At 52.8% G+C, this 71,357-nt stretch overlaps 3 protein-coding genes across 3 annotated transcripts; all 3 read right to left on the bottom strand.

The window, feature by feature from the left end:
• Nucleotides 1-20,338: 20,338 nt before the first annotated feature.
• On the bottom strand, nt 20,339-22,257 carry LOC123054302 (pathogenesis-related protein 1). The gene is made up of 2 exons (XM_044478036.1): nt 20,889-22,257; nt 20,339-20,803 (listed from the first exon to the last, which is right to left on the bottom strand). The coding sequence occupies exons 1-2, from the start codon at nt 21,073-21,075 to the stop codon at nt 20,505-20,507; spliced, it is 486 nt and encodes a 161-aa protein (XP_044333971.1). The 5' UTR covers nt 21,076-22,257; the 3' UTR covers nt 20,339-20,504.
• A 364-nt stretch (nt 22,258-22,621) lies between these two features.
• Nucleotides 22,622-24,494, bottom strand: LOC123054301 (uncharacterized). The gene has a single exon (XM_044478035.1). The coding sequence runs from the start codon at nt 24,127-24,129 to the stop codon at nt 22,792-22,794; it is 1,338 nt and encodes a 445-aa protein (XP_044333970.1). The 5' UTR covers nt 24,130-24,494; the 3' UTR covers nt 22,622-22,791.
• Nucleotides 24,495-28,984: 4,490 nt separating this feature from the next.
• Nucleotides 28,985-30,487, bottom strand: LOC123049846 (uncharacterized). The gene has a single exon (XM_044472712.1). The coding sequence runs from the start codon at nt 30,364-30,366 to the stop codon at nt 29,119-29,121; it is 1,248 nt and encodes a 415-aa protein (XP_044328647.1). The 5' UTR covers nt 30,367-30,487; the 3' UTR covers nt 28,985-29,118.
• Nucleotides 30,488-71,357: the final 40,870 nt, after the last annotated feature.

Here is a 71,357-nt window from a genome sequence, read left to right as displayed (position 1 = left end):
CTCTTATGCTTCAAGGCACGGCTCGCACCTGGCTGAACAGCCTCAAGCCCTACAGCGTCAACAGCTGGCTGGACTTCACGGAAGTCTTCGTCCGCAACTTCACCAGCACGTACAAGCGGCCTCCAAAGCCCCGCCAGCTCTCCTTGTGCGTCCAAGGGCCCAGCGAATCGACTCGCCACTACCTCACGCGGTGGGCCGAGCTCCGCAACTCCTGCGAGGGGGTGCACGAGGTTCAAGCCATCAAATACTTCACCGCCGGGTGCCGAGAGGGCACCCTCCTCAAGCACCGACTCCTCTGCGACGAGCCGGCTACCCTCGACGAGCTGCTGGTCATAGCAGACAAGTACGCCACGGCCGACTCCTCGATGAAGACCGAGCTCCGAGTGGACGCCTCCGGGAAGGTGCTCGCTCCGGCTCCCAAGACGCCGGCTAGTGACTCCAACCGGCGCCCCTACCAGAACAACCACAAGCGCAAGGCCCCTATGCCGCCTTCCACCAGTCGGCAGGTGGCCACTGTCGAAGATGAGCGGCCCGAAGAGCAGCTAGCTCCCAAGAAGAAGGGCGGCAGGCCGGCTTGGCAGCCGGCCTTCTCCTATGAGCAGACTCTCGATGCCCCCTGCAAGTTTCACAGCGGCGCGAAGCCGTCCAACCACACGACCCGGAAGTGCCACTGGCTCACACGGATCTCCAAGGGCGAGGGGCTGGTGCCGCCTCCGCCTCCCGGCCCGCCGCCTCCAGCCCCCCAGCAGCCGGCTGCTCGACCAGCAGTCGGAGCCATTCAAGATGAGTTCCCAGATGAGCACGCCGCCTACGTCGTCTTCACGAGCCAGGTTGAAGACAAGCGCAGCCGGCGCCGACAGCACCAAGAGGTCAACGCAGTCGCCTCCAGCAACCCCGAGTTCATGCATTGGTCCGAAAGGCCTATCAGCTGGAGCCGGGCCGATCACCCAGAGGTGATGCCGTCCCCTGGCTCCTACGCATTGGTGTTGGATGTCACCCTCGCAACGGAGAGGCGAGCTGCCCGATTCTCCCGCGTGCTGATTGATGGCGGAAGCAGTATCAACATACTGTACCGCGACACCATGGAGAAGTTGAACCTCAAGGCAAAGCAGCTCATGCCAAGCCGGACCGTGTTCCATGGCATCGTACCCGGCCTGTCCTGTTCCCCAATCGGCAAGATCAAGATGGATGTTCTCTTCGGAGACAAGGATCACTTTCGCCGAGAAGCGATCTGGTTGAGGTAGTGGACCTAGAGAGCCCTTACCACGCCTTGCTTGGCCGACCTGCCTTGGCCAAGTTCATGGCTGTGCCCCACTACGCCTACCTCAAGATGAAGATGCCGAGCTCGAAGGGGATCATCACTGTAGCCGGCGACTACAAGAAGTCCATCGAGTGCGCTGCAGCCAGCAGCCGACTGGCCGAGTCCCTCGTAGTTGCAGAAGAGAAGAAGATGCTGGAGCGAGTTGTGGCCATGGCCGGCAAGCAGCCGGCCCTGTCCCCCAACCCCAAGGAATATGATGCGCAGGGCTCTTTCCAGCCGGCCAAGGAGACGAAGAAGATACCTCTGGACCCGGAGAACCTGGAGAAGCTTGCTGTCATTGGTGCAACCCTAGACAGTAAATAAGAAGGCGAGCTCGTCGACTTTCTCCGTGAGAATCGAGACATCTTTGCATGGTCCCCAAAGGACATGCCGGGTGTTCCGAAGGATTTCGCCGAGCACAAGTTACACGTCTGAGCGGACGCGAAGCCAGTCAAGCAGCCTCTCCGCCGACTGTCGGAGGAGAAGAGAAGAATCGTAGGAGAAGAGATAGCCCGGCTCCTGGCCGCCGGCTTTATTATGGAAGTGTTTTTCCCAGAGTGGCTTGCCAACCCGGTCTTGGTGTTGAAGAAGAACAACAAATGGCGTATGTGTATAGACTACACTAGCCTCAACAAAGCCTGCCCCAAAGATCCGTTTGCCCTACCACGGATTGATCAAGTGATAGACTCCACAGCCGGATGCGAGCTGTTGAGTTTCTTGGATGCCTACTCAGGATACCACCAGATCAAGTTGGACCCAGCTGACCGCTTGAAGACCGCCTTCATCACACCATTCGGAGCTTTTTGTTACCTGACTATGACATTCGGCTTGAGGAATGCCGGTGCCACTTTTCAGCGTTGCATGCAGAAATGCCTCCTCAAGCAACTCGGCAGAAATGCCCACGTCTACGTAGACGATATTGTGGTGAAGACGGAGAAGCGCGGCACCCTGGTGGAAGACCTCAAAGAAACATTTGCCAACTTGCGCTGATTCCAGATCAAGCTCAAGCCCGAGAAATGTGTGTTCGGAGTACCAGCCGGCCAGCTTCTAGGCTTTCTGGTCTCCGAACACGGCATTGAGTGCAACCCTATGAAGGTCAAGGCCATTGAGAGAATGGAGATTCCCACCAAGTTGCGAGATGTTCAGAAGTTCACCGGGTGCCTAGCCTCCCTAAACCGCTTCATCAGCCGGCTAGGAGAGAAGGCTCTCCCCCTGTACCGACTCATGAAGAAATCCACTCACTTCGAGTGGAACGACCAAGCAGACCAAGCCTTCCATGAGTTGAAGAAGATGCTGACCACTCCACCTGTCCTGGCGGCGCTGACTGAGAAGGAGCCCATGCTCCTCTACATAGCCGCGACTAGCCGAGTGGTCAGTACAGTCATCGTGGTCCAGCGCCCAGAAAAAGGCCGAGCCCAGTTAGTCCAGAGGCCGGTATATTATTTAAGCGAAGTACTGTCCACCTCAAAGCAAAACTACCCGCACTACCAGAAGATGTGCTATGGAGTGTACTTCGCCGCCATGAAGCTGAAGCCCAACTTTCAAGAGCATCCCATCACGGTCGTATGCACCGCCCCGCTTGCCGAGATCATAGGCAGCCGGGATGCATCCGGCCGGGTGGCTAAGTGGGCCATTGCACTGGCTCCTTACACAATCTCCTACCAGCCCCGCACCGCCATCAAGTCCCAAGCATTAGCCGTCTTCCTTGTCGACTGGGCCGAGACCCAGTACCTACCGCCGGCTCCCGACTCCACCCATTGGCGGATGCACTTCGACGGGTCCAAGATGCGCACCGGCTTGGGAGCCGGCATCGTCCTCACCTCTCCCAAAGTTGACAAGCTCAGATACACGCTGCAAATCCATTTTGCCGCCTCCAACAACGTGGCTGAGTACGAGGCGCTCATACACGGGCTCCGGCTAGCCAAAGAGCTCGGCATACGCCGGATCCTGTGTTATGGCGACTCGGACTTGGTGGTCCAGCAGTCATCTGGCGACTGGGACGCCAAGGATGCAAACATGGCGAGCTATCGATTCCTCGTCCAGCAGATCAGTGGATACTTTGAAGGGTGCGAGTTCCTTCACGTGCCACGGGCCGACAACGACCAAGCAGATGCCCCTGGCACGGATCGGCTCCACCCGGCAGGCTATACCAACCGGTGTCTCTCTCCAGCGCCTCCTCAAACCGTCTATCAAGCCGTCTCCAGAATCAGACTCTATCTTCGTACCGCCCGCCCCTGATGCAGCCGGATCCGACTGGAGGAACCCAGCAGGCGGCTCGGGGACTTCGACAAGCGGCCCGGGGACTGCTGTAGTCGCACCCGGCTCGGGGACTTCAGAACCCGGCCTGGGGACTGCAGCAGTCGGCCCGAGGACTACAGCGGCACAAGAAGCGGTGGCCGACTCCAACTCTCCACCACCCAACCCACCCACCCGGGTCACAGTGGCCGTACTAACAATAGAAGAAGTCACAGCTCCATCATGGGCCCAGCCCATCCTCAACTTCCTAGTCAACAGAGAGCTGCCGACTGATGAGATCTCGACAAGACTAGTGCAACACCGAGCCGGAGCATACGCAATAATAAACAGAGAACTTGTCAAGTGTAGCGTCACTGGAGTCTTCCAGCGCTGCGTCGAGCCAGAGAAGGGCGTAGCAATCCTCAAGGATATCCACCAAGGCGAATGCGGCCACCACGCAGCCTCAAGATCACTTGTGGCCAAAGCTTTCCGCCATGGTTTCTTCTGGCTGACTGCTTTGGAAGATGCCAAAGAATTAGTCAAATGCTGCAAAGGATGCCAAGTCTTTAGTTCCAAGCAACACCTGCCGGCTTCTGCACTCAAGACCATCCCCCTCACCTGGCCCTTTGCCGTTTGGGGGCTGGACATGGTGGGCCCATTCAAGACAGCCCGCGGCGGCATGACACATCTGCTTGTCGCCGTGCACAAATTTACCAAGTGGATCGAAGCGAAGCTGATCAAGAAGCTGAACGGGCCGACTGCCGCGACATTCATCGCCGACATCACTACTCGGTATGCTGTGCCACACAGCATCATCACCGACAACGGCACAAATTTTGCCAAGGGAGCACTGGCACGTTTCTGCGCGACACAGGGCATCCGACTGGACTTAGCGTCCGTTGCCCACCCGCAGTCAAACGGCCAGGTCGAGCGAGCAAACGGCCTCATCCTCTCTGGTATCAAGCCCGGACTGGTCGGACCACTGGAGCGTTCAGCCGACTGCTGGCTCGATGAGCTGCCGGCTGTCCTCTGGAGTCTGCGTACTACCCCAAACAAGTCAACCGGCTTCACTTCGTTCTTCCTTGTATATGGTGCCGAGGCTGTCATCCCAACTGACATCGAGTTCGACTCGCCTCGGGTCACCATGTACACGGAGGCGGAGGCCAAGGAAGCACGAGAAGACGGCGTCGACCTGCTGGAAGAAGGCCGACTGTTAGCACTCAGCCGGTCCGCCATCTACCAGCAGGGTTTGCGCCGTTACCACAACCGGAAGGTCAAGCCAAGATCCTTCCAAGAGGGCGACCTTGTGCTCCGGCTGATCCAGCGAACAGCCGGCCAGCACAAGCTCTCGGCCCCTTGGGAAGGCCCTTTCGTCGTCAGCAAGGCACTAGGCAACGACTCCTACTACCTGATCGACGCACAGAAGCCAAGAGCACGCAAGAGGGATGATTCCGGCAAGGAGTCGGAACGACCATGGAACACCAACCTCCTGAGAAGATTTTACAGTTGAAAGCAGTATGTATCATGCTACCTTTTTGTATTAAGTACGAGACAACGGGCCCCCCGAGGCGCACTCGGGGACTGCCCTCCTTTATCTATGAATGACGAGTGTCATACTCATGAATGTATTATTACATTTGATTTTCTATCTGGCACCGGGTTCGACTAGTCGGCCCGGGGACTGGCCGCCTTAAGTTATATTAAAAGTTCTACCTGAAGTCAGACAAGTAGTGTGCCAGCACCCGAGCCCTCTCTTGTTGTAAGTCGCAGCTCAAAGAACCGACTGTCCGACTGGCAAGAGCCAAAGGCAGAAAGGATGCCCACACGAAAAACGGCTAAGGACTAACGAACTTATATAATGCAAGCCGGCCTCCAGCCACGCCTACCGGCTGACGAAACAGCCGGCTGGCCGGCTTCCCAGTCACTTCGCTACAATCCAACAAAGCTTGAGTACTTGCCCTCCCAACCGGCCAAGCACTTCTCCAGCCACAGACTGCAGAGCAGCTGTCCGGCTGGGAAGGCGACAACCAAGGGAGGGCGGCAAAGGAAACAGTCGAAGGATGAAAAGCAAAGAACAAGGGAAAGCCAAACACATGCATAATTATATTTACACATAAGGCCTTCAATAGGCCGGCAGTCAATATAGTTTGAATACACCCCAAGTGAGTGGAATTGTGCAAACTTAACAAAATACTGTTCCAAGAGTGGTAAAACAGGAAAGTAGGGGCAGCAAATTAGACTAAGGGCGCAGCAGGGGAGCCGGGCTGGTCGGTGGAAATGGCGGCGCCGGCTGGAGGAGTGGCCGGCTGGCGAGTCTCGACTTGATCATCGCCGGCTGCAGGCGGTGCGCCCGCGCGTGCCTTGTTGCTGGAGGCATGGTCAAGCTGAGGCTGACCGGCCGCTCCACCATCTGGCGCGGAGTCTTCACCCTGCTCCTCCTCCTCCTCCTCGCCCTCGTCGCTGGAGTCGATCTCCTCCGTCGAGTCCTCGCCATCTGCCGGGTTCAGCCCGAACCACTCCTCCGGCTGGGCAACGCCGTTGTCGTCCACCTCAGGAGCGAAGGCGCTGGTGTCGGTGTAGTCGGCGATCGCCGAGGCTCGCTGGATGATAGCCGGCCGCATCGGCTCCAGCTCCGTGTCGGCCTCCTGCCGCCAGGTGGCCAGCTGGTCCAAACTCAGCTTGGGATACCAGGCCTTGACGAACTCCAGCGCCCGCCTGGCGCCGGACCGAGCCGCAGAAGCCTTCCAGGCCACGAAGTGGCCGGCCGCCACCTCCAGCCAGTCGGCAGTCCGACTGGGGGTGCGGGGAATCACCTCACCAGGCCAGAGAGCGGCCAGCACCTGTGCCCCAACACGCTGGAGCCGGCGGAGCATGCGGTGAGCCGGCTGGAGGCGGGCTTGAATCGCCAAGAGTTGTTCCTCCAGCGACCGGCGAGCGTTCAGCGCGATCTCGGCGCCAGCCTGCCTTTGTGCCTCGCGGTGGGCCTCGACGACCTGGTTGGCGGCAGTAGAGTAGCCAGGGAAGTACTCTGCGCAAGAAAGAAAGAGAAAGAAGAGAAAAATACCAAGTCAGAAAATGAACTAAACGGCAAGCGGCAAGCAAGGGATGAAGAAGAGGGCGGCCTACCGTCAACCAAGTCTTCAATCTGGCCATAGCCGTTGATCAACGACTGCCTCGCCTCGGCCCAGCTCGCCGCCTCTGTCTCATATTCGGCTTGGAGGGCGGCCTCGCTGTCCTGCACCGCCTTCAGGGCCGCCTTGTGGCTCTCCTCCTGGTCGGCTAGCCTCTTGGCCAGGCGGTCACGCTCCTGGGCCAAGGCATCAAACTCGGCTTCCTTAGCGCGAAGGGCGGCTTGAGTCCCACCCAGTTGCTCCCTCAGTTTGGCATTGGCCGCTGTAGGCATGGCAGAGAAGAAAGAAGCAATAAGGAAAAAGTCGTCAAGAAAGATCCAACCCGACTGCTCAGCAGTCGGCCCGAATCTCAGGGACTACACCCAGTGGGTGCGCTAACGCGCCCCCACATGAGATAAAAGATGAAGCACTTACCCTGACTCTCAGATAGATCAGCATTCTTCTGGGTCAGCTCCCGTGCCTGGGAGTTGAAGGCAGCCGCGCAGAGGTTGTGGTAGTCCTGCAAGTCAGGCAGAGAAGCGAATAAGAACAAGATAGCAAACAAAGCCAGCTAAGAAGTTCCAAGCCGCCTGCTCAGCAGCCGACTCGGAACTCGGGGACTACACCCAGTGGGTGCGCTGACGCGCCCCCACGGAAGAAACCAAGACCAAAAAAGCAAAAACGGGAAGACTAACCTGAATGGCCGCTCGCGTCGCAAGGAACTCGTCATTGTATTTCCTCAGCGCCGCAGCCTGGGACAGAAGCCGTTTCCGGACTTCCTGCGCCGCCATGTTCACCACGGCCGCCCCCCCCACCCGGCGCCCACCCCGAGCTGGCGCTGGCCGCCTCCATGTCTCGGGCCGACGAGCCGGAGCCCGCGGCCTTCTGCGGGTCCGAAGTGGCCTTCCCCGCGCGCTGGCGCGATGGCGACTGGACCACCAGGTCCGTTCTCGCGGCCGGCTCGCCCCCAGCCGGTGCGCCGGTGGCACATTAGGCCGGCTGCCTTGGGCCGCCCCAGTCGGCGAGGCCGGTGCCGCCTCCCTCTCCGGGACAACGACGTCGTCCCCTTCCCTCTCCAGCCCCGGCAGGTCGCCGCCGGCTTCCTCCGACGGGGGCTCCGGGACCTCGGGCGCCGCAACACGCAGAGGAGTGACAAGCAAGGCCCCCTCCACTGTTGCCGTGGCCGCAGCCTCCGCTTGGGCCTTGACCGCCGCGTCGGCACGCGCCTTCGCCGACTCCTCCCCCTCCTGTGCCGCCTTGGCGGCAGCCACCCTCAGCTCCTCCGCCTCCCGCTCCTTCCGCGCCTCCTGCGCATTTCTCTCCGTCGCCACCTGAAGCTCGGCGCGGGGGTCCACACGGCGGGTGCTCCCGGATCCTCTCGGCCATCCAACAACGGAGGCGGCGGCAACCCGCTCAAGAGAAAGCGGAGCCCTGATTTTTGAGAAAGGGTAAGGATTCAGAAATCAACAAGAAAGGAAGAAAGAGTATGCCAAAGAATATACACTTACGCTGACACCGACTGCGGCTGCTTCACAACCTTGCGGAAGCGGGCCGCCTTCGCGGCCGCCTCATCCCGCCTGGTCGCCGCCCCCCCCGCCCTTGGGCTTCTTCGGCCGACTGTCGAACAAGCCTGACGCGGCCCGGCGCTTCTGCCCGCCGCCCCGAGCAGGCGGCGCGGCGGAGGAACCCGCGCCATGGCCGGACGCCTGCTGGCGGCGTGGGACGATTTCCGCCTCGTCGTCATCCGGCCAGTCGTTGAAGCTGGCTCCAAGTCCGGAGCCGCCTGCTTCGCCGCCTCCCGCCTCGGTGTTTTCGTCCATGGCGGCCGCCCCCAAGTCGTGGTCCTCCAGGTCATGCTTCGCCCGGTCTGGGAGAAATCGGCGAGCCTCCTCAAACCCGGACACAGATCGAAGGAGAGGGCTCTGCCAAGACGTGCCGACTGGTCAGAGTCGGCCAAGAAAAACTCGGCGACAAAACTAAAAGAAGAAAGAGTATGCGAAAGAATATACACTTACGCCGACACCGTCTGCGGCTGCTTCACCGCCTTGTGGAAGCGGGCCGCCTTCGCGGCCGCCTCATCCCGCCTGGTCGCCGCCGCCCCGCCCTTGGGCTTCTTCGGCGGACTGCCGAACAAGCCCGACGCGGCCCGGCGCTTCTGCCCGCCACCCCGAGTAGGTGGCGCGGCGGAGGAACCCGCGCCATGGCCGGACGCAGGCTGGCGGCGCGGGACGATTTCCGCCTCGTCGTCATCCGGCCAGTCGTCGAAGCTGACTCCAAGCCCGGAGCCGCCAGCTTCGCCGCCGGCTTCGCCACCACCCGCCTTGGTGTTTTCGTCCATGGCGGCCGCCCCCAAGTCGTGGTCCTCTAGGTCATGCTCCGCTCGGTCGGGGAGAAATCGGCGATCCGCCTCCAACCCGGACGCAGGTCGAAGGAGAGGGCTCTGCCAAGACATGCCGTCTGATCAGAGTCGGCCAAGAAAAACTCGGCGACAAAACTAAGAGAAGAAAGGGTAAAGAGAGCATACCGTAGGCGGAGGATGTGCACGGGAGTATGGCTCCTTGCCAAACCGCCACTCTGCGGAGAGCTTGCAGTTCGCAAGATAATTCACCATATGGGCCACCTCGTCGTGCGGCATATCCTTGGTGCACATCCGACTCGGATCGAGTTGGCCGCTCATCTGACAGATCAGGTGGGGGCGGCTTTGAAGCGGAAGCACCCGGCGCGCGACGAAGGCGGCCAGCAAGTCGGACCCAGTCAGGCCCTCCGACTGGATCATCACCCGAAGTTGGGCGACGGCCGCGGCTCCAGCCTGCGACAGTGTCACGGCCCGATAGGACCACTGGGGCCGCCTCCCAGCCGGCGGGCCGGCTACGTAAGCCGGCAAGTTGACGTAGTCGCCCTGCGGGGCGACGTTCCTCACGTAGAAATACGACTTCTGCCAGAGCTTCACCGACTGGATCAGCGTGATGACAGGGAAGGGGTTGTCGGCCGCCGGCCTCTGCATCGCGATGAAGGCGCCGCTCTGAGCCGGCACGCCTTGCATGCAGGTGCCGAGCTTAGATTGGAAGAACTCCCCCCGGAGCTCGAGGGTGGGGAGAACGCCTAGAAAGCCTTCACACAGGGTGACGAAGGCGGACAGCAGCACCACCGTGTTCGGAGTGAGGTGGTGCGGCTGGAGTTGATAGAAGTCGAGGAAGGAGCGGAAGAAAGCGCTCGCCGGCAGGCCGAGGCCGCCCAGGAAGTGCGAGCGGAAGACTACCCGCTCGCCTTCCTCCGCCGCCGGCGTGATCTCCTTCTCCGGCGCGAGACGGACCTGCACCTGGTCCTTGTCGGGCAACCGCCGTGTCTTGCGGAGGAAGTCGATGTGGTCCATATGGACGAGGGAGCCGTCCCAGTCCCCGCCGTACTGCATGTTGGTGAGAAGTTAACGAGGAAGGGTGTGGCGGCGGAGAAAGCACGGCCCTGTAGCGGCGAAGCTGCGGGGCGGAGTGAGGATTGGTGGGACGGCGCGGCGGCGAGGCGCTGCCACGAGGGAAAGCGGGAGGAAGAAGATGGCGGAGAAGAGAGGAGCGTGCGAGCGTTTGACGCTTCCCCTCCTCCCCCTACTTATAGTCTCATGCGGCGAAGCCGAGGAGGCGAGGCGTGGGGAGGAACGTGGGATTAACTACGCCCACTCCCCCACGTCCCGCGATTATTACGCTCTAACGGCGTGCGGAAACCGCCGCCAGAAGACGTGCGGACAGCTCTGGGCAACAGAGGATCCGCGCCTGGGCCTAGGCGTAGGAGTGGTGGGCCCTCGGCCTGCAGCGACGTCCTGTCGCGCGCGTGGGTTGGCAGGCTTTTCTCAGCTGGAGGAGGCCACGTGGTTCGCGAGCGGCGAGCGGCCAGCCCGCAGCCCAGCGCATGCACCAACAGACTCCCGCCTTCCGACTTTAGAAGTTTCGCCAAGACGGCGCGCCCAACCGAAGCCGGCTCCCAGCTGCTGGCTCGTCAAGATAAGAGCTGACCGAGCTTCTCGACCTCCTCTCAGCCTCGAAGCCCAACCAGCTACGGGGACTACTATCGGAGTAAATGGCCACAGGTAGCCTAACCGACTCCCCTGGCTCTTCGAAAAATTATCAGGCCATTCGAGCCTTCAAGCATACGGAGCACATGGCAGCCTTCCCCCGGCCGGCTATCCCCAGGGCCGACTACCAAAAGGCGACCCAGCCTCAGAAACCTTCCCCAAGAAAGCTACGAGATGGCCGACTCCAGGAAGCCGGCCCCAAGAGGACCGACTCCCAGAAGCCGGCCATGAAGAGAGACGACTCCCAGAAGCCGGCCAAGACCACACCCACCAAGACTGCATCCACATAACGGTGATAAGACGGGGCGTGGCCGCAGTACAGCCCACTACCCCCGAATCCCGAAGCAGGCATGGCCACAGGGCGCCGTACGGGTCAGCCATCTCCCGTCCGGCGCGGCACTGTAGCCATGTTGACCTCGATGTCACCCACGACAGGCGCCAGTACGGCCCGCGGGCGGCAGGCCCCTTTAGCCAGAGAGACACTCGAAGGCGGCCCGGCCTCCCCTAGTCGGCCAGGGGCATGGCCGGCTCCCAATAGCCGGCTACCTCCCTTCCTCGAAACATGTGCCTCATTAAGGAGACAAGACGAGGTAAGGCTACAGTGAGAGCCCGCAAGGCGGCGGCACTGTAGCCACGCTTACCTCGACAAAGCCCTCGTCATCAGAGGCGAGGCAACAGTAACCAGCCGCCGACAAGGCCCCCAAGCGGTGGGGCCGGTCTGTCGGCCAAGAGGCCGGCAGCCGGCGGCACCCACCAGTCGGCGGGCCCCAATGGCCGGCGGAGAAGCCGGCGAGCATAGACACTGACGGCTGGGACCCGCCCCAGCCGGATTACCATTGTACCCCTGGGGGGTAGGCCTACATAAACCCCCCGGGACACCCATTCAAAGGGTTGATCTCATAGAGTTTCACACACCACATAGAGAGAAAAGGAGAGCTAGCCTTGCCCTTCTTCTTCCTCTAGCCAAACAGCTCAAGGAGCACTTGTAGCTACTTATACTGATCTAGTGATCATGCGGAGACCCCGCAGAGTAGGACTAGGGGTGTTATCTCCACGGAGAGCCCCGAACCTGGGTAAGATCCGCCGGCGTGCATGTCTTCGCCTTATCCCGTTTCCAGGCACCGGCGATGTCTTACTGGCTCCCACAATGATAAGCCACCCGTTGGCATATGTCGCACCTACCACCCGACAGCCGTCGATCTCAGGACCGCGAAGCTCAAGTATCACCGTGGTGAGGTGGTGCTCCGCTCGCGCCCCACGACGGGTAGTCTCGTCGATGAGCGGGGGTACACAGTCATGTACGCTCTGGGGAAGGGATCGTGCTGGCCCCTGGGGCTACGGTCGCGTTCCCTTGCCATGTTGTGCATATCGAGGGGGAGATCACCGACGGGGGTGGCGCCTCGGGAGCCGGCGAAGGAGGTAATATGGCCGGTGGGAGTGGAATTGCGGTTGGTGGGGGATTAAATTCGGAGGGGCTCGTTCCGATCCGCCCTCGCCTCCCACTCCCTTCCTCACGCACTTCATCTGCTCCTCTGCTTGCACGAGACCGCAGTGGCGGAGATGGTGGTGATCGATGAGGAGAAGATGCAGAGGTTCGCGGGCAGGGATGCGCGCCTGCGAGCCCGTCTGAGAGAGATCGGATCATGGTATACAAGCAAGCGCGAGATGTATGCGGAGGCGGAGGCAATTTTCTAGGATCTGACGGCGGCGGAGGAGAGATCGCTCTTCGGACGCGGTGGGCGCAAGCATCCGCTGCAGGTGCTGTTGTGGGCGATGGATCAGGCGGACTCGCCGGTGAGATCCGTGGCGAGGAAGTGGGTGGCCTTCACCTCCTTCGAGACCGTGGATCTCACCCCGGCCATGTGGGAATCGGCGCTCAGATCCCGCGAGGGGGTCCTGGCCCTCCCTGCTCCAGGGCCGACCATGGCTCCGATCGTGATCCACGAAGACTCGATGGACCAGCCACCGCAGGTGGTGGTGGAGGCGCCGCGCAGCTCTGCTCGACTCGCTCCAGCCCCTCCAACTCTGACGCCTCGCCGCTCTGCACGCCTCGCCGGAATCGACATTTGAATCCTTCACTAGCCAGCAACCACTTTTGGAGGCTGGCTAGTGAAGATTCAGGCGATGATTCTGACGAGGAAGTCGCCGCTTCAGGTATTGTTTGTCCTCCCATGCTCAATTACATGACTCCTACTCATGATTCTAGGGGTAGTTCATGCAAAATTGATACTCAGCGCCAAATTAGGCGAATCAATCGTAGGATGAAGAAGAATATGAACGGTTATGTTCATAGCCTATTATTAAGGGATGAAGAAGAAAGTGATAAAGGGCAGAGGGTTAGAAAACTGACAGACTATCAGGATAATTTCACTCGCATTGATTTGCCCAATTGGGGTAGATTTCGTAATGATAAAATGAAGATGGCTTTGATAAAAATTAAAAATAAGGACACCAAAGTCTAGGATCTAAGTAGATTTCCTAAATACTTATCTGATATTGAGATTGGGGAAATAAAAACCAATGATGAAAAAATTGATAACAGAGACATGATTCTCTGTGAGGATACAAATGTTAACAAGGACATGGGGGTTGCTAAAATTCCAGAAAACTATGTGCTGGAAAAAGTGGTTGATGAAGTGCAAAGAGAAGGGGGAGTGTATGAAGCAGGGGGAGAGAATAGGGAGTGCCAGGTGGGCCTCGCGGGCCCTAGGCCCAGGAAAGTGGTTGGTGGGGATGGCACAAAAGAAGGAGATGGGGGTGTGGACCTATATAATGGAGGAATCCTACCCTCCATTCCAGAACCTGATTTCCTCCACCTCCCTAACCCTAGCAAGATCTCGGCGGCGACAAGCCTAGGGGAGAACGCTGAGGAGGGAGAAATTCTCTGGGAAGAAGAAGAAGCCATGATAGGCAGGCAGGAGAGTTGGAGACCAAGACCGAGGAGAGGGGCCGTTCCAAGAGGAAGAGGTAATTTATATGGCAGGTATGAGAATTTTGGGAGAGGATTTATTAGGCAGGATGAGAGAGAGCAGGACGGATATGGATGGAGAAACAGAGAGGGAAATTTCAGAGGGGGATCATGGACGAATAGCAATCGGTCTGGTGGGGAAGGAACCTCGACGGGAAATGGCAGAGATGGAGACAGCAAGCTAGGCAGGTTTACTTCAGACATAAATGGGAACCAGCAAGAGAGATCTCAAGTTGGGATGGGTGAGACTGGGCCTGGAAGTGGGTTTGTGGTTAGTAATCCTAATATGCAGCAGATGGGAATGCAGGGAGGGCCTATCCAGATGGCAGGGGGCTTCCCAATGATAAGCAATAGAAACTACATAGATGGTGTCGTTTGGAATGGGGCTTGGGCAATTTGGCTTCATACCATAAGACCAAATGGCACATCAATACCAGTACCTGCTCTCAAATCTGCCAAAACAGGAGATTTTGCGGACACAAGGGGGAGCAAAGGTGGAAGGGGCCAAAGAGGCAACAAAAAAGAAGGAAGCAGGAAATACCAAAGAGCTTTTCTGTGCCAAATGCAAAGAACAGGGACATATGAAGAGTGACTACAAAAACAAGGTGTTTTGTGTGGTTGGTCAAAGGCCATCTCACAATACTGAGGAATGCACTATGTTAAGGCAAGCTAAACCAGTTGCTAAGTATGTTGGGTATGGAGCTAGGGGTTTGGGGTGTCTTCTGGTTCAGAACACAAAGGACATTGTAGCTTCTGAACACATAAATCATATGGCCTTGGTTACTGTGCATGCTGGACAGCTGAATGAAACCACTGTGGCCTATGGATTCAACAAGATGTTTGATTAGGGGTGGACATGGAGAGCCAAATTTCAGAGTCCCAAAACCTTTCTTATGAGATTTCCCAATAAGGCCAAGTTGGTGGAGCTTAAAAACTTTGGTAAATTCACTCTACTTGGCACAGGGGCTATGGTGGAAGTGGACTTTTGGAGTCCAGATGATAAAGCAAAAGGAAAACTCCATTCAGTTTGGATAAAAATGTGGGGAGTGCCTGATACCCTGAGACATTATTTGGGTGTGTGTGAAATTGGCTCAGCTTTGGGCCCTGTGGTTGAAGTGGATGTAGAACATATTCATTCCAAGGAAGAAATTAGGGTGAAAGTGGGAGTGAGGGACTTGCACAAAATCCCTGCTGGCACTGAGATCACTACAAAAGACCTGCTGCTATATGACATAGGCTTTGAGTTTGATTCTTTTGCAGAACAGGGATGGTACAAGTTTGATGAGGGGAATAAAAGGAAATTTTTTGACTACCTTGATCTAGAAATCCTGAAATACAGAGAGAGAATGACATGCAGAAGAAAAGCAAACAATATGAGACTTGGAAACCAAATCTCATTCTGGGGAGCCTGGGGCTAAAGCAGTATGAACAAATGGTCCTCAATTCTGGTGACATAGGCCAAACCAGTGAAGCAGCTAAAGAGAGAGTGGAGACAGTAACAATAACAGATACTCAGGGTGAAGAAGAAAGTCTGAGGATGAGATTACAAAAAGCAAAGGAATTAGCTGCTAGGCAGAGTGCACAACTTATGCTGGAAGAGAACAAAAGAAAAGAAATGGAAATCATAGGAAAAACACTAGAAAAAGAGGTCACGAGACAACATGAACTGTTGCAAATTAACCTGAAAGTGAATGATGATGTGAGGGGGGTCACAGTCAGGTGAAAAAACCACTGAAAATGAAGAAGAGGAAGAAGCTATTGATGAGGAAGCAGCAACAGAAGACAAGCAGGTGGATTGGGAAGACATGACAGACCTTGAGCTGATGAATCAGGTAGTTGATTTGGGTTATATGAAGCCAGTGGATTATACTGCTAGCCAGGAGATAGATTCCTTTGGGACAAAAGTTAAAAAAGCTGAGAAAGGGGAATTGGAATCCCAAGAGGAAGAAGAGCTAAGGAGATGCACTAGATTGAAAGGCAAGGAAGATGGCAATATCACTGAGCTGGCCAAGGAGAGAGCAGCTCAGAAGAATAACTATGGTGAGCCTACATGTTGAATCATCTCTAGATCCAATAGTTTCCTTCAAAAAATTGCTGAAGGGGTGGGAGTCAACTTGGGTAACAACCCTGATATGATTAATCATAATTTAGAATTGATAAAAAATGTTGAACAGGCTAGAATTGATATGTGGTTAAATGATTATAACAAAAATCAAAAGCAAACTCCTCTGCCTGAGGAGACTAATATCATTGACACTGAGGAACACACCCTGGAAGATCTATTAGATCAGGGTGAGAATGAGGGGGATAAAGAGGAGGAAGACGACAGGGATTTACTAAGGGGGCTTTTCTCATCCAAAAAAGGGAAAAAGAGAGGCAAAACTACCAGAGGTTCTGGAGTTAAAACTGCCTCTGTTATTAAGGCCCTAGAATCTTCTGTTAAAAAAATAAAAAAAGATGAGAGGCATCTTCTAGAATATGAGAGGGTTTGGGGGGATATAAAAAAAAGATTTCTTAGGGAAATGGTTATGGACATGAAGGTGGACTTTTTGGGTCTACAAGAGACCATGAGACAACAATTTTCTAGGAATGATCTGCAGCAAATCTGTGCTGGTAGGGATTTTCACTGGCATTTCACCCCAGCTAGGGGGAAATCTGGTGGTCTCTTGTTGGGAGTTAATTATACCATCTTAGATGCGATCTCACAAGATGAGGGGGATTGTCATATCAAAATGACAGTCCAAGATCTGAAAACTAGGTTGATTTGGGACCTGGTGGTGATATATGGAGATGCCCAACCCGAAAGAAAAGCAATCTTCCTAGCTGAGCTATCCAGAATTTTTCAAAATTGTGTCAACCTCATTTTGATTGGAGGTGACTTTAACATTATTAGAAAAGCCAGTGAAAAAAAACCAGGGTCTCTTGGACACTGAAGTTTTTTGTTTAATGCCATTTTAGAACAAGCTGGGGTGAGAGAGCTTGAGATGAATGGGAGACAATTCACATGGGGGAATAATTTACCTATTCCCACTTTTGAAAAATTAGATAGAATTCTTTGTAGTACAGAGTGGGAAGAAGCTTACCCTTTAACCCAGGTTACAGCTCTGACTAGAGAGAAATCTGATCACACTCCTCTTTTCCTAGACTCTGGGGATTTTCAAAAATCTGACCCAATTTTTAGATTTGAAAATGCCTGGTTCTTGAGGGAAGGTATTGATAAAATTGTTCAGGAGGTTTGGAATGACCCAGGAATTAAAGGGGACAACATAGATAGACTGCTAGGTAAATTTAGGATTCTTAGACCCAAACTTAAAGGATGGAACATGAATATGAATGCCTGGCACATAGAGTTAAAAAAAGACATTCTGATGAAATTGGATACTATTGATAAACATTGTGAATTAAATGGCCTTACAGCTGCTGATAGAAAAGAACAAATGAAGCTGAGAGCTCAACTTGATAGACTTCTTAAACATGAGGAAGCTAAATGGAGACAGAGAGCTAAGATAGATGAAATTCTAGAAGGGGATAGTAACGCCAAATTCTTCCATGCCAAAGCTAATGGGAGACTTAGAAGAAATAGAATTAACAAACTGGAACAGGATGAGGGGGTTGTGGAGGCTGAAAAAATCTAATAGATTACATCACTGCCTTTTATAAAAACTTGTTTGGTCCCCCTGATGACTCTTCAATCTCTTTAAATATTGATAATCCAGATAAGATCCAAGATAGGTATAGAGATATTCTGACTGAAGAATTCTCTTTGGAGGAAGTTAAGAAGGTTGTCTTCAAAATGGCACATAACATATCACCTGGCCCAGATGGATTTATAGCTGAATTCTATCAGCACTATTGGGAATTGGTGAAACATGATCTCAAAGCCTTGTTGGATGACTTTGCCAGAAGGAAAATTGATATTAGTAGATTAAACTATGGGATTATTACTCTAGTCCCTAAAGGAAAAGATGCTAATAAAATACAAAAATTTAGGCCAATTTGCCTGCTAAATGTCTGCTTTAAAATCATTACAAAAGTATTGATGAACAGGCTAAATTTGGGAGCTGCTGATGTTATATCTCCTGTTCAGACTGCGTTTGTTAAAGGCAGATATATTATGGAAGGGGTTCTGATTTTACACGAAGCCTTAAACAACATTAAAAAGAAAAAGCAAAGCGCTCTTTTATTGAAAATTGATTTTGAAAAGGCATATGATAAAATCAAATGGTCTTTCCTTTTTCAGATGCTTAGATTAAAAGGATTCCCTGATAAATGGGTGGACTGGGTGATGGAAACCATTAGGGGGGAAAGTTTGTGTAAAAGTCAATGAAAATCTAGGAAAATATTTCCTCACTCATAAAGGGTTGAGGCAGGGGGATTCATTGTCACCTCTCAACTTTGACCTGGATGCTGATGCTCTAGCAATTATGTTAGACAAAGCTAGAAAAAATGGTCTGGTTAAAGGGGTACTAAATGAAAATGTTCCAAATGGGGTTAACATGTTACAATATGCAGATGATACTATCTTCTTATTACAAGATGATATAGATAGTGCCCATAATTTGAAATATATCTTGTGCCTCTTTGAGCAAATGTCTGGGCTGAAGATTAACTTTCATAAGAGTGAGCTATTTTTATTTGGGGAAGCCATTGATAAAAAGGATGAATATGCAAGAATCTTTACATATCCAATGGGTGTTTTGCCTATGAAATATCTAGGACTACCAGTTGATAAAAATAGAATTGGCAATAAACTTTGGAAACCTCCTGAGAGTAAAATGGAGAGAAAATGTGAAAACTGGCAAGGCAGATTACTTGCCAGTGCAGGGAGGGTTACGCTGATTCAATCTTCTTGACAGGCATACCTTATTTTATGATGTCTTTCTATGGTTTACCCATTGGGGTAAACAAGCATATGGATTTCTTCAGAGCTAGATTTCTATGGCAAGAGAATGATCAAAAGAAAAAATACCATCTAGTTAAATGGTCTGAGGTGTGCAGGCCGAAAGATATGGGGGGTTTGGGGATCCAAAACCTCACCCATATGAACAAAGCTCTGCTTTGCAAATGGTGGTGGAAGTTATACACAACTGAGGGGCTGTGGCAGGATATTATTTTGAAAAAATATATAAGAAATAAAAACCTGGGCAGTGTATCTGTCAAACAGGGAGACTCTCAGTTTTGGAGGGAGATCCTGAAACATAGACCATTTTACCTCGTTATGTAAATTCACAGTGGGAAAAGGGGACAAAACACGATTTTGGGAAGACTGGTGGATTGGATCTGCTCCACTTAGCAAAAACTTGCCTAGGTTGTACGATATATGCTTTGATAAAAAGAAAATAGTTAAGGAGATCCTAGATAATGGTATAGATAACATGCATTTTAGGAGAACTTTGACAAGGGATTCAAGAGTGCTCTGGGAGCATATTAAGGAGGCTTGTAGCTCAGTGACTCTGAATGAGGACAACGATGAGGTGAAATGGACACTGACTAAGAAAGGGGTTTATACTGTAAAATCCTTCTATAGACATCTGATTGAAAATGGTATCAGATACCCACACTTGTACACGTGGAAAATTAAAATGCCACCCAGAGTCAAAGTCTTTATGTGGTTGGCTCTTAAAAATAGTATACTTCCGAAAGATAACCTGCTGCGCAGAGGTTGGAAAGGCGATGATAAATGTCCTTTTTGTGGACATAAAGAAAATATAAACCACCTTTTCCTCTCTTGCTCTGTTGCTAGGTTATTATGAAATATCTTGAAATGTGCTTTCAATTAAAAAAACATCCCAGAAGATCTTGACCTGGTAATGAGAATCTGGGTGAAGACTTTTGGAAAAGATGAAAGGGGTTTGGTTATGATAGGCATCTCAGCGATTTGCTGGACTATTTGGAAGTTGAGAAATAGTATTATTTTTTATAACAACAGGGTGAATGATCCCTGTATACCTGTTAACCTGCTTCTTAAAAACTTGCATGATTGGAATGTTTTGCAGACAAACCCCGTAAGAAGTAAGATGATGGAGGCTGGAGTGAAACAAGTCGGCGAGGTGGCTGGAGAAGTGTTCAAAGCAGCTCATGGATGGCGCCTGAAGACTGGGAGAATCATGGGGTGACCACCTTTCAATCCTCTAGTGCTGCGAAAACAGACGCTTCGACAACGACTTGCCTTCTTGTTTCAAGCTGCTCTCCGATATTTTGCTCCTGGGGCAGTAATAAAAATGTAGGGATGGTAGACTACTATGTTTAGAGGTGGCTGTGTGTGATTCCCCTTGGAATGTTTTTCTGTGTTTTGAGACGTGCTTTAAAGCTGAGGGCTGGGACTTGTTTTGAGCCCGGCCCTTGGATCCCCTGGGGGTGCTACCTTGAGGACAAAATGGGGGGGAAAGGGATGGCTCCCCCCCCCCCCTCAATAGGTTAGCATAACTGCGAAAAGAGGGGGGAGGGGTTATGCTGCAGTTTTATTTCCCGATTTTCCTTTGTAAGACATGGTGATTTCTCTTAATGGAAATCAGGGAGAGTGCTCTCTTTTATTAAAAAAAACGACCTTCCTCTTTGAAAGAGGAGATAAAAACGTGTCGGCGTGACTATGTATATTGTATCTCAATCATCAAATACACCCTTTTATTCATGTGTAAAACCACACACACATAAGCAAGCAACATCATCAATCAAATCCACTCTTTGACAGCTACAAAATACACAACCTTTTAACTTCAAGTCCAGATCCACGTCCTTGCTCACTGCTCTCGCGCCACTAGCTACACACCTGGAGGCTGGAGCAGCCTTATTGGATTGGGAAGCAAACACACAAAGATAGTTGATTTAGTTGTAGGCGTCCGGGTTGGCGATGAGGTACGCCTCGGCGGCCTTAAAGATGGCGGTGACGGACTCCTTGGCCTTGGCGACCTCGTACTGGGCCTCCTCCACGCCCGGCAGCAGCTTGTACGTGGACTCCACCTTGACGACGCTGCCGCCGCCGGCCGCCGGCTCCACCTTGATGCACGACGTGGCCGTCTCGATGACCGTGCCGACGTGCCCGCCCTCGAGGAGGGTCGACCGGCACTCGCACCCGTCCGCGTCCAGAAAGTCGAGCCTCTCCTTCACGACGCTGAAGGGCATGGCTGCATGCAAGGCCAACCTGCGTGTCACGATGCCTGCTGAAGGCCAAGTTGAACTGAATGGACGCACTGTGTGGCACGTCCGTACCTGAGGTGAAGTTGAACTGCCTGACGCTGCCGACGCCGCCCTCGCCCTCGACGGGGTGGGCGCTGGCGACGACCTGCGGGGCGAGCTTGGGCGCCAGCGTGTGCCAGTCCATGACGCCGGCGCGGAACAGCCGTGGCGCCGCCACGGACGCCTCGATCTCGTGCGCCCAGCTGCTGGTGGAGGCCATCGCGCGCTGTTCGTGCCTGCGTGTGTGATGATCAAGTCAACTCGTGCTGGTCTGCCTGGAGAGCGGATGTAGCCCCCTATAAATAAACTCGGCGACTCCAAGGCCGGGGTTGGTGGTGAAGCTAGGCTTGGCCGGACGGACCGGTCCGGTGAGGGAGGCGCCATGCCGGGCCGGGCGTCCAGTTTTTCTGCATTGGACGGCACACTAAGCTTTTAGTATTATGAGGGATCACGAATCCGTCAATATCAGCTTTAGTTAAAGGAAGATTGTTTTGACGGGCTCCGAGATAAGATTGTCTTGTAAGATCAAACTTGCTTTGGTTTCTTTTATGGAAATCGGAAGGGGAGAGCCCTTCTTTTATACAAAAAAAATAATGAAATACAGATGGATGACAAAAAAACTATGCCAGTATCAACCGAAGACGACCAGAAAGAAAGCTTCAGTTGCTGGGTATATTTCTTTCTGCAACATCTCTAAACTATACGGCGATCACTGATCAGCTCTACTATATGTCCTCTTTGGCTTATTTTTAAGTGTACATGTTGTAGCCTCAACTTGCAAGCATCACCGATCCAGGTTTGGCTGTGTTGACGAGATTAGGCCAGTGCTGCGCTTGTGTTAAGATTACTGGCATGCCAACTCAGGTCATATTTTGGCCAATTCACAGCCAAACAATCCGGCAGACAACGGGAAGAGATGAGATAAGCCTGTTGTCGAAACAATGCGGAACCTTGACGGCGTGGCTTTGTTTTACCAACTCTACTATCTGCAACAAGGCTGGAAAATACAGCAAGACATACTAGCAAGGGCGCTGTGGGTGACACTTATATTCAGCATCAACACAATTTTCAGGCAACTTCTTCGTGGCACACCATTTCATCAGTTTCTTCTTCATCTTCCTCTTCATCAGACTGGGTTGTGGCGAATGCGGCTTCTTCTCTCATAGCACATCATTTGCATCCTTGTCGACCTGACAAAAGAGAAACACACCATCAATTATAACATTATAACTGAAGCGTTAAGACTGTTGACAACTTGCATACTTTTAGCCTTATAGATGGATGAAAAAAAAAAGAATCTGTGCCAGTATCAACCAAAGACGACCAGGAAGAAAGCTTTACTTGCTGGGTATATTTCTTTCTGCAACATCTGCAAACTATACAGAGATCAGTTCTACTAGATGTTCTCTTTGGCTTACTTTTAAGTGTACTTACATGCTGTAGCCTCAACTTGCAAGCATCACTGATCCAAGTTTGGTTTTGTTGACCAGATTGGGCCGGTGCTGTGCCTGTGTTAGATCATGGCATGCCAACTCGGGTCATATTTTGGTCAATTCACAGCCAAACAACCTGGCAGATAAAGACCGTTCCTAATTTGCACCTCAAATTTAACCACAGTTCTCAAATCCATCATGAGACATACAATAAATACAATTCACAATGTCGATGAAATTACAGTGAGGCACTGATATTGCATTTCTAGCCTAGATAGATTCAGAAGTGAAAACACATGGGGGTTGTAGTTACTGAGCCAAACAGAACAGTCAGAATGAATGCAGGTGGAATTAACACATGTACCCCAAAAAGAAACACCAGCTGTTATTCCAGTGCATTATTATGCGTTTATTCCAGCACCTCCGATTTATTGGCACTCATAACTTTAAATCCAACATGCTGTGTGCACAAGTTTTTAAGAAACTGTCGACTCAATCTGCCCTCATCTTGCCTCAATTATCCAATCCACCTCGTACAGCACAGGCTTGTTATACGCGCAAGGACTGATCTTCCCCCAGCTGCAGTGGAATCCACTACACCAACTACTACTACAACGATGCATCGGAAACCTGCAGATGCCCCTGACATGCTCCATTTCCTCGCCTTTGAGATCGACCAACGCCTTTTCCTTACTCTTGAGATCAATGGTGAAGAAAGCACCACCCTGCTCGACGAGCATGGCACCTCTCCTCTCCGCGAAGAAGACAAGGTTTATTTTGTCACCGCTTCCTAGATTTATCAGGTCAGAGCGCAACCACCCTCCTGCACCTCCATGATCACAGTCATCTTGTCCTTGCTTGGCCCAAAGCTCCAGCACACCATCATCTTGTATACTCACAAAAGAAAGCTTTCCATCTCCGGTGACACATGGAAACGGCACTCGCCGCCGCTGCTCACCGGCGTGGACGTTGATGGGGATCTTGGTCAATGAGACATGTGCCGTGGCGACACTTACATTGAGTGTGTAGAAGCTTCTCTGGTCTGTGAACAGCCAGTGCACGGTGCCAGAGGTGACCACGCCGGCATACGGTCCACACCTGACGAGGTGTGAAACCTGGTGACACCTGATGGGCGTGCTCCAACTGTCTGTGGCAGAGGAGTACCCACAGGCATACATGACTCTGTTGGCGGCTGAGTATGTCAAGACGACCTGAAACGACGGATGTCGTCGTTGCTGATCCAAATCATCAATGGCTCGGTGGTCCTCATCGGTGAGAAGAGCATAGCCAGTTAGGTGCCTTCTCACAAATCCATGGTTTACCAAGAAGGGGGGCTGTGGGAGCAAATGCCTACCCCGCTTGTCGATCAGAGGGCGGCACACTGCAAGATGGAGCTTCTCACGGCGTTGGGGGTCGGCCGGGGTAGGCAGCAGGATGCGCACGAGGAGAAGACCACGGCGTGATGCCAGTGGCCTTGCAAAGTTGAAGAGCCCGTCGTCGTTGGCGACGAAGGAGTCGAAGGTGAGATGGCCGCCGCCAGCCTGAAGGCTCAAGAATTGGGGAGGACTGTCGGGTATCCTTCTCATGGGCTGAATCGCGGCGGCCACGTTCGCGCCGACGTTCTGGTAGAAGATGCCGACGAGGACCGAGGGGCGCGGCGCTGTCTCCGGCCAGAGGCCGATGCGTCGGAGGAAGACCGGGTCTTTGATGAGGCAGAGCCACTGTTTGCACGTGGCTGCGCAGCGGAGGAGGTCCTGGACGCCCGGCAAGCGCTCGAAGACGAGGAGGAGGAGGTCGTCCAGGAGTTCGCCGGCGGCGCCCACGCGTGCGGCCTTGGCCATCCGAGGTCAGCGGCAGGCTGCGGGGTCTGGCGGCGCGACACCGCGAAACGGCGATGTACGAGGTCGTCGGAGGGAGGTGGTCAACGGCGCGGCGGAAGGTGGGAGCGGCGGATCTGATATGGAGGAGGAGATGGGTGGCGGCGGACCTGGGTTGGTGAAGAGCGCGGCCGGAGTTGGTAGGAGCTGCTAGGGGATGGGGAGAGGGGGGAAGGGCGCGGAGGGAGCTCGGCACGGCGATCGGGGAGAGCAGCTCGGGGTCGTTGGGTCGTGGTCGGCGACCCCCGGATCTGGATGGAGTTGGTGGCGAGGTGGGGCACAGGAGCTTGGCATGAACTATGGAAGCATCACCACCCTATAGGCACATCTTTTCCACACAGATAAATATAAATAGAAATGTTTGCCACCGACGGCCCAAACTTCGATCGGTAGCGTCGCTTGCGCCAGAGCGCCACGCCACACCGACCAACGCCAAAGCGCCACGCTACACTGACCAATGCCAGAGCGCCACGCGTCCTGTGAGCCGTGCATCGGCCCGACGCACGAGCAGCGGGAGCGCGTGGCATACCTCCATCGACAGAGCGAGTTGGAGAACACGGTGAACGGGTGAAGCTTAGTAGCTTACCATGCAAATGGGCAGGTTGGTTTGCTAGTGGGTTCAGTGCATTTGGGACTGGTATAGTGGTATGAGTTGCAACACCACTAAACATGAGTGGATTGGGAGTGACTGAAGTTCAATGAACCAATACAGTTGGATTTGTTGTGTGTAAAAAAACAGTTGAATTTGAAGTGCACTATATTGCGCCCCCATAACCTCCGGTATAGAAGCTCTACCCTCTTTTTGGAGCTCCCTCCCAAAATTATTGAGATAGAGGGAGGTATGGAGAATCCGCTAGAGTAAATTTTTGCCCCTCAAACCGCCATGTTAACGATTATATGTAGGGATGGAACAAATGACTCTACTAGAGTTGCTCTTACAAAGCCTATTGCTAAATGCCACGCATTTTGAAACATAGTTGCTCTACTTGCTCCTACTTATTGTCATGTTGCTATAACATTGATTACAACATGCAGGAAATTAGCAAATTGACACACAAGTGCATGCATGTCCAGTAAAAGATTGAAAACAGTCGTTTTATCCAATACAACATCATTAACGTATTAGATACAAAAGAGCCAACACAAAGTGCTAACCCTAACAAAATTAAGTGATCTTACTGCCCACAGACCCCATAAAGACAGTTTCTTATGGGGATTTGATTGAATCATAGTAAAAAATATTAGCATGTCAATGAACTTTTATCCATTCTAGTTAACTTTTCTTCTCAATGCTGATCAAATTGTTGGCTAACAGAACTTCAACCAAAATTTCCACTAGGCAAAAATCTGCCAAGGCAAGCTTAGGCCAAAACCAAACGCCATCTTATAATACTGAAAATGGTACTGTAGGAGCCTCCACTTCTACTTTTGCTAAAAAAGAATGTCTTACGCGGCATTATCAATAAAATATCCAACTTACCTTGATTTTCCTAATGTAATTAATTACATACGGGACAAGGTGGTGAGATTTTCCATATTTGTGTTTTAAGGCTTGAGTTGATTACTCTGTAAACACAATTTTTGGACAAACTTCATTGCAATTATTTTGGAAAACACATCACACCAACCGGTTGATACGATGCTCGCGTCGGTTGGTTACATGGCCATCGAATTGAAGCGGGATCATGTGTTCCTGGTCTGCCACCTCATCCCTGCGGCAACCACCCATGCGTCCCAATTTGCAACCTTAGAGCATCTACAGCTGGACTTGGCAAATCCGGCCCCTCAAACGCCCGCGGACGCGGCCGGGCGTGTCCGCGGGTTTTGACCGGGCACGCCTCATATGTTAGCTTCCACACCCGCGTCTCTCATATTTGAAACTTCAAAACCATGCAACCCATGCAATACTACGTATAAAGTATAAAACACGATCAACTAGCCGGATCATCATTGCATCGCTAGACAAAAGCGCATAGTTCATCGAAGGTTCATCGGCGGACAGTGCAAATTCATACTATAAATACTTAGAACATAGATAAAACAAAAATAAAATGGGGACGTGCGAAGGAATTCACCATTTCTTCGCTGGCCACTTCCCCTTCTAGCCGTCGGCGTGGTTGTGCCCCTCCTCCATGTAGGCGCCAGCGTGCGGAGGTGCGTCGTCGTCAGTGCTGGAGCCGTCCGTCGGGTCGGAGGAGTCGGAGCTGCACCTTTTGCCCGACAGCCTGCGAAGCAGGCGGTCCTGCTCCTTCGCATGCGAGGCCACCTTCGCCTTCGCCGCCTCCTCCTTGGCATTCTTGCGGCGGAGGCACCGCTCATTCGTCTCCACCGTCGTGAGAGAGCGGCGGAGGACCGACGCGAGGAGCGCGGCCTCAAGATCGACCGGCGCGCTGACAATGCCTCCCCCGCCGCTGCCCCCTTCCTCGCCTGCTGCCGCTCGTGCGTCGGACTCGGCGCGTGCCGGCCCCTGCGCGGGCACGAGGACCCAACGGTGGCCTGGTACCACTTCCGGAGCAGAGGGTGGTGGAGGTGGGCGGCGCACCTGAAGGAGTGGAGCGGAGCAGCCAAAGCTGCACGTCGTGCAGGAACGGCTGGCGACGTCGCCGGCGCTGCGTCGACGAGCAGCGGGCGCTAACGAAGTACATCCGCCGCTGCCGGACCCGCCTTGGTCGAGCTGTGAATGCCTCAACGCGATGCAGAGGGCGACCTCCTCCACGTCGTCGGGCTCCGCTTCACGCAACAGGCTCGTGAAGTCGTCATTGGAGCCGGATCCTCACCAGAGGCAGCGCTGCTTCGGTCGCCAGCCATCGAATGGGTTCGAAGGGGATCGGAAGTGGAGTTCAGATTGATTGCGGTCTATGGTTTTCCAGATGGGGATATTTGTGGGCACGCGTGGGCTAGGATGGGCCAAGCCGACGTGGCGGACGCGCCTGGACCACCCCATATCGGCCCCATATTTGGGCTGGATACGAGGGGCGCCAGAGAGCACAGGCGTTTGAGGATGGTTTAAGGCCCCCGTCTGGGTCGCTTTTTCGTGACCGGTCAATGACCGAGCCGTCCACCCGTGTGTTTTGGGGCGGTTTGGGGTGACCGGCTGTGGATGCTCTTATCCACCCCCTTCGCATCGTCAGGTCCCCACCGACCCCACACACGTATATAGGAGCAATCGCCATCCTGGCTCTGCCATGGCCTAGCAACCAATTCCAGCTTCCTGTGTTTGTGTGCCTTTTCTTGCCGGTGTCTCACGTGTGTGCCTCTCCGCCATGGCCCAACAACCACTCTTGTTGCTCATCCGCCAGAAAAATGCGAGAAGATGTGCCCCTGCTCCAGGCAAGGTGCTGCAAGGCGGAGGTGGCTGCCGTCCATCGCATCACGAACTAGGCAACACCACTGCAATGGCAACATACACAACCCACGATCCGGTGATGCTTTTGCAACCAGGGTCCCGTTGTACTGAAGTTTTCTAACAAGGGTCTTATTCCAATGGTGACGAACATGGCGGGAGATGCTTTTGCAACCAAGGTCTTTTTGCAACGAAGATTTGCAACAAGGGTCTTGCTGCAATGGCGACAAATACGGGCGAAGATACATTTGCAACAAGGGTCCTATTGCAAGGAAAGTTTGTAATAAGAGTCTTGTTGCAATGGTGACGGACACGACCACGAGCCAAAAATCATGGGAGATTGCAACACGGTTCCCGTTGTAGAGAGCCGAGCGCAACCTGGGTCTTGTTGCAAAGGGAAAAATGATTTGGGGAAAGATTGCAACAAGGCTCCTAGGGCCACGCGCAACACTAGCTTTGTTGCAAAGGCTTGGGGGAGATTTTATTCAGACGGCTATTCAAAGCTCCTTCCGACGGCTGTTGAGGCGGTCGATTTGTTTAGATTATCACCGAATTGACACGTAGCACTGCTCTAATTATTTCCCTTAGGAGTAGTCCTTCATAAACAAAAAACTTTTGGATAATACCTCATCAACATAATAAACCTAGAACCACATCCAGTTATCATACTTAGCAGGCAACATAAGAAGGAACAGGGGAAGGAGGCGGAGGCACACAAGCCTGTAGAGTCGAGAGGATTTTTTTTGAGCTGGGGAGAGATGAGAGTCTGATGGAGTGGCAATGGCGCGATCTGTCTATTAGGCAACACCGCAACACTTTCTTTTCCGACAAGCAACACTTCAAGCTCAGAAAAATGTATATGTGCGGCTCGATGCTCAATTTTGGCTCCCATGTACTCCCTCCGTTTGGAAATACTTGTCACAAAAATGGATGTATCTACAACTAAAATACATTTAGATACATTCATTTCTGGGACGAGTAATTCCGAATGGAGGGAGTACGTGTGTTGCATCACAAAAAGACACAAACGAAGTGATGTTCGTTCATGGTATTCTGCTTTAAGTTGACACCATTGTTGCATCAACTTGATTTTTTTTTTGACATTGTAGCACGGGGTTTCAAGATAAACATATTAAGTTATTTTAGGGACAAACAAAATTCAGCTACATACTGAGCCAAATAGGATAGTCGGACTGAATACAAATGGAATCATCACATCTACCCTGAAAGAAATGTCTGCCATGCATCGTTTTGTATCCAGAATCCCGGTGATCCATCAAGACATATACCCGATCAACGACCGACCCATCCTAGCTAGCTACAAAATACTAAACCCATTCTATATGAATTTTGATTTTGCTAACCACATATCCCATGCGGTAATACTAAACCCATTCTGGAAAAAACTACTAAACCCTACATGTTGTAGGTACATGTTCATTACAAATTATTGAATTAAACCGTCTTCATCTTGCCTCTGATCAGTGGTGGAGAACATGCCACGGTCAAACACCCAATCCATCTCGTACAATACTGGCGTGATGAAATCGAACCATCTTCTGCCGTAGACTCCGTTACACCAAGTACTACTACAATCATACATTGGAAACCTACGATATCTCTTGAATGACTCCGCGTTTCCTCGCCTTGATATCAATGTACGCCTTCTCCTTACTCTTGAGATCAATGGTGAAAAAAGAACCACCACACCGCTCGATAAGCATGGCACCTCTTCTCTCTGCGTAGAAGACGTTGTTTATTTCGTCCTTGCTTCCTAGATTTATCAGGTCGGCTCCCAACCACCCTCTTGAGCTAGCCTCGCGGCCATAGCCGTCGTCATCTTGTTCTTGCTTGGTCCAAAGCACTAATATACCATGGTTCCGCATACTGACGAACGAAAGATTTCCTTCCCCGGAGACACACGGAAACAACACCCGCCCCCACTGCCGACAAGCTTCGACGTGGATCGGGATCTTGGTCAGAGAGACATCTGTGGTGATAGCCTTTACATCGAGGGTGTAGAAACTTGTCTCGTCCTTGTACAACCAGTGCACGGTGTTACGGGTGACAACGCCGGCGAATGGTCCACACCTGATGAGGTGTGAAGCCTGGCAAAACTTGGTGGGCGTGCTCCAAGTATCCGTGGCAGAGGAGTACATGTAGACATATATGATCCCATTGTCGCCGGTGCAGGTCAAGAACACTTGAAACGACGACGACCGTTCTCGTCGTTGATCCAAATAATCAATGACACCATGGTCCTCGTCGGTGAGGAGCGCGCAGCCGGTGAGGTGCCAGTCCAAGGATCCACTTAAGTCGAAGGAAAGCAGTGGAAGAAGACTGCGCTGCTTGTCCACCACAGGACGGCATACCGCCAGCAGGAGCTTATCACGGGCTGTACCGCCCATGCCGTCGAACATGGTAGGCAGCAGGATGCTCACGAGGAGAAGACCACGGCGCGATGCGAGTGGCCTCGCGTAGGCGAAGAGACCGTCGTCGTTGTCGACCAGTGAGCCAAAGGTGAGATGCGCACCATGGACGAACGAGCTGAAGGTAGCATGCGCTCCCCCAAGCTGAAGGTTCAAGAATTCCGGAGGCTGGCCGTGTTTCGGACGGGGCTTACCGACGGGGCACGTAATCTGGTAGAAGATCCCGGCGAGGATGGACGGGCCGCGCGCCGTCTGCGGCCAGAGGGCGATGCGTCGGAGGAAGGCACGGTCGGTGACGAGGCCGCGCCATCGCTTGCACGTGGCTGCGCAGCGGAGGAGGTGCTGGTAGCCCGGCAGGCGCTGGAAGACGTCGCGGAGGATGTCGTCCGCGATTTCGCCCCCGGCGCGGCGTACGCGCCCATTGGTCATCGATCTCCGTTGCGGATGGGTGGATCGATCTGAGTATAGATTTGTCGAGGCTGGCGGCCGGTACCCTTGCACGACCTAGACGAGCACCAAGGAAAGGATCAGCTTATGACGAGCCGTACGTATCAAGAGTCAATCACAATCACCGTTTGAGATTTCGAACGTGTAAATGTATCTACACACAAGCTAAATAAACCACGGGCGATATATATCGTGCATGTCAGTTAGCAAAGCCCTGAAAAGTCTGGAGACCGTTCCCAAGAGATCAGGTTACCAACATTTGCTTCGTTCCCAAAAGTTGGCCATCAGTTTTCTCTTTTCTTGTTAAACAAAGTACGACGATAACTGCCACACGGGTGAGCGTTAAGGGGTCTGCCTACATGTTCTGTGTGGTGTTTAAGAGGACCAGCCCACACGTTTATGTGTGGGCAAAACAACTAGCGCCCACACGTCTCTTTTTTTCCTTGTGGTCCCTCTCACACGCCTATGTGTGGGCAAAATGCATAACGCCCACACGACCTCTCTCAGCCACCAACCTCATGGTCCCGCACGCCCCGCTTGACAGTCACCACGCGTCCCCGCAGTTGCCATGGTCCGGACCCTCTTCAATGTCCGTTTAACTGCAGTTGCCATGTCGCTGAACTACAGTTGCCATGTCGGACAACTACAGTTGTCATGGTTGCTCAACTGCAGTTGCCATCTCAGGTCAAGTGCCAGATGCCATTTTGGACAACTGCAGCTGTTGCCATGTATGGTCTGGTTTATTATAGTTGCCATTATTTGAAAACTTTAGAGGTTGCCACCAACTAACACTAAGCAGTTGCCATGTATGGTCTGGTTTACTACAGTTGCCATGATTTGAAAATCTTAGGAGTTGCCACCTACTAACACTAGGCAGTTGCCGTGTAGCGCTATAAAGAGACATGGCAAAACAACATGTTCGGGTAAAAGAGAGAGTTGCCATCTCATTACAAGCACACTAGGGCAGTTGCCGTGTACCCTGCAAAACACATGGCAACTAACATGTTCGGGTAAAAAAAAAGAGAGAGTTGCCATCTGCTACACTAGGGTAGTTGCCATGTACACTGCAAAACGCATGGCAACTGGCAGCTTGGGTGTGGAAGAGGAGACGGGCGTGTGAGCGAGATGGCAAATGCCCACACACAAGCCCTTGTGCATGAGTGAAAATTGGCGTGTGGGCGAACTACTAAACGCCCACACACCGGTCCCTCCGTGTGGTGAAACGGACGTGTGGGCGACCGGGTGAATGCCCACACACCAGCCTAGTCCTACGTGCCACCACAATCATGCCAAGATTCGTGCACCCACAAACGGACACGGATCCACGCGTGTGGGCGAGATGCAAGTGCTCACACGTGTGGGCGTTAGTGTTTCCGTAAACAAATGCAAGCTAATCTTATGCTGAGAAGCCACCAGGTTTTTCCTTTATTTTAAACAAACGCAAGCTAATCTTATGATGAGAATCAGGTTAGATGGACTGTGGTATCCCAGCCCACCAGGGTTCAAGTCCTGGTGCTCGCATTTGTTCCTGAATTTATTTCAGGATTTCCGGCGATGCACATTCAGTGGGAGAAGACGTTCCCGTCGACGACGAGGTTTTATTTCAGGATTTCCGGCGATGCGCATTCAGTGGGAGGAGACGTTCCCGTCGACGACGAGGTGCCTACGGCGACTTCGTAAATTTCAAGATGATATGCCGACTCAGTCTTTCGGAGGTGCTCATAGGGTAGGGTGTGCGTGTGTGTGTTCATAGGGGTGAGTGTATGCGCGTGTATATGAGTGCTTGCGTCTGTATTGTGTTAAAAAAATGGGAATAAGCGATTCTCAAGCAATGGACACGTTAGAGCATCTCTAGCAGCGCATAATGCCGACTCGCAAAACACGTTTGCAGTTCGCGGAAAAACGGCTTTACGGGCCGGCGCGCCGGCCACAGAGGCAGACCCCGCAAAACAGAACCGTATAAAAGGATATTCACGAAATATGCTCTTTTACGGGTCGGCTTTGCGGGTTCTGCTCTTGCGCCGCTGCCGCCGGCCTGCAAATCCGAAATTTGCACTTCAATTAGACACAATATAATACATTTCTTTGCTTTTTCAACGGCATTGGATACATAAGACATCACCAAATCTTTGCTAGAATAGTAAGACCAAAGAAAACAAGAACCACAATTATGCATTTTAGAAGATATCCAACTTTCATAACTGCTCTCACTAGTTGGACCAATATCTTCTCCATGCATTTGTTGTTGATCTGCGGATTCTTGATTTTACATTCTCCATTCTTCTTCTTTTGTTCTAAAGAAGTAGATGTTGCTTCCCCTCTACTTTCTTCTCTAATTGCGCATGCAGCCGCATCATTATCTTCGATTCTACTAAGGAGTGCACGAACATCTATTAAATTTCTTTCTATCAATAAATCAATGTATTCTCCTTCCCCAAACCAAAATGAGCATCCATCTTCCGACACACATGACGATGTTCGAAATGAGCTATCGCAACTGAACCAAAGAATACGGTGCCAAAGCCGAATGAAAACAACGCATACCCTGTCGTTTTCGCATTTGAAGAACAACCATCTGGGGTGCTTCGGCGTGCCCGAAGTTAGCCACAGCATTGTCCGCGTGCAGTCGTCGCACTGTATGAGCGGCATCGGCGAGCCGCAGAGCCGCTGCGCGAGCGCCGTGCCCGGCGGACGGCCGGTCGAATCCATGCCGGCAAACCATCGACGGCGGCGACATGACGAACCCATACCTGCACGCGGCGATGGGGCTTTGCCAGGGCTGCGCGGGGTGCTCCCCGACCATTCCATCGCTTGGCGCAGCCACCGGCGGCCGGAAAAGCCAAATCCGGCCACCCGCGACGAGCGGCCGCTGATCTGCAACTTTCCGGCCCGCCGACGCAGGACGGGGTGGGGTAGGGCAACCTCGGGCAGGTGGCGGCCTTTCAGCGTGATCCCGCCGGCTAGTGTCACCGGAATTGTTGGCGGCGGCCCGACGGCGGGGCGAGGGGGAGAGGGGAGGTGCTAGGAGGGGAAAAGCGTGGGCTGAAATGTCCTCCCCACCAACCACTCTCGCTATATATAGGGCGCCGATGTGCCGGGGGGGGGGGGGGCTGCGTATTCGCGGTTGGAGTCGAGATTTCGCCGCGCCCCACAAAAATATTTACGGGCCGGACGCGTTTGCGGGGTTTGTTCGGGCGGGATTTTTTGCGCCGACCCGCATTTTGGTGATTATTTTGCGGGTCGAGGCTTTTTACGGAGTCTTTTAGAGATGCTCTAACGAACAACAACAAAGTATTCAAGCTTCCGAAAAGCATACCTAAATGCTATAGAACTGGCATAAGTTCTATAGCAACTCAGAGCGAACGCGGCGCCTGCCCTCTCATGCAAGGCACAAATCTCAGCACAAGGAGAGTTGACACGTCGTCATCCCCAGCCCAATCGCTGGCGACAACAAACATACGAATGTAGATGTAGAGGCGGATCGGCTCGACTCGTTAATATAACGAGCTCACATCGACTCTGTGTAACTCACGAGCCAGCTTGTTTACATCTTTTGAAATTGTGGAGCCACCGATCAAGATGTCATGACGACAAGGCTTTCATTACAAGTGTGGGGGCAACAGATAGAATCTTAGGGTGTGTTTGGGAGAAAAGTATTTTTTTTGTTTTTTAGAATACTGTGATTTCCGAGAAAAACCTTGGTATTAAATATTTTGAAGTGTTTGGTTCAAAAAATTACTGAAGTTTAATATACTGTGGTTTAGTTTTTCTGCAGTATTTTAAAAAGAGGTCCCGACCACTTTTTTAAAAACTGAACCAAGCAAAATCGTTGGGGAGAGTACTCAGCCTATTGACGTTGTCGTCTACGTACAGATCAGAAAATACAATCGCCGCCTCAGACGACTGCTCTGTCTGTTATATTTTACGTAAATGAATTCACTGGTTGCCTATTGATTTCTGCATGTCTCAAACAAAGCTACTTTGTTAAATAGATCGGGCCTTAGAGCACACACAGGAGGCTAACCTCGTGCATGGCCATGTAGCTGCTCGTGATTAATTACAAAAAGGTTATTAATCCGGTCGTACACTAGCACACGCTGATTAATCAGGTGGTATTGCTTTTTAGGTGTTGCTGAGTTAGCACATGCTATTCGCCACGTAGTTATCAGTAAGAACTGCAGCAAAACAATGCCAGCCAAACGCTTCGATGGACTTGACAAAACTGAGAAAAACTATGGTTTTTGAAAACCAGAGTATTTGTTGCCCACTCATAAAAATACCATGGTTTTAGAATACTTCGGCTTTTCAGAAAATGTGCTGCCAAACTAAGTTAACTTAATTTTTTTCTCCATACATATCACTTGTAACACTCTCTCACCCCCCCTCCCTCCTTTTTCTCAAAACTGTTGTGGCAGCTGCACTATTGTATTTGTTGAGTATATGTGTTACGTGCATATTGTGTATTGGGCCCGTCTCCTAATTCCTTGTATAGTTGAGGTTCGTGGCCTATCTTTGTACATCATATATACGTGCCTATACACTGGAGCAATACATCGTGCAATGACAACATCATATATGGTATCAGTTTTTATGTTCTAACCCTAGCCTTCCACTGCCGCCGCCACCGCCGCGCACCTCCTCCACGCCGCCGCTGCCACCTAACCGCCGCCGCCCGCGCGTCTCCCGTGCCGGCCGCCGCTCCTCTGTGCCGTGCGCGCTCCCCAGCTGCGCCGCCCGCACTGCCGCTCCTGCCTGCCTAGCGCGCTACCCAGCAGCGCAGCCCGCATCGCCCGATCCTCGCCTCGCCCGCTCGACCCGGATCGCGGATCCCCTCGAGTGCCCAACCCGCTTCACCTCCCTCGCCCGACCCACTTCATCCGCCGCCCGCAGCCGCAACTCCCGCTCGCCAGCCGCACCGCTCGCTTGCCGAGCCGCAACTCCCGCTCGGCAGCCGCATCGCCCGCCCGTCGAGCCGCCAGCTGCCGCGCGATCCCGCGCCGCCGCACACGCTCGACCCACCCGAGCTGCCTGCTGTCGCCGCTCCTCCCGAGCCGTCCGAGCCGCCCGCGCCATCCCGTTTCCGCCATGCCGTCCGTCACCTCCTCCGCGTCCACCAACTCCAACCTGTTCGCCGACGCCAACCCTCCCGACGTCAATGACATCCGCAACCTCAACATCTTCGAGCGGGTGCAGGTTCGTCTCTCCCAGGCGGACTCCTCCTACTACACGTGGAAGACGTATTTCTCCCTCGTGTTCCAGTAGTATCATCTCATGGACCACGTGGACGGCACCGTCGACTCCAGCCTCGTCTCCGAGTTTCATGACTGGTGCACCATCGACACCACGATCATCAGCTGGTTTTTCCTCACCATCTAGCCCGACCTCTTCTACACGGTCGTGATGGACGGTGATGATGCCTGCGCCGTGTGGACCAAGCTGAACGGGCTCTTCACCGACAACCAGCTCCAGCGTTGTGTTTTTTTGCAGCAAGAGTTCTTTGGGTGTCATCAGGACAACACCTCCGTCGACGACTATTGTCGCCGCCTGAAGACTCTCGCTGACGAGATCGATGATGACCTCCACCTCAGCACGCTCACCGCCGGGCTCAACGAGGACTTCGGCAACATCGCGGCGAACCTCAGCCTCATTCCCAACCGCCCGCTTGCCGAGCCGCAACTCCCGCTCGCCAGCCGCATCGCCCGCCCGCCGAGCCGCCAGCCGCCGCGCGACCCCGCGCCGCCGCACACGCTCGACACACCCGAGCCGTCTGCTGTCGCTGCTCCTCCCGAGCCGTCCGAGCCGCCCGCGCCGTCCCGTTTTCGCCATGCCGTCCGTCACCTCCTCCGCGTCCACCAACTCCAACCCGTTCGCCGACGCCAACCCTCCCGACGTCAATGACATCCGCAACCTCAACATCTTAGAGCGGGTGCCGGTTCATCTCTCCCAGGCGGACTCCTCCTACTACACGTGGAAGACGTATTTCTCCCTCGTGTTCCGGTAGTATCATCTCATGGACCACGTGGACGGCACTGTCGACTCCAGCCTCGTCCCCAAGTTTCATGACTGGTGCACCATCGACACCACGATCATCCGCTGGTTTTTCCTCACCATCTAGCCCGACCTCTTCTACACGGTCGTGACGGACGGTGATGATGCCTGCGCCGTGTGGACCAAGGTGAACGGGCTCTTCACCGACAACCAGCTCCAGCGTTGTGTTTTTTTTGCAGCAAGAGTTCTTTGGGTGTCATCAGGACAACACCTCCGCCGACGACTATTGTCGCCGCCTGAAGACTCTCGCTGACGAGATCGATGATGACCTCCACCTCAGCACGCTCACCGCCGGGCTCAACAAGGACTTCGGCAACGTCGCGGCGAACCTCAGCCTCATCCCCAACTGCCCGCTTGCCGAGCCGCAACTCCCGCTCGCCAGCCGCATCGCGCACCCGCCGAGCCGCCAGCCGCCGCGCGACCCCGCGCCGCCACACACGCTCGACCCACCCGAGCCACCTGCTGTCGCCGCTCCTCCCGAGCCGTCCGAGCCGCCCGCGCCGTCCCGTTTCCGCCATGCCGTCCGTCACCTCCTCCGCATCCACCAACTCCAACCCGTTCGCTGACGCCAACCCTCCCGACGTCAATGACATCCGCAACCTCAACATCTTCGAGCGGGTACCAGTTCGTCTCTCCCAGGCGGACTCCTCCTACTACACGTGGAAGACGTATTTCTCCCTCGTGTTCCGGTAGTATCATCTCATGGACCACGTGGACGGCACCGTCGACTCCAGCCTCGTCCCCAAGTTTCATGACTGGTGCACCATCGACACCACGATCATCCGCTGGTTTTTCCTCACCATCTAGCCCGACCTCTTCTACACGGTCGTGACGGACGGTGATGATGCCTGCGCCGTGTGGACCAAGCTGAATGGGCTCTTCACCGACAACCAGCTCCAGCGTTGTGTTTTTTTGCAGCAAGAGTTCTTTGGGTGTCATCAGGACAACACCTCCGTCGACGACTATTGTCGCCACCTGAAGACTCTCGCTGACGAGATCGATGATGACCTCCAACTCTGCACGCTCACCGCCGGGCTCAACGAGGACTTCGGCAACGTCGCGGTGAACCTCAGCCTCATCCCCAACCGCCCGCTTGCTGAGCCGCAACTCCCGCTCGCCAGCCGCATCGCCCGCCCGCCGAGCCACTAGCCGCCGCGCAACCTCGCGCCGCCGCACACGCTCGACCCACCCAAGCCGCCTGCTGTCGCCGCTCCTCTCGAGCCGTCCGAGCCGCCCGCGCCGTCCCGTTTCTGCCATGCCGTCCGTCACCTCCTCCGCGTCCACCAACTCCAACCCGTTCGCCGACGCCAACCCTCCCGACATCAATGACATCCGCAACCTCAACATCTTCGAGCGGGTGCCGGTTCGTCTCTCCCAGGCGGACTCCTCCTACTACACGTGGAAGACGTATTTCTCCCTCGTGTTCCGGTAGTATCATCTCATGGACCACGTGGACGGCACCGTCGACTCCAGCCTCGTCCCCGAGTTTCATGACTGGTGCACCATCGACACCACGATCATCCGCTGGTTTTTCCTCACCATCTAGCCCGACTTCTTCTACACGGTTGTGACGGACGGTGATGATGCCTGCGCCATGTGGACCAAGCTGAACGGGCTCTTCACCGACAACCAGCTCCAGCGTTATGTTTTTTTGCAGCAAGAGTTCTTTGGGTGTCATCAGGACAACACCTCCGTCGACGACTATTGTCGCCGCCTGAAGACTCTCGCTGACGAGTTCCGCGATATTGGCGTGAAGATCGATGATAACCTCCTCCTCAGCACGCTCACCGCCGGGCTCAACGAGGACTTCGGCAACGTCGCGGCGAACCTCAGCCTCATCCCCAACCCATCCTTTGCTAAGTTTGTTGCGTACCTCCGCTTGGAGGAGCGGCGGATGAAGCAGGTGAAGGCCCGGGCCATCCACACGTCCCTCGCCGCCGGTACCACCCGCGGCGGACCCCTGATTATGTTTGCTAAGACTACATCGGTGGTTCCCCCAAGAGGAGAGGATGATGTAGCATAGCAACGGTAGGTATTTTCCTTCGTAATGAAACCAAGGTATCGAACCAGTAGGAGAACCAAGCAACAAAACGTAAACAACCCCTGCACACAAATAACAGCCACTCGCTACCCGACGTGTTAAAGGGGTTGTCAATCCCTTTCGGGTACGGCGCCAGAAATTGGCGAGGAGACGGGAGAAAATTGTAATAGATTAAAATAATAGATCGCAAATAAAATAAAATGCAGCAAGATATTTTTTGTATTTTTGGGTTTAATAGATCTGAATAAAAATGCAAAGAAAAAGTAGATCGCAAGGCAAATATATGAAGAAGAAGACCCGGGGGCCGTAGGTTTCACTAGTGGCTTCTCTCGAGAAAAATAGCAAACGGTGGGTAAACAAATTACTGTTGGGAATTGATAGAACTTCAAATAATTATGTCGATATCCAGGCAATGATCATTACATAGGCATCACGTCCAAGATTAGTAGACCGACTCCTGCCTACATCTACTACTATTAATCCACACATTGACCGCTATCCAGCATGCATTTAGTGTATTAAGTTCATGGAAAAACAGAGCAATGCAATAAGAACGATGACATGATGTAGACAAGATCCGTTTATCTATATGGCGGTAGATATAGATCTCGTCTTTTTATCCTTAGTAGCAACGATACATACGTGTCGGTTCCCCTTCTGTCACTGGGATCAAGCATCGTAAGATCGAACCCACTACCGGGCACCTCTTCCCATTGCAAGACAAATAGATCAAGTTGGCTGTCGGTGTCAAAACCGGAAGATCTCGGGTAGGGGGTACCAAACTGTGCGTCTAAGGATCAATGGTAACAGGAACGAAGGATACGATGTTTTACCCAGGTTCGGGCCCTCTTGATGGAGGTAAAACCCTACGTCCTGCTCTTGTTTATATTAATGGAGTATCAAGTACAGAGTTGATCTACCTCGAGATCATATGCTGTGGTCTAAAACCTGAGGGTATGATCAATAATGTCATAATAATCTATCGACTAGCCTGGCCTTGGCTTATATAATGCACCAAAGGCCTAGGATAACAAGAGTCCTAGCCGAATACGTTGGTGGAGAGGAGTCCTTGTCTTGATCACCAAGTCTTGTGGAATACTCCTTGTATGTGGCATGGGCTGCCCGAAGTGGCCCATGAGTGAACCGCCATGGGGGTCCTCGGCCCGATCCACCTGGTCGGGAGACGATGTGGTGAGTACCCCCTAGTCCAGGACACCGTCAGTAGCCCCCTGAACCGGTCTTCAAGTTGGGGACGCTCCTCGATCCTTCCGAACTGTTCTTCATCTTCGGTCATCGGTCTTGAAAACTGGTTCAACAAATCTTCTTCATCTTCGATCTTGAGGATCACCGAAGCAAATCCGAAGAGTTTACACGTCGGGTATCCGAGGAGCCCCTTTAAGTTTCCGGCCTTTATCAATGCCTTGTTATTTGTATGCCACACCTCGGGTTTGAAGTTGTTCCCGGGCGGCAGTGTCCTCTTGCGTCCGAGCTCCAACGCCGGTCTGTATTCGAGGTATCTTTTGCAGCCGAGCACCAACGCCGGACCGCTTCCGAGCTCCAACGCCGGAATGTATTCAAGCTCCAACGCCGAACTATGTCCAAGCTCCAACGCCGGACTATATCCGAGGTGTCATAGATCACCTTGGTTCAAAAAAGTTGAAGGGGTTGAGCCGAGCTTAATGCCGGAAATGCCCTCTATGGAGCCAGCCACTGGCGCCCGAGCTTTACGCCGGACTGCTTCCGCGGTGGTGCACCACCCCGACTGCGGGCCGATTTTTGTCAATATTTTTGATTGGTGCAATTTATTCTCTGCCGAGATATATAGCCAGTAGCCCTCAAGGTGTGTATCGGTCTAAAACCCGAGATGCACCTGAAGGATGACATAAGACCGCAGATCCCAGTAGCCCCTGAGACTCAGGTTGATTTGCAAAATCGTCCTGAGGATCAACTCCTAGCTCGGCGGAATACTTCGGGACACAAAAAGCGGTGTGCAAAGTCCTCGAGACTCAGGTTGGGTGCGACCGACTAACCTGAGGATCATAATCTCCTCGAAAACTATATTGCACTTAAATTTTCTGCACTAGATTGCCAATGCAGTAGCCCCCGAGACACTGGTCGGGTGGCAACACCAGATCAGGGGATCGATGTGCCCCTTTAATATTAGTAAATAATGAGCGCAAAGCCCAGTAGCCCCCGAGCCTTAATGTGGGCACGGGTGGCCAAATTAAGAATCGATATCCGTTTGACAGAAAAAATTTGTTGTGTTTAACACAAACTTCTCAAAAAGAGAATAAAGATCTCTTAAAGGAGCTAGAGCCAGCGAAAGCTGTGCTCGCCAAGGTTGGCCCTAAGGGGCTTAATAGATAGGAAATCGATGCCACGTGGGATTTAGGAGAGCTTTATGTAAGTTGCTCGGTTGTCTCAGCGAGATTGTGCCCCTTGGTCTTTAAAAGATGGGCTGAAATAAATCGAATGTACTCGCATTTTATGATCCTATGTATCCAAGTATTTTACATCATTAATGCTCGGATCCGCATTGTACAAAACTTTGTTGACCGACCATCGGCTTCAACCTCCTCGGCCAGCAGCCGGGGAGTGTTTGTCCTTCTTGATAAAGCCTTTATAAGAGCAAAGATTTACGACAAACAAGGTAATCCGGTCATACGGTTTTATAAACAAAGGTACACAGAGAGATATGTTATATTACTTTTTAATGTAAGAAACATCTTCCAAGGAAAATAGTCCCGCTATCCCTTTCTTTTGGTTGTCATGCTGATCATGATCATGAAACCTGAACTCCGATCAATGTGGGAGCAAAATATTGAGGATTTATTTTGGGGAAAATTCTCGAACTATGTGGTCTTTAGCGAACCTAAATTTTCACTTCCGTCATTGCCGACCAATTATATCCTTTAAGATGGCTAGCTTTCGGCTTCACATAGTCTGAGGTACTAACCCGGATGAACCGGTAGTAACAATCACATAGGTGCTCCCTTTACCGCCTAGACGAACAATCGGGAACGTAGGGGTAAGCACAGGAGCCAGGCAACCCATCTTGGCCAAAATCTTAAGTCAAATTGATGCATATTTATGGCTTTATAACGATGATTACGGAAGGCAGCCCTCGTATATTAAATACAAACACCGATGATATGTTTATTTTGACTCCGTTGCGACCGTTTATCAGTTGAAAGGGGCCCATCGTCGGCTTCCACCCCATTGTAGATGCTACATGAGGTGTTTCCGTAATAACAAAACAACCCTTAGCCGACGTCTCGGTGCCCGAAGGCGGTTGTGTTAGCGGAAACAAGGCAATCAGATATGCGGGCTTTATAACTTTCACTTAGTCATAGGAGCTTTAAACTGGGGAAGCTAGCTATGAGCCCCCGGTTAGTGTTCGGCGACAGCCGAGGTCAAGCCGTAAACACTTCGGCCAATGTTATGAACGGCCCGTCAGTTAACATGGGGTGACCTCTATCGATCTTATAGTTTAACATAGTCATCGGATCGCTGACCAGTTTGCGCTTATTGTGACAGTCAGTTTTCGGCTTTCTCCACTGAGGTGCTTTAACCATGCTAGCTGGAAGCACAATCGCGGTGGTTCTCCCTTTGCACACCTAGCCGAATAAAGCGGAACGTAGGAGGCAAGCACAGGAGCCGGGCAACCCAACTATTGACCGAAGTCACAATTCGAAACCGATGCATATATAGCAATATCCGAGAATGTTTTTGCCAGATCTCTAAAGGTGTCCGGCATTGCACTGCGAGACTTATGCTGGAAACACACAAATAGTTTAAAAGTGCCATAGGCTTGGAAGACCAAAAAACTTCAGTAAAAACTTGACGTCCGAACTAGATCAAGTGTTCGATGCCAATCCAAAAATTGGCCTTAGAAGAAAAAAAAGTGCTTCTGTCGTGCTTTACATGACACATCCTATCTCAAGACTTAAAGCGGGTCAGCCTACGGCTTCAACCTCCTATCCTGAAGGCGGAGTACTTCTCGTTAGGCCAGTTTAGCAAACTAAACTCTAGCGGCTTTGAGAGAGAAATTAGGCTCCCCGGCTATTGACCACACACTCGTGTCGAAAAAAGGAGTGATAGAAAAAGAATTTGCAATGACTAAGAAGAACACTTATTATAAAACAACTCATACTAATTTAAGAGCCCCCAAGTGACTTGGGTAAAAGAATTTTATATATAATGATTGTATGTAACGAAGTACTTATATCATATCTGTGTTCACCCGAACTTTAAACGCATCTTAACCGACCCTCGGCTTCTCCCTCTTCGGTCAAGGGCCGAAAAGTGTTATGTACTCCACCTGTCGAGAATATCGACTGTGTTTCCGATAACCAGGCAATCAGGCCATAAGGCTGTAACAGACAAAGCGCGCTCAGGGAACTTATGCTATATTACTGACGAAGTGTAAGAAGCATCTTTGAAGAAAATAGTACCCCCACCGATACCTTTCTTCGGTTGCTCATTGTTACTATGAGACTTGTGCAATAGATTTTTTGTACTCATGAGTTCCGTTGTGTGCCAACCATGATTGAAAACAATGAGAGCACTAGCTTTCGGCTTCACCCAGTCTGAGTTCCGAGCTCGGATGACCCGATCGTGACAATCACAGAGGTGCTCCCTTTACTCCCTAGCCGAACAATCGGGAACGTAGGGGTAAACACAGGAGCAAGGCAACCCAGCTTGCGGAACACTTAAGTCAACATGGTGCATATTGTGGCGTAATACACGAACAAGGAACGAAGCCATACAAGTATAATCATATGCAAGAGGAAAGAATTCATAAAGGAAGCCCCCAAGTAAATGGGGTATTTGAATTTGTGTGTCACAAACAAAGCTTTTACAAGGAAGTTTTTCACATACAAATTTTTGCCAAAAAATATAATGCTTGGTCGAACCGAACAAAATTTAAAACTGAAAGTTTTTGAGCATGAAAGCGACCTAGCTGGTTAATGTGCTCGGTGTTGATGCGTGGCCTGAGCTTGCGGCGGGACAATGTCCCAGCCCCCAAGCCGGTCCCGAGGTGGCGGAGCGAAGAGCTCGGCACTCTGAAGTGGCGACATAGCACGGCCAATGCAGGCCGACAGTGTGACGCCGAAGTCCCCGGCATGGGTTAATGAAGTGATGATGAAGCCCCCGGTCCAGCCGAGGTAATGTGGTACGTCGGTATGCCGAGGTGACAGCGCTGCCTGACCCGGATCATTTACCTGTGCACAGAAAATAGTGCAAGCCGGAGTTAATAGGAATAATAATAAATTAAAAAAGTTGCATAATTAATAATTTATGCAAAGTGAGTAATAAAATAAATATGGCCCATGTGTTGAGCACTCGATGAGGTAGAGTTCTCTCAACGATACCGAAGTCCCCGAGGCAACCGAACATGTCGGTTTGGCAATTCGATCAACAAGGTGATCATGCGAGCCGATTTATGCCAATTGGGACGACGACGTTGCCTTGCCGAAGTGACCGCGTGACATAGTCGAAGCCAATCACCTACACACATAACATAGTGCGGTCCACAAAGAATAATATATATATATATATATAAAATCCTTGCATAATTGCTTTTCGTAAAAATAATTTATTTAAAGGGATGTGGCCTGGTGCTGAAGTCAATGTTGATGCAGGGCGCCGACGTGACGCGATGGAGGCGTGGCAAGGCCTGAATTCACAGGCCGGTCCGAGTTCCAGATGCGGCGTTCGCCGAACTATATATGGAAACTGACCGAACCACCACGCGACCGTCGTTAATGCGGCCACCATATGACAGACTGGTTTATCTGTTGTAGCAATATGAAGAAAGGTTACTCCCAAAATTGGGACTTTATCCGCACACCCATTGCATGATGGGCGATGAAGCGACGGCATGGCGATACTGACAAAGGATGGCTCGTCGAGGCAAAGCCCCCGGTCCAGCTAACGTGACGAAGCTGGTCGGCTGGTGATGCCGAAGTCTCTAGAGTAGATTGATGAAGAGATGGCGAAGCCCCTGGTCTAGCCGAGATGACGGAGCGGGTCGGTAAGGAGACGTTGCAGTTGCCATGTCAGCCGAGGTGTTGAAGCAGTCGGCATGATGGACATCGTCTTGAAGAAGCAATAGTGCGGCCATGCCGACGCTGGTCATAACTTGTGACGCGGTCAATGCCGGATTGATGAAGTGACCGAGCGGTGATGTCGGCGCGCCTGACCCGTGCAATCCGTGCGGCGATGGCGTTGGTGATGATTTAGCATTCGCGATGTCAAACTCTTGTTCGGATTGCCGAGCTGATGATCCGATAAGGTTAGGCTCGGCTCGATGAAGCGACGATCCATCTAGCGCAGGTCGACTGACGTGGAGCAATCTCACCGGACTGGTTTGACACCAGCGTGACGGTGAAGAGTACCTTCAAAAAGGAGCAAAATTTGGAGCATGTGTTCGGAAACAAAATACAATACCCTACAAAGAGATTCTTCCAAAAAGGTTGTCCAATATCCCATTCATGAAGAAAGATGAACTCAGGTCGGATTCGTATTCGCGCCGAAAACAGATCCGAAAAGTGATGCACTAATCGGAAGGTTCCCGGAGTTTGGACGGTCGGATCGAGCTGAAATTTTGAGAGGTGGTAGATATAGGAATTCAGCAGCCGATCAACGGTTGGATCTTCCAAAGGACGTCTGAGATAGACGCTGGACACCACGCTCCAAACTCGTCTAGATTCTCGTCCAGATTCGACAGGGCTCCGGTATATCGGAGATCGGCGAAGATTGCTCCATCGGAACGCGATGAAATTTTTACAGTGTTGTTGTAGACTCAATTCCGCACAATTCCACCGAAGGAATTGTCAAAGCGATGCTCGAGGAGGTGGTGGTAGCGGATACAAGTTCACTGTTCGGAAAAACAGCACGGTCGCCCAAGGGCAATGTTGACGTTGAGCCCCCGAGCTTCATAGATGATTCTTCTATGATCATGATAGAGATCAGAGTTCATGTTGATGAAAGCCCTCGTCCGAACATGACGATTGGAGGCAGGGCACAGCCCTCGGTCAAGCCGAGGTGGCCAGTCGAGCTGGCGATGAAGACGCTGACATCGCAGTTGATCTGCAGGTGAGCCATTGATCTTTTGCTGATCACACAGCGGAACTCTCAATGAAAGCACCATTGTCGGTGTCAAAACTGGCAGATCTCGGGTAGGGGGTACCAAACTGTGCGTCTAAGGATCAATGGTAACAGGAACGAAGGAGACGATGTTTTACCCAGGTTCGGGCCCTCTTGATGGAGGTAAAACCCTACGTCCTCCTCTTGTTTATATTAATGGAGTATCAAGTACAGAGTTGATCTACCTCGAGATCATATGCTGTGGTCTAAAACTTGAGGGTATGATGAATAATGTCATAATAATCTATCGACTAGCCTGGCCTTGGCTTATATAATGCACCAAAGGCCTAGGAGAGATCAAAGAAACTTAAATAACTTTCATGGATATAAAAAGATATGACTGATCATAAACTCAAAGTTCATCGGATCCCAACAAACACACCGCAAAAGAGTTACATCATATGGATCTCCAAGAGACCATTGTATTGAGAATCAGCGAGAGAGAGAGAAAGCCATCTAGCTACTAACTACAGACCCGAAGGTCTACAAAGAACTACTCACGCATCATCGAAGAGGCACCAATGGAGGTGGTGAACCCCATCCGAGATGGTGTCTAGATTGGATCTGTTGGTTCTGGACTCTGCGGCGGCTGGATAAATATTTCGTCGACTCCCCTAGGGTTTCTGGAATATTTGGGTATTTATAGAGCAAAGAGGCGGTCCGGGGGCCACCCGAGATGGGCACAACCCCCTAGGGCGCGCCTGGGCCTCCTGGCACCCCCTGGTGGGTTGTGCCCCCCTCGAGGCACACCCCAGGTGCAACCAGGGCCCATTGCCTTCCTTCTGGCCCATAAAAAATCTTCATGGAGTTTCGTGGCATTTGGACTCCGTTTGATATTGATTTCCTGCGATGTAAAAAACATGGAAAAAACAGCAACTGGCACTTGGCACTATGTCAATAGGTTAGTACCAAAAAATGATATAAAATGACTATAAAATGATTATAAAACATCCAAGATTGATAATAAAACAGCATGGAACAATAAAAAATTATAGATACGTTGAAGATGTATCAGCATCCCCAAGCTTAACTCGTACTCGTCCTCGAGTAGGTAAGTGATAAAAACAGAATTTTTGATGTGGAGTGCTGTTCATCAAGTCAAATCATATACTTTTCTTTATAGCATGGACATTTGGACTTTTTAAGTGATTCAAAGCAATAGTCTAGTTTTGACATAATAATTGAGATACTCAAGCATATCAACAAGCAACCATGTTTTTCAAAATATCAATGCTAAAACAAGTTATCCCTAGCCCATCATGCTCAAACATTGATCCATTCATGAAACACACTCGAATATTAACTACACCCTATACTTGAGCACGATCATATTGCCTCCTAGTTGGTGCTTTTTATAAGAGAAGATGGAGACTCAAATTCAAAAAATAAAAATTGCATAAAGTAAAAGAAAGGCCCTTCGCAGAGGGAAGTATGGATTTGTAGAGGTGCCAGAGCTCAAAGGAAAAAATTAGAGATAAAAAAACATTTTGGGAGGTGTATCCATCCCACCAACGAAAACGACTCAGAGTTCCGAACACTTTCCATGCTAGATATGCCATAGGCGGTTCCCAAATAGAAAATAAAAGTTATTCCTTTTTCCACCATTTCTTTCACTTTCCATGGCTAACCGTATCCACGGGTGCCCTCCATACCAACACTTTCCAAGGAATTTATGATTTGACAACATAAAGTACGTATTTTTTTTGCATTTCGGGACTGGGCATCCCTAAAACCTTTGCCTTAATCTCGTGCAATGACAAGTGAATAAACACTCATCTTGAGAATAACACATCTAGCATGCAAAATATTAGCCACCCGTTACTGTTCCGCGAGCGAAACAAACACACAAAAGAGAAGTTTATTTTGAAAATTAGAGATGGCACATGCAAATTTGCTTAGAACGGCAAAAGAATACCGCATATAGGTAGATATAGTGGACTCATGTGGCAAAACTGGTTTAAAGGATTTTGGATGCACAAGTAGAAATCATACTTGGTGCAAAATGAAGGCTAGCAAAAAGATTAAGAAGCGACCAACCAAGAAACGAGTAATCTCATAAGCAAGCATTAAGCATAATTAACACAGAATAATGCACCACAAGTAGGATATAATTTTCATTGCATGATTATTGACTTTCGTGCATGCATAGGGAATCACAAACCTAGACACCAATATTCTTACTAGAGCACAATTACTCATCAACATAACTCACATATCACATCATCATATCTCAAAACTATTACTAAGAATCAAGTTTATCTTGTCCAATGATCTTCATGACATTTTCTTTTTCTTTATCCTTCTTGGATATCTATCACTTTGGCACTAATTTTCATGTGTTGCTTTTCATAAGCTCAAATAAATATAAGTGAAGATCATGAGCATAACAAATTTTCTTTCTCTCAAAATAATTTAAGTGAAGCAAGAGAGGATTTCTTCAAAAATTTACTAACTCTCAAACAAATCTAAGTGAAGCAAGAGATCAATTCTTCAAAAATACTAAGCACGCCGTGCTCAAAAAGATATAAGTGAAGCACTAGAGCACGTCCTAGCTCATAAAAGATTTAAGTGAAGCATAGAGAGCAATTCTAACAAATCATGATATAATTTTGGCTCTCTTAAATAGGTGTGTCCAGCAAGGATGACTTAAAACACAAAACAAAACAAGCAAAGACACATATCATACAAGACGCTCCAAGCAAAACACATATCATGTGATGAATAAAAATATAGCCTCGAGTAAAATACCGATAGTTGTTGGAAGAAAGCGGGGATGCCACTCGGGGGCATCCCCAAGCTTAGTTGGTTGCTCATTCTTGGATAATAGCTTGGGATGCCGGGGCATCCCCACTTAGGCTCTTACATGTTGGGGAACGTAGCAATAATTCAAAATTTTCCTACGTGTCACCAAGATCAATCTAGGAGATGCTAGCAACGAGAGAGAGGAAGTGCATCTTCATACCCTTGAAGATCGCTAAGCGGAAGCGTTACAAGAACGCGGTTGATGGAGTCGTACTCGCGGCGATTCAAATCGCGGAAGATCCGATCTAGCGCCGAACGGACGGCGCCTCCGCGTTTGTCGGAGTAAATGGCCACGGGTAGCCTAACCGACTCCCCCTGGCTCTTCGAAAAATTACCAGGCCATTCGAGCCTTCAAGCATACAAAGCATAGGGCCGCCTTCCCCCGGCCGGCTATCCCCGGGGCCGACTCCCAGAAGGCGACTCAGTCTCAGAAACCTCCCCCAAGAAAGATACGAGATAGCCGACTCCAGGGAGCCGGCCCCAAGAGGACCGACTCCCAGAAGCCGGCCATGAAGAAAGCCGACTCCCGGAAGCCGGCCATGAAGAAAGTCGGCTCCCAGACGCCGGCCAAGATTGCATCCACAAAGACTGTACCCACATAACGGTGATAGGATGGGGCGTGGCCGCAGTACAGCCCACTAGCCCCGAATCCCGGGACGGGCATGGCCACAGGGCGCCGTACGGGCCAGCCATCCCCCGTCCGGCGCGACACTGTAGCCATGCTGGCCTCGATGTCACCCACGACAGGTGCCAGTACGGCCCGTGGGTGGCGGGCCCCTTTGCCAGAGAGACACCTGAAGACGGCCCGGCCTCCTCTAGTCGGCCAGGGATGTGGCCGGCTCCCAATAGCCGGCTACCTCCCTCCCTTGAAGCATGCGCCCCATTAAGGAGACAAGACGAGGTAAGGCTACAGTGAGGGCTCGCAAGGCGGCGACACTGTAGCCACGCTTACCTCGACAAAGCCCTTATCATCAGAGGCGAGGCAACAGTAACCAGCCGCCGACAAAGCCCCCAAGCGGTGGGGCCGGCGTGCCGGCCAAGAAGCCGGCAGCCGGCGGGACCCACCAGCCGGCGGGCCCCAATGACCGGCGGAGAAGCCGGCGAGCATAGACACTGACGGCTGGGACCCGCGGCCAGCCGGATTACCATTGTACCCCTGGGGGGTAGGCTTATATAAAGCCCCCGGGACACCCATGCAAAGGGTTGATCTGATAGAGTTTCACACGCCACATAGAGAGAAAAGGAGAGCTAGCCTTGCCCTTCTTCTTCCTCTAGCCAGACAGCTCAATGAGCACTTGTAGCTACTTGTATTGATCTAGTGATCATGCGGAGACCCCGTAGAGCAGGTCTAGGGGTGTTATCTCCACGGAGAGCCCCGAACCTGGGTAACATCCGCCGGCGTGCATGTCTTCGCCTCATCCCGTTTCCAGGCAACGTCTTACTGGCTCCCACAATGATAAGCCACCCGTTGGCATATGTCGCACCTACCACCCGACATTTGGCGCCCACCGTGGGGCCAGGTGCACCGTCGTCCGGAGACCTGTTCTGGACGGGAACCCTTTTCCTCCCCCGTGAGCGCAGCCAGCCTGCTGCACCCGATGGCGCTTGCCCCGACGCGCTGCAAGGTGTTGACGACGCTTGCACAGCAAGCTGCCTCGCCGATCTTCTTGGCGAGACTCGCATCTCCGACGAGCCCGCGTCCGATGCGGGCACGGACTACCCCGAGAGTCGCCTCGTCAGCCTCCTCGACCAACTTCACGTCTCCAGCGAGCTTGCTGTAGACTTGGAGTTGGTCGGCTCCACCGACCCGATGCTTGTCGACTCCGACACGGAATCGCTCGACGCCTACCCCACCGACGTGGTAGTCTTCAACGACCCTCTCCCTCGAGCCGACAGCGGCGGCAACGCTGTCACTGAGGTGCTGGTCACCATCCACGTCGCTGATTCGGGCGAGAACGCCCACGACGCCCTACAAGCGGCGATGCATGACTTGTCCGTCCCCATCCCGGCCGACGCTGACGCCGAGACCCTGGAGGCACGCCGCCTGGCCCTCATCACGGAGGGCCAGAAGATAGCCTCCATGAGATGGCTCACCGAGGCCCACCAGCGCGAAGTCGACTGCGCCGCCTTCGGTACGCCACCTCAGGGCGGGCCGAGCCGAGCCGGCTTCGTCAAAAAGCGCGGTGCGACCATCGCCAGCATGCTGGGAGCAGACCGCCCCGTCTACGCCACCCCGCTCGAGAATCTGCGAGCCGCTCAGGTGGCCGCTGAAGAGCTAAATGGGCTGGGGGCTGATGAGCTCCCCTACATGACAAGGCGCATCCAGCAGCTGATCGACGCGGCCGCAGAACGGCATGAAGCCGGCGCCCGTTCTAAGAGTCCTCCCCCACGCAGAGAGCACGCCGCGACATCCCGGTCGCCGACTGCGAGCGGCGCCCGCGCAAGAAAAGACAAGGAGCCGGCTGCTAGCCGCAGCCGGACTCGGATCACCATCGAGCGCGACGCGGAAGGCCGCTCTCGAGCGGTGGAGCGCCAAGGCAATCCGCCTCCACCCCCGCCTCGGGGGGAGAGACATCCCACCCCGCCGCCTGTCACACATCCGACTCTCGGTGGCCGACTGGGCCGCCGCGAAGGAGTCGGTGAGAACGATGCCCGCCACCGGATCGACCGCCTAGCTCGATCCCTGGCGCTAGAAGAAGAAGACGATGTCGGCCCGCCATGCTTTGGCCCCCGCATCCGCGACGAGCCCTTCCCCAAAGGGTTCTCGCTCCCCAGAGACACGCCCAAGTACAACGGCTCTGTGAAGCCGGAAGACTGGCTCATCGACTACTCTACCGCGGTCAGCATAGCGAACAGCAACAGGCGCTTAGCTGTGAAGTACGTCCCTCTCATGCTGCAAGGCACGGCACGCACCTGGCTCAACAGCCTCAAGCCCTACAACGTCAACAGCTGGCTGGACTTCACGGAAGACTTCGTCCGCAACTTCACCAGCATGTACAAGCGGCCTCCCAAGCCCCGCCAGCTCTCCCTATGCGTCCAAGGGCCCAACGAGTCGACCCGCGACTACCTCACGCGGTGGGCCGAGCTGAGCAACTCCTGCGAGGGGGTGCACGAGGTGCAGGCCATCGAATACTTCACCGCCGGGTGCCGAGAGGGCACCCTCCTCAATCACCGACTCCTCTGCGACGAGCCGGCTACCTCGACGAGCTGCTGGTCATTGCAGACAAGTACGCCACAGCCGACTCCTCGATGAAGACCGAGCTCCGAGTGGACGCCTCTGGGAAGGTGCTCACTCCGGCTCCTAAGACACCGGCTGGCGACTCCAATCGGCTCCCCTACCAAAACGACCACAAGCGCAAGGCCCCAATGCCGCCTTCCACCAGTCGGCAGGTGGCCACAGTCGAAGACGAGCAGCCCGAAGAGCGGCCCGCTCCCAAGAAGAAGGGCGGCAGGCTGGCTTGGCAGCCGGCCTTCTCCTACGAGTAGACTCTCGATGCCTCCTGCAAGTTCCGAAGCGGCGCGAAGCCGTCCAACCACACGACTCGAAAGTGCCACTGGCTCACACGGATCTCCAAGGGCGAGGGGCTGGTGCCGCCTCCGCCTCCCGGCCCGCCGCCTCCAGCCCCCCAGCAGCCGGCTGCTCGACCAGCAGTCGGAGCCATTCAAGATGAGTTCCCTGATGAGCACGCCGCCTACGTCGTCTTCACAAGCCAGGTTGAAGACAAGCGCAGCCGGCGCCGACAGCACCAAGAGGTCAACGCAGTCGCCTCCAGCAACCCCGAGTTCATGCATTGGTCCGAAAGGCCTATCAGCTGGAGCCGGGCCGATCACCCAGAGGTGATGCCGTCCCCTGGCTCCTACGCATTGGTGCTGGATGTCACCCTCGCAACAGAGAGGCGGGCTGCCCGATTCTCCCGCGTTCTGATTGATGGCGGAAGCAGTATCAACATACTGTACCACGACACCATGGAGAAGTTTTTCCTCAAGGCGAAGCAGCTCATGCCAAGCCGGACCGTTTTCCATGGCATCGTACCCGGCCTATCCTGTTCCCCAATCGGCAAGATCAAGATGGATGTCCTCTTCGGAGACAAGGATCACTTTCGCCGAGAAGCAATCTGGTTTGAGGTAGTGGATCTGGAAAGCCCTTACCACGCCTTGCTTGGCCGACCTGCTCTGGCCAAGTTCATGGCTGTGCCCCACTACGCCTACCTGAAGATGAAGATGCCGAGCTCAAAGGGGATCATCACTGTGGCCGGCGACTACAAGAAGTCCATCGAGTGCGCTGCAGCCAGCAGCCGACTGGCCGAGTCCCTCGTAGTGGCAGAAGAGAAGAAGATGCTGGATCGAGTTGTGGCCATGGCCGGCAAGCAGCCGGCCTTGTCCCCCAACCCCAAGGAGAATGATACACAGGGCTCCTTCCAGCCGGCCAAGGAGACGAAGAAGATACCTCTGGACCCGGAGAACCGAGAGAGGTTTGCAGTCATCGGTGCAAACCTGGACAGTAAATAGGAAGGTGAGCTCGTCGACTTCCTCCGTGAGAATCGGGATATCTTTGCATGGTCCCCAAAGGACATGCCGGGTGTTCTGAAGGATTTCGCCGAGCACAAGTTACACGTCCGAGCCGACACGAAGCCGGTCTAGCAGCCTCTCCGCCGACTATCAGAAGAGAAGAGAAGAATCGTAGGAGAAGAGATAGCCAGGCTCCTTGCCGCCGGCTTTATTATGGAAGTGTTTTTCCCAAAGTGGCTTGCCAACCCAGTCTTGGTGTTGAAGAAGAACAACAAATGGCGTATGTGTTTAGACTACACCAGCCTCAACAAGGCCTGCCCCGAAGATCCGTTTGCTTTGCCACGGATTGATCAAGTGATAGACTCCACAGCCGGATGCGAGCTGTTGAGTTTCTTGGATGCCTACTCAGGATACCACCAGATTAAGTTGGACCCAGCAGACCGCCTGAAGACCGCCTTCATCACACCATTCGGAGCTTTCTGTTACCTGACTATGACATTCGACTTGAGGAATGCTGGTGCCACTTTTCAGCGTTGCATGCAGAAATGCCTCCTCAAGCAACTCGGCAGAAATGCCCACGTCTACGTAGACGATATTGTGGTGAAGACAGAGAAGCGCGGCACCCTGCTGGAAGACCTCAAAGAAACATTTGCCAACTTGCGCTGATTCCAGATCAAGCTCAACCCCGAGAAATGCGTGTTCGGAGTGCCAGCCAGCCAGCCTCTAGGCTTTCTGGTCTCCGAACGCGGCATTGAGTGCAACCCTGAGAAGATCAAGGCCATTGAGAGAATGGAGATTCCCACCAAGTTGCGGGACGTTCAGAAGTTCACCGGGTGCCTGGCCTCCCTAAACCGCTTTATCAGCCGGCTAGGAGAGAAGGCTCTCCCCCTGTACCGACCCATGAAGAAATCCACTCATTTCGAGTGGAATGACCAAGCAGACCAAGCCTTCCATGAGTTGAAGAAGATGCTGACCACTCCACCTGTCCTGGCGGCGCCGACTGAGAAGGAACCCATGCTCCTCTACATTGCCGCAACTAGCCGAGTGGTCAGTACAGTCGTCGTGGTCCAGCGCCCAGAAGAAGGCCGAGCCCAGCTAGTCCAAAGGCCGGTATATTATCTAAGCGAAGTACTATCCAACTCAAAGCAAAACTACCCACACTACCAGAAGATGTGCTATGGAGTATACTTCGCCGCCAAGAAACTGAAGCCCTACTTTCAAGAGCATCCCATCACGGTCGTGTGCACCGCCCCGCTTGCCGAGATCATAGGCAGCCGGGATGCATCCGGCCGGGCGACTAAATGGGCCATTGCGCTTGCACCTTACACAATCTTCTATCAGCCCCGCACCGCCATCAAGTCCCAAGCGTTGGCCGACTTCCTCGTCGACTGGGCCGAGACCCAGTACCTACCGCCGGCTCCCGACTTTACTCATTGGCGGATGCACTTCGACGGGTCCAAGATGCGCACCGGCATGGGAGCCGGCATCGTCCTCACCTCTCCCAAAGGCGACAAGCTCAGATACACGCTGCAAATCCACTTCGCTGCCTCCAACAATGTGGCCGAGTACGAGGCGCTCATACACGGGCTCCGGCTAGCCAAAGAGCTCGGCATACGCCGGATCCTGTGTTATGGCGACTCAGACTTGGTGGTCCAGCAGTCATATGGCGACTGGGACGCCAAGGATGCAAACATGGCGAGCTATCGATTCCTCGTCCAGCAGATCTGTGGGTACTTCGAAGGGTGCGAGTTCCTTCACGTGCCACGGGCCGACAACGACCAAGCAGATGCCCTGGCATGGATCGGCTCCACCCGACAGGCTATACCAACCGGTGTCTCTCTCCAGCGCCTCCTCAAACCGTCTATCAAGCCGTCTCCGGAGTCGGACTCTATCTTCGTACCGCCCGCCCCCGATGCAGCCGGATCCGACTGGAGGAACCCAGCAGGCGGCTCGGGGACTTCAACAAGCGGCCCGGGGACTGCCGTAGTCGCACCCGGCTCGGGGACTTCAGAACCCGCCCCGGGGACTACAGCAGTCGGCCCGGGAACTGCAGCGACACAAGAAGCGGTGGCCGACTCCAACTCTCCACCACCCAACCCACCCACCCGAGTCACAGTGGCCGTACTGACAATAGAAGAAGTCACAGCTCCATCATGGGCCCAGCCCATCCTCAACTTCCTGGTCAACAGAGAGCTGCCGACTGATGAGATCTCGGCAAGACTAGTGCAACGCCGAGCCGGAGCATATGCAATAATAAACGGAGAACTTGTCAAGCGCAGCGTCACTGGAGTCTTCCAGCGCTGCGTCGAGCCAGAGAAAGGTGTGGCAATCCTCAAGGATATCCACCAAGGCGAATGCGTCCACCACGCAGCCTCAAGATCACTTGTGGCCAAAGCTTTCCGCCATGGTTTCTTTTGGCCGACTGCTTTGGAAGATGCCAAAGAGATAGTCAAAAGCTGCAAAGGATGCCAAGTCTTCAGTTCCAAGCAACACCTGCCGGCTTCTCCACTCAAGACCATCCCCCTCACCTGGCCCTTTGCCGTCTGGGGGCTGGACATGGTGGGCCCATTCAAGACAGCCCGCGGCAGCTTGACACATCTGCTTGTCGCCGTGGACAAATTTACCAAATGGATCAAAGCGAAGCCGATCAAGAAGCTGAACGGGCCGACTGCCGTGACATTCATTGCTGACATCACTACTCGGTATGGCGTGCCGCACAGCATCATCACCGACAACGGCACAAACTTTGCCAAAGGAGCACTGGCACGTTTCTGCGCGACACAGGGCATCTGACTGGACTTAGCGTCCGTTGCCCACCCGCAGTCAAACGGCCAGGTCGAGCGAGCAAATGGACTCATCCTCTCCGGCATCAAGCCCCGACTGGTCGTACCACTGGAGCGATCGGCCGGCTGCTGGCTCGATGAGCTGCCGGCTGTCCTCTGGAGTCTGCGTACTACCCCAAACAAGTCAACCGGCCTCACTCTGTTCTTCCTTGTATATGGCGCCGAGGTTGTCATCCCAACTGACATCGAGTTCGACTCGCCTCGGGTCACCATGTACACGGAGGCGGAGGCCAAGGAAGCGCGAGAAGACGGCGTCGACCTGCTGGAAGAAGGCCGGCTATTAGCACTCAGCCGGTCCGCCATCTACCAGCAGGGTTTGCGCCGTTACCACAACCGAAAGGTCAAGCCAAGATCTTTCCAAGAGGGCGACCTTGTGCTTCGACTGATCTAGCGAACAGCCGGCCAGCACAAGCTCTCGGCCCCTTGGGAAGGCCCTTTCGTCATCAGCAAGGCACTAGGCAACGACTCCTACTACCTGATCGACGCACAAAAACCAAGAGCACACAAGAGGGATGATTCCGGCAAGGAGTCGGAGCCACCATGGAACGCGAACCTCCTGAGAAGATTTTACAGTTGAAAGCAGTATGTATCATGCTACCTTTTTGTATTAAGTACGAAACAACGGGCCCCCCAAGGAGCACTCGGGGACTGCCCTCCTTTATCTATGAATGACGAGCGTCATACTCATGAATGTATTATTACATTTGATTTTCTGTCTGGCACCGGGTTCGACTAGTCGGCCCGGGGACTGGCCGCCTTAAGTTATATTAAAAGTTCTACCTGAAGTCATACAAGTAGTGTGCCGGCACCCGAGCCCTCTCTTGTTGAAAGTCGCAGCTCAAAGAGCCGACTGTCCGACTGGCAAGAGCCAAAGGCAGAAAGGATGCCCACACGAAAAACGGCTAAGGACTAACGAACTTGTATAACGCAAAGACGGCCTCCAACCACGCCTGCCGGCTGTCAAAACAGCCGGCTGGCCGGCCTCCCAATCACTTCGCTATAATCCAACAAAGCTAGAGTACTTGCCCTCCCAAGCACTTCCCCAGCCACAGATTGCAGAGCAGCTGTCCGGCTGGGAAGGCGGCAACCAAGGGAGGGCGGCAAAGGAAACAGCAGACGGATGAAAAGCAAAGGACAAGGGAAAGCCAAACACATGCATAATTATATTTACACATAAGACCCCCAACAGGCCGGCCGTCAATATTGTTCGAATACACCCCCAGTGGGTGGAATTGTGCAAACTTAACAAAATACTGTTCCAAGAGTGGTAAAACAGGAAAATAGAGGCAGCAGACTAGACTAAGGGCGCAGTGTGGGAGCCGGGTTGGTCGGCGGAGACGGCGCGACCGGCTGGAGGAGTGGCCGGCTGGCGGGTCTCGGCTTGATCATCGCCGGCTGCAGGCGGCGCACCCACGCGTGCCTTGTTGCTGGAGGCACGGTCAAGCTGAGGCTGACCGACCGCTCCACCATCTGGCGCGACGTCTTCACCCTCCTCCTCCTCCCCTTCGCCCTCGTCGCTGGAGTCGATCTCCTCCGCCGAGTCCTCGCCGTCTGCCGGGTTCAGCCCGAACCACTCCTCTGGCTGGGCAACGCCGTTGTCGTCCACCTCAGGAGAGAAGACGCTGGTGTCGGTGTAGTCGGCGATCGCCGAAGCCCGCTGGATGATAGCCGGCCGCGCCGGCTCCAGCTCCGTGTCGGCCTCCTGCCGCCAGGTGGCCAGCTGGTCCAGACTCAGCTCGGGATACCAGGCCTTGGCGAACTCCAGCGCCCGCCTGGCACCGGACCGAGCCGCCGAAGCCTTCCAGGCCTCGAAGCGGCCGACCGCCACCTCCAGCCAGTCGGCAGTCCGACTGGGGGTGCGGGGAATCACCTCACCAGGCCAGAGGGCGGCTAACACCTGCGCCCCAACACGCTGAAGCCGGCGGAGCATGCGGTGAGCCGGCTGAAGGCGGGCTTGAATCGCCAAGAGCTGCTCCTCCAGCGACCGGCGAGCGTTTGGCGCGATCTCGGCACCAACCTGCCTCTGTGCCTCGCGGTGGGCCTCGACGACCTGGTTGGCGGCGGTAGAGTAGCCAGGGAAGTACTCTGCACAAAGAAGAAAGAGAAAGAAGAGAAAAAAACCATGTCAGAAAATGAGCTAAAACGGCAAGCGGCAAGCAAGGACGAAGAGGAAGGCAGCCTACTGTCAACCAAGTCTTCGATCTGGCCATAGCCGTTGATCAGCGTCTGCTTCGCTTCGGCCCAGCTGGCCGCCTCTGCCTCATACTCGGCTTGGAGGGCGGCCTCGCTGTGCTGCACCGCCTTCAGGGCCGCCTTGTGGCTCTTCTCCTGGTCGGCCAACCTCTTGGCCAGACGGTCACGCTCCTGTGCCAAGGCGGCAAATTCGGCCTCCTTAGCGCGGAGGGCGGCCTGAGCCCCGCCCAGCTGTTCCCTCAGACTGGCGTTGGCCGCTGCAGGGATGGCAGAAAAGAAAAAAAGCAATAAGGAAGAAGTCGTCAAGGAAGATCCGACCCGACTGCTCAGCAGTCGGCCCGAATCTTGGGGACTACACCCAGTGGGTGCGCTGACGCGCCCCCACGTGAGATAAAAAACGAAGCACTTACCCCAGCTCTCAGATAGGTCAGCAGTCTTCTGGGTGAGCTCCCGAGCCTGGGAGTTGAAGGCAGCTACGCGGAGGTTGTGGTAGTCCTGCAAGTCAGGCAGAGGAGCGAATGAGAACAAGAATAGCAAAACAAGGCCCGCTAAGAAGTTCCAAGCCGCCTGCTCTGCAGCCGACTCGGAACTAGGTGACTACACCCAGTGGGTGCGCTGACGCGCCCCCACGGAAGAAACCAAGATCAAAAAAGCAAAAAGAAGAAGACTAACCCGAATGGCCGCCCGCGTCGCAAGGAACTCGTCATTATATTTCCTTAGCGCCGCAGCCTGGGACTGAAGTCGGCTCCGGACGTCCTGCGCTGCCACGTTCACCACAGCCGTCCCTCCACCCGGTGTCACCCCGAGCTGGCGCTGGCTGCCTCCATGTCCTGGGCCGACGAGCTGGAGCCCGCGGCCTTCTGCGGCTCCGACGCGGCCTTCCCCGTGCGCTGGCGCGAGGGCGACTGGACCACCAGATCCGTCCTCGCGGCCGGCTCGCCCCCGCCGATTGCGCAGGCGGCAAGTTAGACCAGCTGCCTTCGGTCGCCCCAGTCGGCGGGGCCGGTGCCGCCTCCCTCTCCAGGACGACGACGTCGTTCTCCCTCTCCAATCCCGACTGGTCGCCGCCGGCTTCCTCTGGCGGGGGCTCTGGGGCCTCAGGCGCCGCGACGCGCAGAGGGGTGACGAGCAAGGCCCCCTCCGCCATCGTCGCGTCCGCAGCCTCCGCTTGGGCCCTGGCCGCTGCGTCGGCGTGCGCCTTCGCCGCCTCCTCCTCTTGTGCCGCCTTGGCGGCAGCCGCCCTCAACTCCTCCGCCTCCTGCTCCTCCCGCGCCTCCCGCGCGTTTCGCTCCGTCGCCGCCTGAAGCTCGGCGCGGGGGTCCATGCGGCGAGTGCTCTCGGATCCTCCCGGGGATCCAACGACGGAGGCGGCAGCAACCCACTCGAGCGATAGCAGAGCCCTGATTTTTTGGGAAAGGGCAAGGATTCAGAAACTACCAAAGAACAGAAGAAAGAATGTACAAAGTAGTATACGCTTACGCCGACACCGTCTGCGGCTGCTTCACCACCTTGCGGAAGCGGGCTGCCTTAGCGGCCGCCTCATCCCGCCTGGTCGCGGCCGCCCCGCCCTTGGGCTTCTTCGGCCGGCTGCCGAACAAGCCCGACGCGGCACGACGCTTCTGCCCGCCGCCCCGAGCTGGCGGCGCGGCGGAGGAACCCGCGCCGTGGCCAGACGCCGGCTGGCGGCGTGGGACGACTTCCGCCTCGTCGTCATCCGGCCAGTCGTCGAAGCTGGCTCCAAGACCGGAGCCGCCTGCTTCGCCGCCGGCTTCGCCGCCACCCGCCTCGGTGTTGTCCTCCACGCCCGCCGCCCCCAAGTCGTAGTCCTCCAGGTCATTCTCCGCCTGGTCGGGGAGGAATCGGCGCTCCGTCTCCGACCCGGCTGCAGGTCGAAGGAGAGAGCTCTGCCAAGGTGTGCCGACTGGTCAGAGGAGGCCAGAAGGAATTCAGCAACAAAACTAAAGAAAGAAAAAGGAAAGAGAAAACATACCGTGGGCGGAGGATGCGCACGGGAATATGGCTCCTTGCCAAACCGCCACTCTGTGGAGAGCTTGCAGTTCGCAAGGTAATTCACCATGTGGGCCACCTTGTCGTGCGGCATGTCCTTGGTGCACATCCAGCTCGGATCGAGCTGGCCGCTCATCTGACAGATCAGGTGAGGGCGGCTCTGAAGCGGAAGCACCCGGCGCACGATGAAGGCGGCCAGCAAGTCGGGCCCAGTCAGGCCCTCCGACTGGATCATCACCCGCAGTCGGGCGACGGCCGCGGCTCCAGCCGGCGCCAGCGACGCGGCCCGATAGGACCAGTGGGGCCGCCTCCCAGCCGGCGGGCCGGCTACGTAAGCCGGCAAGTTGACGTAGTCGCCTTGCGAGGCGACGTTCTTCACGTAGAAGTAGGACTTCTGCCAGCGCTTCACCGACTGGATTAACTTGATGACGGGGAAGGGGTTGTCGGCCTCCGCATCACGATGAAGGCGCCGCTCTGGGCCGGCACGCCCTACATGCGGGTGCCCAGCTTAGATTGGAAGAACTCCCCCCAGAGCTCCAGGGTGGGGAGAACGCCAAGGAAGCCTTCACACAAGGTGACGAAGGCGGACAGCAGCACCACCGTGTTTGGAGTGAGGTGGTGCGGCTGGAGTTGATAGAAGTCGATGAAGGAGCGGAAGAAAGCGCTTGCCGGCAAGCCGATGCCGCGCAGGAATTGCGAGCGGAAGACTACCCGCTCGCCTTCCTCCGGCTCCGGCGTGATCTCCCTCGCAGGCGTGAGACGGACCCGCACCTGGTCCGTGCCGGGCAACCGCCGCGTCTTGCGGAGGAACTTCATGTGGTCCATGTGGATGTTGGAGCCGTCCCAGTCTCCGCCGTACTGCATGGTGGCGAGAAGCTAGCGAGGAAGAGTGCGGCGGCGGGGAAAGCACGGCCCTGCGGCGGCAGAGCTGCGGGGCAGAGTGAATAATGGTGGGACGGCGCGGCGGCGAGGCGCTGCTGCAAGGGAAAGCAGGAGGAAGAAGATGGCGGAGAGGAGAGGAGCGCGCGAGCGTCTGCCGCTTCCCCTCCTCCCCCTACTTATAGCCTCGTGCGGCGAAGCCGAGGAGGCGAGGCGTGGGGAGGAACGTGGGATTAACTGCGCCCACTCCCCCACGTCCTGCGATTATTGCGCCCTAGCGGCGTGCGGAAACCGTCGCCGGAAGACGTGCGGACGGTTTTGGGCCGCAAAGAATCCGCGCCTGGGCCTAGGCGTAGGAATGGTGGGCCCTTGGCCTGCGGCGACGTCTTGTCGCGCGCGTGGGTTGGCAGGCTCTCTTCAGCCAGGGGACGCCACGTGGTTCGCAGGCGGCGAGCGGCCGGCCCGCAGCCCGGCGCACGCGCCAACAGACTCCCGCCTTCCGACTTTAAAATTTTCGCCAAGACGGCGCGCCCAACCGAAGCCGGCTCCTAGCTGCCGGCTCGTCAAGATAAGAAGCTGACCGAGCTTCTTGACCTCCACTCAGCCTCGAAGCCCAACCAACTTCGGGGACTATTGTCGGAGTAAATGGCCACGGGTAGCCTAACCGACTCCCCCTGGCTCTTCAAAAAATTACCAGGCCATTCGAGCCTTCAAGCATACAAAGCATAGGGCCGCGTTCCCCCGGCCGGCTATCCCCAGGGCCGACTCCCAGAAGGCGACTCAGTCTCATAAACCTCCCCCAAGAAAGATACGAGATAGCTGACTCCAGGGAGCCGGCCCCAAGAGGACCGACTCCCAGAAGCCGGGCATGAAGAAAGCCGACTCCCGGAAGCCGGCCATGAAGAAAGTCGGCTCCCAGACGCCGGCCAAGACTGCACCCACAAAGACTGTACCCACATAACGGTGATAGGATGGGGCGTGGCCGCAGTACAGCCCACTAGCCCCGAATCCCGGGACGGGCATGGCCACAGGGCGCCGTACGGGCCAGCCATCCCCCGTCCGGCGCGGCACTGTAGCCATGCTGGCCTCGATGTCACCCACGACAGGTGCCAGTACGGCCCGTGGGTGGCGGGCCCCTTTGCCAGAGAGACACCTGAAGACGGCCCGGCCTCCTCTAGTCGGCCAGGGATGTGGCCGGCTCCCAATAGCCGGCTACCTCCCTCCCTTGAAGCATGCGCCCCATTAAGGAGACAAGACGAGGTAAGGCTACAGTGAGGGCTCGCAAGGCGGCGACACTGTAGCCACGCTTACCTCGACAAAGCCCTCTTCATCAGAGGCGAGGCAACAGTAACCAGCCGCCGACAAAGCCCCCAAGCGGTGGGGCCGGCGTGCCGGCCAAGAAGCCGGCAGCCGGCGGGACCCACCAGTCGGCGGGCCCCAATGACCGGCGGAGAAGCCGGCGAGCATAGACACTGACGGCTGGGACCCGCGCCCAGCCGGATTACCATTGTACCCCTGGGGGGTAGGCTTATATAAACCCCCCGGGACACCCATGCAAAGGGTTGATCTGATAGAGTTTCACACGCCACATAGAGAGAAAAGGAGAGCTAGCCTTGCCCTTCTTCTTCCTCTAGCCAGACAGCTCAAGGAGCACTTGTATCTACTTGTATTGATCTAGTGATCATGCGGAGACCCCGCAGAGCAGGACTAGGGGTGTTATCTCCACGGAGAGCCCCGAACCTGGGTAAGATCCGCCGGCGTGCATGTCTTCGCCTCATCCCGTTTCCAGGCACCGGCGACGTCTTACTGGCTCCCACAATCATAAGCCACCCGTTGGCATATGTCGCACCTACCACCCGACAGCGTTCAACACACATACAGCCTGGGGACGTCTCCTACTTCTTGATCTAGCAAGGGGAGAGGAGAAGTTGAGGGAGAACTCTAGCAGCACGACGACGTGGTGGTGATGGAGCTCGTGGTTCTCCGGCAGAGCTTCGCTAAGCACTACAGAGGGGGAGGAGGAGTTGGAGGAGGAGAGGGCTGCGCCAGGGAAGGGGTGCGGCTGCCCTCTCTCTCCCTCACTATATATAGGGGGAAGGGGGTGGAGGAGGTGCCCTAGGGTTCCCTAGGGGAGGGGCGGCGGCCACAGGGGAAACTCTAGATGGGTTTGGGCGCCCCCACCCCTAGGAAACTTGCCCCCCAAGCCGGGAGGGGTGGCTGCCCTAGGGGAGGCGCCCCCACCTCTCCATGTTACATGAGATGGGGTGGGAGGGGCGCACAACCCCTTAGTGGGCTGATGTGCCCCCTCCCCTTGGCCCATAAGGCCCCCAACGCTTGCCGGGGCCTCCGAAACCCCTTTCACGCACGCTGGTCGTCACCCGGTACCCCCGGAACAATTCCGGACTCCAATACCCTTCGTCCAATATATCGATCTTCACCTCCGGACCATTGCGGAGTTCGTCGTCACGTCCGGGATCTCATCCAGGACTCCGAACAACCTTCGGTAACCACATACTATTTCCCATAACAACTCTAGCGTCACCGAACCTTAAGTGTGTAGACCCTACGGGTTCGGGAACCATGCAGACATGACCGAGACGTTCTCCGGCCAATAACCAACAGCGGGACCCGGATGCCCATGTTGGCTCCCACATGTTCCACGATGATCTCATCGGATGAACCATGATGTCGGGGATTCGATCAATCCCGTATGCAATTCCCTTTGTCTATTGGCATGTTACTTGCCCGAGATTCGATCGTCCGTATCCCCATACCTTGTTCAATCTTGTTACCGGCAAGTCTCTTTACTCGTTCCGTAACGCATGATCCCGTGGCTAACTCCTTAGTCACATTGAGCTCATTATGATGATGCATTACCGAGTGGGCCCAGAGATACCTCTTCGTCATACGGAGTGACAAATCCCAGTCTCGATTCGTACCAACCCAACAGAGACTTTCGGGGATACCTGTAGTGCACCTTTATGGCCACCCAGTTACGTTGTGACGTTTGGTACACCCAAAGCATTCCTACGGTATCCGGGAGTTGCACAATCTCATAGTCTAAGGAAATGATACTTGACATTAGAAAAGCTTTAGAAAACGAACTACATGATCTAGTGCGATGCTTAAGATTGGGTCTTGTCCATCACATCATTCTCCCAACGATGTCATCCCGTTATCAACGACATCCAATGTCCATGGTCAGGAAACCACGACCATCCATTGATCAACGAGCTAGTCAACTAGAGGCTTACTAGGGACATATTACGATCTATGTATTCACACATGTATTATGGTTTCCGGTTAATACAATTATAGAATGAACAATAGACAATTATCATGAACAAGGAAATATAACAATAACCATTTTATTATTGCCTCTAGGGCATATTTCCAACAGTCTCCCACTTGCACTAGAGTCAATAATCTAGTTCACATCGCCATGTGATTAACACTCATAGTTCACATCGCCATGTGACTAACACCCAAGAGTTTACTAGAGTCAATAATCTAGTTCACATCGCCATGTGATTAACACTCAATGAGTTCTAGGGTTTATCATGCTATGCTTACGAGAGAGGTTTTAGTCAACGGGTCTGCAACATTCAGATCCGTGTGTTCTTCGCAAATCTCTATTTCATATTGTAGATGTTGCTACTATGCTCCACTTGGAGCTATTCCAAATGGTTGCTCCACTATACGTATCCAGTTTGCTACTCAGAGTCATCCGGATAGGTGTTAAAGCTTGCATCGACGTAACCCTTTACATCGAACTCTTCATCACCTCCATAATCGAGAAAACATTTCCTTATTCCCAAGGAAAATTTTGACCGCTGTCCAATGATCCACTCCTGGATCATTCTTATACCCCCTTGCCAAACACGTGGCAAGGCACATTGCGGTACGCAGCATGGCATATCGTATAGAGCCTATGGCTAAGGCATAGGGGACAACTTTCGTCCTTTCTCTTTCTTCTGCCGTGGTTGAGCTTCAAGTCTTAACTTCACACCTTACAACTCAGGCAAGAACTCCTTTTTGACTGATCCATCTTGAACTCCTTCAAGATCATGTCAAGGTATGTGCTCTGTGAAAGTCTTATCAGGTGTCTTGATCTATCTCTATAGATCTTGATACCCAACATGTAAGCAGTTTTACATAGGTCTTCCTTTGAAAAACTCCATTCAAACAACCCTTTATGCTTTCCAGAAATTCTACATCATTTCTGATCAACAATATGTCATCCACATATATTTATCAAAATATTGTAGTGCTCCCACTCACTTTCTTGCAAATACAAGTTTCTTGCAAACTTTGTATAAACCCAAAAGCTTTGATTACCTCATCAAAGCGTATGTTCCAACTCCGAGATGCTTGCTCCAGTCCATAGAAGGACCGCCGGAGTTTGCATACCTTTTAGCATCCTTAGGATCGACAAAACCTTCTGGTTGTATCACATACAGCCTTTCCTCACGAAAACCGTCAAGGAAACTTTGTTTTGACATCCATCTGCCAGATTTCGTAAATGAAAATGCAGCAACTGCTAACATAATTCTAACAGACTTTAGCATCACTATGATTGAGAAAGTCTCATCACAGTCAACTCCTTGAACTTGTCGGAAACTTCTTTGAGACAAGTCGAGCTTCATAAATGGTGACATTACCATCAGCGTCTGTCTTCTTCTTAAAAGATCCATTTATTCTCAATGGCTTGCCGATCATCGGGCAAGTCCACCAGAGTCCATACTTTGTTCTCATACATGGATCCTATCTCGGATTTCATGGCTCCTAGCCATTTGTTGGAATCCGGGACCACCCTCGCTTCTTCATAGCTCATAGGTTCATCGTTGTCCAACAACATGACCTTTAAGACAGGGTTACCACTCAGAAGTTGTACACACCCTTGTCAACCTATGAGGTTCGATAGTAACTTGATCTGAAGCTCCATGATCATCATCATTAGCTTTCTCTTCAACTGAGGTAGATGCCACAGAAACATTTTTTTCTGTGCTGCGCTATTCTCTGGTTGAAGTAAAGGTTCAACAACCTCATCAAGTTCTATATTCCTCCCACTCAATTCTTTTGAGAGAAACTCTTTCTAGAGAAAGGACCTGTTCCTCGCGACAAACACTTTGCCCTCAGATCTGAGATAGAAGGTATACCCAATCGTCTTGTTTGGGTATTCTATGAAGACACAATTTTCCGCTTTGGGTTCGAGCTTTTCTGGCCGAAGCCTATCAACATTAGCATCATAGTCCCAAACCTTAAGAAACAACAACTTAGGTTTCTTGCCAAACCATAGTTCATACGGTGTCGTCTCCACGGACTTAGATGGTGCCCTATTTAAAGTGAATGTAATTGTCTCTAATGCATAACCCCAAAATGATAGCGGTAGATCGGTAAGAGACATCATAGATCGCACCATATCCAATAGGGTGCGATTACGATGTTCGGACTCACCATTACGCTATGGTGTTCTAGGTGGCGTCAACTGTGAAACGTTTCCACCTTGTCTTTAGTGATTGCCAAACTCATAACTCAGATACTCTCCCCTTGATCAGATCGTAGGAACTTGATCTTCTTGTTATGATGATTCTCAACTTCACTCTGAAATTGCTTGAACTTTTCAAATGTTTCAGACTTATGCTTCATTAAGTAAATATACCCATATCTACTCAATTCATCGGTGAAGGTGAGAAAATAACGATATCCATTGCATGCGTCAACACTCATCGGACCGCACACATCAGCATGTGTGATTTCCAACAAGTCACTTGCCCGTTCCATTGTTCCAGAAAACGGGGTTTTAGTCATCTTGCCAATGAGGCATGGTTCGCATGTGTCAAGTGATTCAAAATCAAGTGACTCAAAAGTCCATTAGCATGGAGGTTCTTCATGCGCTTTACACCAATATGACCTAAGCGGCAGTGCCACAAGAAAGTGGTACTATCATTATCAACTCTTTATCTTTTGGCATCAATGTTATGAACATGTGTATCACTACGACCGAGATTCAATAAACCATTCACATTGGGTTCATGACCATAGAAGGTATTATTCATGTAAACAGAATAACCATTATTCTCTGACTTAAATGAATAACCGTATTGCAATAAACATGATCTAATCATGTTCATGCTCAACGCAGACACCAATGCAAACAACATTTATCTGGGTTCAATACTAATCCCGAAGGTAGAGGGAGCGTGCGATGGTGATCATATCATCCTTGGAAACACTTCCAACACACATCGTCACCTCGCCCTTAGCTAGTCTCCGTTTATTCCGTAGCTTTTGTTTCGAGTTACCAATATTAGCAACTGAACCGGTATCTAATACCCATGTGCTACTAGGAGTACTAGTAAGGTACACATCAATAACACATATATCAAATATACTTTTGTTGAAGTTGCCAGCTTTCTTATCTACCAAGTATTTGAGGTAGTTCCGCTACTAGTGACCATTCCCCTAATAGAAGCACTTCGTCTCGGGTTTGGGTTCTTGGGTTTCTTCACCGGAGCGGCAACTGGCTTGCCATTCATGAAGTTTCCCTTCTTGCCCTTGCCCTTCTTTGAAACCAGTGGTCTTGTTAACCATCAACACTTGATGCTCCTTCTTGATTTCTACCTTTACGACCTTAAGCACGACGAACAGCTCTGGGATCATCTTCCCATGCATGTTATAGTTCATCACGAAACTCTACCAGCTTGGTGATAGTGACTGGAGAACTTTTGTCAATCACTCTCTGATCTGGAAGATTAACTCCCACTTGATTCAAGTGATTGAAGTACCCAGACATTCTGAGCACATGCTCACTGGCTGAGCTATTGTCCTCCATCTTGTAGACAAAGATCTTGTCAGAGGTCTCAAACCTCTCAACACGGGCATGAGCCTGAAATACCAATTCCAGCTCTTGGAACATCTCATATGTTCCATGGCGTTCAAAATGCTTTTGGAGCCCCCGACTCTAAGCCGTAAAGCATGGCACACTAAACTATCAGGAAGTCATCAGAACGTGTCTGCCAGATGTTCACAACATCCACAGACGACACCAGAGGGGTAGGCACACCGAGTGGTGCGTCAAGGACAGAAGCCTTCTGTGTAGTAGTGAGGACAATCCTCAGACTACGGCCCTAGTCCGCACAATTGCTTACAATATCTTTCAATTTAGTCTTTCTCTAGGAACGTATTAAAACAAGGAGCTAAAGCGCGAGCTATTAATCCACAACATAATTTGCAAAGAAAATTTAGACTATGTTCATGATAATTAAGTTCATCTTATCAAATTATTTAATGAACTCCCACTCAGATAGACATCCCTCTAGTCATCTAAGTGATAAATGATCCGAATCGACTAGGTCGTGTCCGATCATCACGTGAGACGGACTAGTCATCAACGGTGAACATCTCCATGTTGATCGTATCTACTATACGACTCATGTTCGACCTTTTGGTCTCTTGTGTTCCGAGTCCATGTTTGTACATGCTAGGCTCGTCAAGTCAACCTAAGTGTTTCGCATGTGTAAATCTGGCTTACACCCGTTGTATGTGAACGTTAGAATCTATCACAGCCGATCATCACGTGGTGCTTCGAAACAACGGTCCTTCGCAACGATGCACAGTTAGGGGGAACACTTCCTTGAAATTTTGTGAGGGATCATCTTATTTATGCTACCGTCGTTCTAAGCAAATAGGATGTAAACATGACAAACATCACATGCAAATCATAAAGTGACATGATATGGCCAATATCATCTTGCGCCTTTGATCTCCATCTTCACCTTCATCATTGGCATGACACCATGATCTCCATCATCGTGTCTTCATGAAGTTGTCTCGCCAGCTATTACTTCTACTACTATGGCTAACGGTTAGCAATAAAGTAAAGTAATTACATGGCGTTTTTCATTGACACGCAGGTCATACAATAAATTAAGGCAACTCCTATGGCTCCTGCCGGTTGTCATACTCATCAACATGCAAGTCGTGATTCCTATTACAAGAACATGATCAATCTCATACATCACACACACACACACACACACACATATATATATATATATAATTCATCACATCCTTTTGGCCATATCACATCACATAGCATACCCTGCAAAAACAAGTTAGACGTCCTCTAATTGTTGTTGCATGTTTTACGTGGCTGCTATGGGTTTCTAGCAAGAACGTTTCTTACCTACGCAAAAGCCACAACGGTGATATGCCAATTGCCATTTACCCTTCATAAGGACCCTCTTCATCGAATCCGATCCGACTAAAGTGGGAGAGACAGACACCCGCTAGCCACCTTATGCATCAAGTGCATGTCAGTCGGCGGAACTTGTCTCACGTAAGTGTACGTGTAAGGTCGGTCCGGGCCGCTTCATCCCACAATGCCGCCGAATCAAGATAAGACTAGTAACGGTAAGAAAATTGAACAAATCATCGCCCACAACTACTTGTGTTCTACTTGTGCATAGAATCGACGCATAGACCTAGCTCATGATGCCACTGTTGGGGAACGTAGCAATAATTCAAAATTTTCCTATGTGTCACCAAGATCAATCTAGGAGATGCTAGCAACGAGAGAGAGGGAGTGCATCTTCATACCCTTGAAGATCGCTAAGCGGAAGCGTTACAAGAACGCGGTTGATGGAGTCGTACTCTCGGCGATTCAAATCGCGGAAGATCCGATCTAGCGCCGAACGGACGGCGCCTCCGCGTTCAACACACGTACAGCCTGGGGACGTCTCCTCCTTCTTGATCCAGCAAGGGGAGAGGAGAAGTTGAGGGAGAACTCCAGCAGCACGACGGCGTGGTGGTGATGGAGCTCGTGGTTCTCCGGCAGAGCTTCGCTAAGCACTACGGAGGAGGAGGAGTTGGAGGAGGAGAGGGCTGCGCCAGGGAAGGGGTGCGGCTGCCCTCTCTCTCCTTCACTATATATAGGGGGAAGGGGGTGGAGGAGGTGCCCTAGGGTTCCCTAGGGGAGGGGCGACGGCGACAGGGGAAACCCTAGATGGGTTTGGGCGCCCCACCCCTAGGAAACTTGCCCCCAAGCCGGGAGGGGTGGCTGCCCTAGGGGAGGCGCCCCCCTCTCCATGTTACGTGAGATGGGGTGGGAGGGGCGCACAGCCCCTTAGTGGGCTGATGTGCCCCCTCCCCTTGGCCCATAAGGCCCCCCCAACGCTTGCCAGGGCCTCCGAAACCCCTTTCGGACACGCTGGTCGTCACCCGGTACCCTCGGAACAATTCCGGACTCCAATACCCTTCGTCCAATATATCGATCTTCACCTCCGGACCATTGCGGAGTTCCTCGTCACGTCCGGGATCTCATCCGGGACTCCGAACAACCTTCGGTAACCACATACTATTTCCCATAACAACTCTAGCGTCACCGAACCTTAAGTGTGTAGACCCGACGGGTTCGGGAACCATGCAGACATGACCGAGACGTTCTTCGGCCAATAACCAACAGCGGGATCAGGATACCCATGTTGGCTCCCACATGTTCCACGATGATCTCATCGGATGAACCATGATGTCGGGGATTCGATCAATCCCGTATTCAATTCCCTTTGTCTATTGGCATGTTACTTGCCCGAGATTCGATCGTCCGTATCCCCATACCTTGTTCAATCTCGTTACCGGCAAGTCTCTTTACTCATTCCGTAACGCATGATCCCGTGGCTAACTCCTTAGTCACATTGAGCTCATTATGATGATGCATTACCGAGTGGGCCCAGAGATACCTCTCCGTCATACGGAGTGACAAATCCCAGTCTCGATTCGTACTAACCCAACACACACTTTCGGAGATACCTGTAGTGCACCTTTATAGCCACCCAGTTACGTTGTGCCGTTTGATACACCCAAAGCATTCCTACGGTATCCGAGAGTTGCACAATCTCATGGTCTAAGGAAATGATACTTGACATTAGAAAAGCTTTAGCAAACGAACTACACGATCTTGTGCTATGCTTAAGATTGGGTCTTGTCCATCACATCATTCTCCCAATGATGTGATCCCATTATCAACGACATCCAATGTCCATGGTCAGGAAACCACGACCATCCATTGATCAACGAGCTAGTCAACTAGAGGCTTACTAGGGACATATTAAGATCTATGTATTCACACATGTATTACGGTTTCCGGTTAATACAATTATAGCATGAACAATAGACAATTATCATGAACAAGGAAATATAATAATAACCATTTTATTATTGCCTCTAGAGCATATTTCCAACATTACATTCTTCCTTCATCCATTGTAAGATAACCCAAAACTTGAAAACTTCAATCACACAAAACTCAACAAAACCTTCGTGAGATCCGTTAGTGTAAGAAAGCAAACCACTACTATAAGTGCTGTGTCAAACCAATTCATATTTTTTTTTGTATTATATCTACTGTATTCCAACTTTTCTATGGCAAAAACTCATCAAAGAAAACCATAGAGCCATCAAAATAAGCACACAACACAAAGAAAACAGAATCTGTCAAA

This window comes from Triticum aestivum, chromosome 2D (assembly GCF_018294505.1).
Source record: "Triticum aestivum cultivar Chinese Spring chromosome 2D, IWGSC CS RefSeq v2.1, whole genome shotgun sequence".
In the NCBI taxonomy this organism is placed as follows: Eukaryota; Viridiplantae; Streptophyta; class Magnoliopsida; order Poales; family Poaceae; genus Triticum; species Triticum aestivum.
This window is presented reverse-complemented; position numbering and strand designations above follow the sequence as displayed.

What these genes read in the sequence shown, in the direction of transcription:
- LOC123054301 (XM_044478035.1), bottom strand. Translation starts at nt 24,129, where the DNA reads ATGGCCAAGGCCGCACGCGTGGGCGCCGCCGGCGAACTCCTGGACGAC.
- LOC123049846 (XM_044472712.1), bottom strand. Translation starts at nt 30,366, where the DNA reads ATGACCAATGGGCGCGTACGCCGCGCCGGGGGCGAAATCGCGGACGAC.
- LOC123054302 (XM_044478036.1), bottom strand. Translation starts at nt 21,075, where the DNA reads ATGGCCTCCACCAGCAGCTGGGCGCACGAGATCGAGGCGTCCGTGGCG. An exon ending in GCAGTTCAACTTCACCTCAG is followed by an intron (nt 20,804 to 20,888) that starts GTACGGACGTGC and finishes CCTTGCATGCAG; the next exon opens with CCATGCCCTTCAGCGTCGTG.